Source organism: Convolutriloba macropyga, chromosome 14 (genome assembly GCF_964194025.1).
Source record: "Convolutriloba macropyga chromosome 14, txConMacr16.3, whole genome shotgun sequence".
NCBI classification, from domain to species: domain Eukaryota; kingdom Metazoa; phylum Xenacoelomorpha; order Acoela; family Convolutidae; genus Convolutriloba; species Convolutriloba macropyga.
Window position 1 is genome coordinate 8,664,939 of NC_134481.1, and position 72,089 is coordinate 8,737,027.

At 36.0% G+C, this 72,089-nt stretch overlaps 1 protein-coding gene and 1 long non-coding RNA gene across 3 annotated transcripts; both read right to left on the bottom strand.

The window, feature by feature from the left end:
• Positions 1 to 3,767: 3,767 nt before the first annotated feature.
• Positions 3,768 to 47,344, bottom strand: LOC142353240 (chymotrypsinogen B-like). Of its 2 annotated transcripts, none has more exons than XM_075405472.1 (5): positions 47,010 to 47,344; positions 45,672 to 45,762; positions 38,252 to 38,375; positions 6,463 to 6,628; positions 3,768 to 4,127 (listed from the first exon to the last, which is right to left on the bottom strand). In XM_075405472.1, exons 1-5 carry the CDS (start codon positions 47,287 to 47,289, stop codon positions 3,892 to 3,894), a joined length of 897 nt encoding a protein of 298 aa, XP_075261587.1. In that variant the 5' UTR covers positions 47,290 to 47,344; the 3' UTR covers positions 3,768 to 3,891. The 2 variants fall into 2 exon arrangements, with proteins under 2 accessions (XP_075261587.1, XP_075261588.1); XM_075405473.1 differs by having other exon boundaries at positions 3,774 to 4,097.
• A 6,896-nt stretch (positions 47,345 to 54,240) lies between these two features.
• On the bottom strand, positions 54,241 to 59,191 carry LOC142352807 (uncharacterized). The gene is made up of 2 exons (XR_012761006.1): positions 58,923 to 59,191; positions 54,241 to 55,819 (listed from the first exon to the last, which is right to left on the bottom strand). It is a non-coding gene; the product is annotated as an uncharacterized LOC142352807 (long non-coding RNA).
• Between the last annotated feature and the right edge of the window lie 12,898 nt (positions 59,192 to 72,089).

Sequence of the window (72,089 nt, forward strand, 5' to 3'; positions counted from 1 at the left end):
CGGTGTATTTATCTAAGAAATGCGGTGAGTTTTTTAACGCTTTCACCGGAACCTTCGCATTTAATTCAAAAACTCACTCAAAAATGTCGACACAGGTTGACTCACAATTTCAATTGAGTTAAGGCATCGTAATTAGCAAAGTTTTTTGAAGTTTGGAACTTAGCTCAAATCAGAGCAATGTTGGACAGTATACAGAGGAAATTGTCGGGAACACTCTTGAAATAGTTTTTTAAGTTTTGTACCGATTAATCGAAAAACCCGAAAAAATATTGAGCAGAATCTTGTCTTATTTGATTGGTTTTATGATTAGGATTACTTAAAAATATGTTAAACGTTTTTGTTGAGAATTTTCTACGTTCATTAGAACGTAATTTAGTCATTCAAACCTGTATTTAAAACACTCTACTTCGTTTGGTTAATGTTCTCTTGCTTACATCTATTAACTTAGTGGCGCAATTTTTTCATGAAACTCAAAAGAGTTCTTGTCATGATGAAGGCATAGATTTTACAACTATTGCCAATGATTGAGTTAAAATTGCAGACAAGCTTGCAACATTGTGAAAATAATTAAAACAGAACAAATTCAAAAAAACAATTTTGTTTGCAGAGAGACGCTATAATCATTTCTTTTTTATTTTATACTTAAGTCGAAATATAAAGTACACTAATTTTACCAACTTCATTTCTGAGAAAGCTGAGACAACTTAAAACTCATCCGAGAATGGTATCAGCGATTTTTTTCTATCTTGCAGTGCTCAAGTTTTAAGTCAATGTTGCCTAAAAAGATTGACAGTGTCGCCCAGTTCGAAAGAGTGGTCACTTGTGCACTTTTTGTGAGACTTATTTTTAACATCGTGATGAAATCATGGTCGTGATTTTTAACAGCATGCATCTGCTTTTGGCCACTAGATAAGTAAAGTTCAGTCAACTTTTATGGTTGCCACTGGTAGGCAGCAATTTTTTGAGCAAAATTGTCCTTTTTGCCAAAAAACCTTACATTGTGTTCGTAATAATCAAGTTTTTTTGAGCAAGAGAGATGTAGATCTCTTGTCCTATTTGGGACCGTTTAGTTATCCATTTGAGGGTGCTCTTTATTGCTCAGAGTCAACCAGACAATCACCAGCCATGATTACATAAAGGCCAACAATATTCAGCCACTATCAAGCTCTAACTCTTTTTTTTACTTGGTCATTCATAGCTCGTTTTCGACTTTCGACCGTTTTGGCTTCTTTACTAAACTCTGTGGACATTGAAAAACATTGACATTGAGATCTCGGGGCAGCGCGCAACCGCTTGAAAGGTCCCCACGTTGAGGACAACAACGATAAATGGACAATATTTTGTAAGAAATCGTAGTTTTCGTCGTTTTGTCGTCGTTTTCGTCATTTTGTCGTTTTCTTGGTTTTGATTAGTTTCCGTGGTAAAGGTCGTCTTCTAAGTAAAAGAAATGATCGTCTCCTTGTCGAGTTTTTTGTCGTTTCCTACGAAAATAAATCAGATTCAATAAACATTAGAAAACAAATGCGGCGAGTTTTTGTAAGAAGTACGGTGTATTTTTCTAAGAAATGCGGTGAGTTTTTTTAACGCTTTCACCGGAACCTTCGCATTTAATCCAAAAACTCACTCAAAAATCTCGACACGGGTCGACTTACAATTTCAATTGAGTTAAGGCTTTGTAATAAGCAAAGTTTTTTTAAGTTGGTAACTTACCTCAAATGAGAGCAATTTTGGACAGAATACAGAAGAAATTGTCGGGAACACTCGTGAAATAGTTTTTCAAGTTTGCACCAATTAATTCAAAAATCCGAAAAAGTATAGAGCCGAATCTGGTCTTATTTGATCGGTTTTATGATGGGGATTACTTAAAATTATTTTGAACGACTTTGTTGAGATTTTTCTACGTATATTAGAAAGTATTTTAGTCAGTCAAACTTGTATTTAAAACACTCTATTGTGATTGGTTAATAAGCTCTTGCTTATATCTTTTTACTTACTGGCGCATTTTGTTCATGAAACTCAAAAGAGTTCGTGTCATGATGAAGGCATAGTTTTTACAACTATTGCCAATGATCGAATTAAAATTGCAGAAAAGCTTGCAACATTGTAAAAATATTTAAAACAGAACAAATTCAAAAAAACAATTTTATTTGCAGAGAAACGCTATAATCATTTCTTTTTTATTCTATACTTAATTCGAAATATAAAGTACATAAATTTTACCAACTTCATTTCTGAGAAACTTGAGACAACTTAAAACTCATCCGAAAATTGTATCAGCGATTTTTTTCTATCTTGCAGTGCTCAAGTTTTAAGCTCAAAAAGTATGCTCTGTTTTGCACGGCAACTCGTCAATGTTGTCTAAAAAGATTGACATTGTTGCCCAGTTCGAAAGAATGGTCAATTGTGCTGTTTTTGTGAGTCTAATTTTTAAAATTGTGATGAAATCATGACCGTGATATTTAACGGCATACATCTGCTTTTGGCCACTAGATAAGTAAAGTTCAGTAAAGTTTTATGGTTGGCACTGGTAGGCAGTAATTTTTTTTGCAAAATAGGTTTTTTTTTCGCCAAAAACCTTACATTATTTTTTTAATAAAAATTTTTTTATTGAGCAAGATAGATGTAGATCTCTCTTCCTATTTGGGCCCGCCTAATTTCCCGTTTCAGGGTGCTCCTTATTGCTCAGAGTCATCCAGACAATAACCAGCAATGATTACACCAAGGCCAACAATATTCAGCCACTGTCACACTCTAACTCGTTTTTCTAGCTCGTTTTCGACATTTGACCGTTTTGGCTTCTTTACTAAACTCTCGGGAGATTGAAGGGACATTGACATTGAGCTCCCGGGAAGCGCGCAACCGCTTGAAAGGTTCCGCGTTGTGGACAACGACGAAAAAACGACAACATTTTGTAGGAAATCGTAGTTTTCGCAGTTTTGTAGTCGTTTTCGTTGTTTCGTCATCGTTTTCTTCGTTTTGATTAGTTTTCGTTGTTATGGTCGTCTTTTAAATGTAAAAAATGATCGTTTCTTCGTCGTTTTTTGTCATTTCCTACGTCGTTTTTTTTTTTCAAAAAAAAGTCGTCCTTTTTTGTTTCGTCTTTTAATTGCTCTTGAACTAACTTTTCTGTCTTAGATCGTTTTGGCAAATCTGTATTATGGCATGAAATCCCAGTGGTGAGTGCATCAGGAAATGTATCGGGAGTTCAATGGTTCGAATCCCAGCGGGAATAATGTTTTTCGTCTTTTTTTGAAAAAACAATCATTTCCTACACAAAAATAACGAAGAAATAACGAACTAAACGACGATTACCACGTAAGGGCTTTAATCGTTTTTGTCCAAGAAAACGATTAAAAAACGACGATTTCTTAAAAGTGAAAAACAAATTTCTCAACATGGGTCGGCTAATAATTGTATAGTTTACTTGAATTAAATAAAAAATGATTTGAGTTAGTTCCCGGGTCTAGCTTTGGCGTTGAATTTTCGTAAGAAATGCGATAATTAATTTTACCGCGTAATTCTTTTGCGGTGAATGGGTTGAATCGAGGTGAATAAATTGTTTTCACCGCATTCACCGGAATTCTTCGAAAAAAAAGTTTCCGTGCGCGGGTGCGAACCTCTCACCTCCTGAGCCTTCCGTCACTTACTTCTAAGATCTTTTTGTGAATATAAATCAGATTCAATGAACGTTGGAAAACAAATGCGGTGAATTTTTGTACGAAATACGGTGTATTTTTGTAAGAAAGTCGAGAATTATTTTTTTCCGCATTCACCCGAATCACCGCATTTCTTACAAAAATACACCCAAAAATCTCGACCCGGGTCGACTCACAATTTCAATTGAGATAAAACGCCGTTATTAGCAAAATTATATTAAGTTGGTCATTTAGCTCACATCAGAGCAATTTTGGATAGTATCCAGAGGAAATTGTCGGGAACACTCGTGAAATAGTTTTCAAAGTTATCCAAAATATGTCCATCATGTAAGGAACAGCTGGCAATTCCATACAGACAGAATGAAACGCGCCAAATGTTATCTCCAGTGTCATTGAACAGGCCAAAAAGTGGTCCACCCTCGTCACCTCTGCAAAGAGCACCTGAAATCCACCATATCTGCAAATCTGGCTCTGAAAAAATTATTGTTGAAATTCAGTGTGAATTTTCCCTGACCGAGTGTGTTGACAATTTCTAGAGTGAGAAAAAGATGTCGGCAAAAATATGCGAGAAAATGCGACACAATTTAATTGAGACTTGAACTCCAAAAAATGTCGCATTTCAAACCATTTGGCGCCTGTCTTGCAAATAATAGCAAATTAAGTTAAATTTTTTCATATTGACGAGCTAAAAATGCAGAGTAACACTTTGAACAGTGTCTCAAAATTCACCATAAAAAGCGCCAGACGCTTAGCACAGATTTGGTTAGAGATTGCCGATGAGAAATATTGTAAAAACACATTATAAGATTCTTAAGAGGTTTGAACATTTTCCAATTCATAATTATTAATGTAGTTTACGTGATTAATGTCCACCCATTATCATAATAACCAATACAAAGTTAATTTTATTATAACAGGGGTTCATGACGAAGATTTTTGTCCCATAGCTTATCTCTTTGTCTCGCATTTATTTTTTTGAATCTGACCCCTGAGATTCGAACAAATCCCGTACTGACAGTAGAAACGCCCAAATTTCAATTCAGCGAAAAAACTGTTTTGTGTGCGCAAATTTTTGGGTGACTGCGATTCCGAAAATTTTTGAGTGACTGCGATTCCGACCACGATCTGAAAATTTACGTATCAGTTTGCAAAAAAATTTATTCGATGTTTCTGAGAGCTAATTTTATAACATGTCATCCGGGGTCACCGACAATACAGATTTTATATGATTCGTTATGATTCTTCCTTTACATATTAGGTCATATATGATCCTTAGTAATCACACTGAGTCACATATTGTTTGTATGATTTCTTAGTAGTAATACAAAGATCATATATAACTCAAGCAAAAATTATACAAAAATTTTTTAAGCTGAAAACGTGAATACTTTTCATTTTCAGTAAAGATTGAAAAGGCTTCTTTTAAATCACACAAGGTCATATTATGAACATAAAACATTGACTGACGCCAAAAATTCCTGTACAATGTAGTCGGAGGGCATTTAAATTTAATATATCGTATTTGCAGTTCACATATAACAATGTGGATGCACCATAGCAATGACTTTGGATTTTATATGCATTTAGAGAATGATTTAAAAATCAATTGGAAAAGTTATTTTTGCATTTTTCCATAAAACGGATTATTTATAAGAATAAAATGGTTTCAGAAAATATAAAAAATTTGGTCATATAATAAGACTTATTTTTTAAAATCAGCACTCAACTTTGCCAGAAGTATTGCATTTCAAATCATGCTTGGATAATATATCTTCTGATGGTTTCCTGCTAAGATCGTACTAAGAAATCAGATATGGATAGTATGGAATGATATATGATCTTTGTATGAAATCACAGAAACTTCAACCCGAGAACCGATACTGATCACACATTGTAACTTTTGTTGAATTTTAAATAGAGATTTATCGAAGAAACTAAACGCCTTTTGAAGGAACTATTTCGAAAAAAAAAGAACTAAGATGACGTTTCATTTTGCCTATAAGTTATAAGAAGCTGTTCATAATGTAGTTATGTGGGTCATTTGTCCACTTCTTAACCAATGTTTTTATTTAAATTGCAGCTGTGTTAACCCTAGATTCAACATTGTTTTAGATAAATGAATAAACAATGCCCAAAGTATTCCCAGAATACTGCTTTCCAATCGTCAAAAGTTTATCAGTACAAGTCGTTTAAACATTTAGAACATACCTGACTTATACTTTATTCATATTTGCTGGGAAACTTTTACAATTCAAAGCACTTCCATTGATCGATATCTGCGTAACACTAGCTTTATTAGGTTTTAAATCGAACTTTCTGCGCGGATTATAACATTGAACTATTTTAGCGTGAATAAACTTGATAGGATTTTAAGCGATAAAAATTTTGTTGAATTTGTAAGAGCCGAAAAATTGAAATTTTATCCAGAGAGAATGGACTGAAGTTATTTTGTCCTGTAACATCTGATTGTCTGATTGTGTCTTGCAGATTGTTATTCAGGCGGTGCATAATCTTATAATTGTTGATATTAAAATTTTTGCGAAACTTTTTCAAAAAAGACTTTCAAGTCCTTGGGGATATCACGATCCCGCATTGAACAAACTTAATAACTCATAGAAAAATCTGGCGTATGATCATAGTATCGGTTGTTATATACATCCACCCAACCACCCACCCACCCGTCAGTTCGCTTCGGTCATTTTGGCGACAGTATGGAGGGGGGGGGGGGGGGAGGGTTGTCAGGGACCAATATATTGAAACGAAATTTCAGCACTTTAATTGTAGTATGCGCGAAATATTATGTCACCTCCTTGAGTCACTGGTCGAGTACAGATGTTACCGAGAGGGCACTGGATCAGCTCAAAAGGGTCATTAGATGGTGCAGCTGGTGTCTCGACAAAGAATGCCTGCTGAAGGACTCTTGGGAAGTAGTTTGATCGTTCCGAAGTACATCCCATCCCAGAAGCCACTATGTTTCAACAGAACAGTTTACTTTCAAGCCTGGTGGTGGTGCATTTTTATGGGTCTCTATGCAAAGCCGTCTGCATTTTTAAAATTGTCCCTACGAAATCAAACCTACAAAAAAAACAAGGGCTTCGGTCCGTTTTTAAATAATACAACCCAAGGAAACTGACAATTTGTTATGTTTTAAAATGGACAATAAGTCAATAATGAAGCACCTCACCCGTATGAAATTGTTATTCCAGACCCTGACATAAGAATAACTAAGTAAATCTGATATCTTCGCAGTATGGGTCACTCACTCTACGCCCGATTTTATCAAACACCACGCAGAACATTGGAAAATCTATCTATTGCAGTCAGCGATGATGACTTGTTGCATTAGTGGTCAGCACAGAACCCCCGAACCGGACATAACTGACAGATTTGTGCAAGTGGATTTCACAGGCGCAACCTTAATACAACCCGGGTTGAGGTCCCAGACCGAAAGTCCATATGTCCAGACCGTCCCAGACGGAAAGTGCCTATGTCCAGACCGTCCCAGACGGAAAGTGCCTATGTCCAGACTTTCGCGCGTTCACCAGACTTTCGTGCTTTCATGTCCAGACTTTCGTGCGTTCACCAGACTTTCGTGCGTTCATGTCCAGACTTTCGTGCGTTCACCAGACTTTCGTGCGTTCATATCCAGACTTTTGTGCGTTCAACAGACTTTCGTGCGTTCACCAGACTTTCGTGCGTTCACCAAACTTTCGTGCGTTCATGTCCAGACTTTCGTGCGTTCATATCCAGACTTTCGTGCGTTCACCAGACTTTCGTGCGTTCACCAGACTTTCGTGCGTTCATCAGACTTTCGTGTGTTCACCAGACTTTATAATTCCGATGAACTTATTTTCGCTAAATTGGCTTGGATTGATTTATTTTGAGGGGATTAAAACAGTCTTCTTGTTATACGTTAGTTTAGCAAATAGAATTGTAGTAGTGTGGCGAATACACTATTCCAAAAATATATTGGAATCGCGAAGCGAATACGGAATTTAGTGAGCGTATCTAAATTCACTTAGTGGAATTGCGGAGCAAATCCAAGTTAGACTTTGGCGAGCGTAAAAAAGAAGCGTTTACTGAGCAACTTGAATTCAGATTGATAAACGAGATTATGATTACTTATAATAAAATATTATGAACAAAGTATGAAATAACTTAGTAGACTAGCGGGAATATATTTATACGTGAATACTAAAAAGTCATAACCTTAGTTATGATATATTTATGATTTCTATATAATATAGAGGGTAGGTTGATAATTAAGTACACATACAAATTTCGATATATATATATATATATATATATTATATATATATATATATATATATATATATATATATATATATATATATATATATATAGGTAATCATATGTATCACATTTCCCCCGTGACAAAAATTGGAATTTATTTACAATTTTAAAATCAAACAACACCAAGAAGTAAGGAGTTAAACATAACTCAAAATAAGTTGCAAATGCTCAACTTAACTGACAATAAGAACGAACTTGTATATGCAAAGCATATGTAAAGAATTATTGAACTGAGAAATAAGAGTGATCATTACAGCACATTAAATTAGAAAATTCCAATAAAGTTGAATTTGCAGGGCAAATACAATGAGAAAAGAAATTATGTAAACGGGCAAGTTGAGAAGCATAAATTAAATTGCACATACGAATATGAATGGATTCGCAGAGCGAGTACATGAATTAAATTAACATTGGAAGAGAACAACAAATTGAATAAATGAAATTGAAAAATGTAATTACAGAGCAAATACATAATTGAATAACGAAATTGTAGTTTATTTCAGTTTTCAAAGTTTGAATGTTTTCATTCTATTTCATTTTCTGCATGCCACACCGACATTTCCCGTTCTTGCTCATACTCAAAATATCTAATTCTGGGGTCCGATGGTGAAACTTGCCCCAATTGTAAGTCAGGTCGAGGTGGTAACGGGATTCTTGATTGTTCGTCGTTTTGGATAAGGGCTACTACCGAACCTTCTTGTTTTGAAGCTTTCTTGTCTTTTTTATTTTTTCGCTTCTTTGGTTGAGCTGAACTTGATGAGGCCAGGGAACTTTTTGGGGAAATATCCGCATCCGTGAATCCATAAAATTGGGGTCGGTTGCGGTTGCGGCCTTTTGTTTGATCGTCCTGTCCGGGGGGTATATGCGGTGATTGTGAGATTTGTGATGCAGGTACAGGTAGAACCGGTACAATCGAAATCAATGGTTGGTCTGGAGCTGGCACATCTTCGTGAGAATCATCTGGGATAACATTGTGACGTCTTTTGAGCTGCGGTTTTGTCGGTTTTCGTACCATCAGCGCACGCGATACGTTTGAATTTATGGACGATACTACCGATGTAGTATCCCGTTGGCGGTGTCTGATTTTTATTTCGCCCCTCTTTTGTTTCTTAAGATGATTGCTGTGTTTTGCGATTTTAAATTCCGTTGTTTTCTCGTAAGGAGCAGGGCGTCGTTGGGCATATACGCACAAATTGGTGGATCTTTCGGCTCTTGCCCCAAATTTTGCGAGATCACTATCCCGAACCTTTACTGGGGATCTGCCAGGCTCGTTGATGATCGTTGTCGTTGGTGACGACTTCGTAACAAAAGATCCAGGCTTAAGTACTTCGTACAGACCCGCCAACTGTCTTTTTGCTCGTTTTTTGTTTGGGAGTTTTCGTGCCAGCTTGCCTTTAAGGGACTGTTCCGTTCTCGGTATACGATCCGTAATTTGCGGGTGTGTAATGAAACGAGACTCTTTGTTGTCTGATTCCCGGTGGCGCTGGCCTGAAGAGGCCTGACACATCTTCTGTTCAATTGCGATATCGCCTTTGTTAGAACTGATCCATCCAGCTTCGTCCAGCAAGTCCTCCGCAGAAACCGTTTCAGCATCTAAATAGTGATTAAGAATTTTTTCATAAGTTAGAATTAAACTTGAGGGAAGTGTGCTATTATTCCTTAAAGGAGTATTTGCGGGACGGCCGAAATGAGCTTCAAAAGGTGTTATCTTTGTTGTTTTCTGTTTAGTTAATCGTAAATCAGAGACTATTTGTTTAATCGCTTTAGATGTTGAAAACGTATCTTTATTTTCAGCTTTCATGCAGGAAACGTCTTTTAATTGTTTGGATCATTCGCTCCATCAATCCAATAGCTCTATGATCACCGACCGGAGCGTCGAGAATGTTGATATTATTTTCATTACAGTAGTTTGTAACTTGTTTACCTACAAGACAAGTTGCTTGGTCTAAACGTATTGTTCGCGGGATTCCATGAGTATATGCATAATCACGAAGAAATTTTACCCCATTAGCGTTGTCGAATATTCTAACTGTCGGATATTTGGAATAACGGTCAATACATGTTAAGAAATAAATATCTTTATCTTTATCATTAATTATCGGACCCCCAAAATCAATCTGTATTTCTTTGTTTGGTTCTTGACAAGCTTTATGTGGGTGCCATTTAGACTTTGGTATGATAGGTTTTAAATTCTTACCATTATCTGTACATGGGACGCAATCGGATGTTTTTGCTAAAATTTCCCTATGCATATTGGGAGAGAGAGATCATCCCCCAACTACCAGGGTGCGTCATGTGGATGGATTCGAGCACCGCCTCCTTAATAGAATTTGGAATGGCCACGCGTTGATTAACACACAGACACCCAGATTTTACATGTAGATCCTTCCAGCGGAAGTGGATGTACGTGCTCACTTCTTTGCAACGGGCCTCATCATCCTGTAAGACACAGTCGCGGATCTCTTTCAACACCGCGTCCTTACTAGTGAGGACCGCCAGGAAAGATTTGGCGAAGAGCTGGTTGAGGTTATTTTCAAATATCTCCTCCCGGGATAGCTCGATGTCATATTCCTCGGGTGATGATGATGCTTGGGCGTTACTGGGTCCGGCTCTTGTAGATGAGATGGGGGTAGATTGAGTGCGGAATGTCACTCTTGGGGTTTGTGGTGAAGTGGTTGGATTATTTTGCGATGCCTCTTTTGCTGACATTTTGATGTGGAGTATTTGCTGTGTAGAATTAGCTATTAAATGGCAATTAGAATTTTGCGACTGGATTCGCGATGCGAGTGTAGTGTCAGATTTGAGCAAGTGATTTGCGTGGCAATTAAAGCGAGAAATGAATTTTCGATTGTAATTATTATCTTGAGCTCGAGTAGTGAATGAGTTATTTGAGGCATTTGAATTATGCGTGCTTCATTTAGCAGGTTTGCAAGAGTGGACGCGCGTCTTGTGTACTTGTGATTTGTATTTATTGTTTATGTGCCGCTTATGGAAAGAAATTTTATTCGAGTGACTGAATAAAGATGTAATTGCATCGCGAATACGGGAAATTGTTGCTACCATAAATTCCTCATCGTATTGAGTGACGCTTTTTGCTTTTTGATTTGGTTGGCGTGAAATATAATCAACTAAACCCATTCTAGTGCCAGGAATATGTTCGATGTTAAAATCGAAAGGTAACAGGCGATCGATCCATCGGGTTAATCTACTATTATAAGATTTATTTGAACGATGAGATTTTAAGACTGAAAGAAGTGCTCTGTGGTCTGTCAATACAGTAAAATTCTTCCCAAAAAGATAGTATTTAAAATATTCAATAGCCCAATCCACCCCAAGTAATTCCAGTTCATTTATACTATAACGTTCTTCATTGCTATTAAGGAATCGGGACGCAAAAGCTACCGTTTTCCACCTTTCACAATCCAATTGCTCAAGTGCGTCGCCTAAACCTTGACGGGATGCGTCGCATTTGATTAGCGTTTCCAGTGTCGGGTTAAAATGAGTGTTTTCAGTAGCATTCGCAATAACGGTTTTTATATGCTCGAAATGCGTTTGATGATTTTCATTCCAATTAAATTTTTCGTTTTTCTTTAATAATGGCCGAAGAGGATGACATACTTTGCAAGATTAGGAATAAACTTACTTAGGTGATGGACACTTCCCAAAAATAATCGTAATTGTTTCAGTGTTTTTGGAGCTTTGATTTCCGCAATTGCTGCTGTTTTGGATTCTTTAGGTTTGACACCGCTTTGTGAAAATGTGAAACCAAGCCAATTTATCTGATGCTTAGCAAAGTGACATTTGCTTAAGTTAATTTGGAGATTATCAGCCTCAAGTTTTTTAAAACAATCGTAAACGTATTTGAGGTGCGATTCCTTACTACCTTTGCTAACTACAATTATGTCGTCAAGAAAACAATATGTGTTAGACAAACCAACTAATGTGTAATCCATCGCCTTTTGAAACTCCGCTGGCATATCTGTAAGGCCATAAAATCCTGTTTTAAAACGATACGTACCTGTTGCGTTACCACAAATGATATTGAAATTACAATGACGTGCGGTATCTGGATGCAAGTTTAGTTGACTATATGCGTACTTTAAGTCGATCGTTGAAAAATAAACGTTTTCGCCCTGATTAGAATCGTTAATGTGCTGTGAAATTGAATCGATAAGACTGTCTATGTTTGGCATTTGGTATTTATTTTTATGTATTGATTTGTTTAAAATTTTTGAATCGAGAGCTAACTTTACAGATTAGTCCTTCTTGACTGTAATTACGATAGGGGAAATAAAATTTTTATCAGAACATTCTTGTAACTTTTCAATATGTCCTTGTTGAGAGAGTTTTTTCAATTCGTTTGATACTTTGTCCAACAGATTTATAGGAACGCGACGGCCTTTTTGGTGTATTGGAGTGTAATTTTTATGGAATTTTGAACGAACAATACGTATTTTGGACTTACTGATTCTGGAGATTAAATCTGGAACATCAGTTGCAATTTGTGTCTTGATTGGACAGTATTCTTGTTCTACCTGATTAATTGTCTTTTGATTATCTGACTGTTGAATTGAGAGTCCAAGTACAGAAAACAAATCTCTATCTAACAGTGGGCGGTGGTCATCCATCACGACTTGAATTTCTATTGGATTCGCGTACCAATTGTTACTTTGAATTGATGTTTGAAGAGTGCCTAGCGTATGAATAGGTTCGTTGGAGAAAGTTTTCAATTGTTTAGGATTTGCCTCGCGTATCCACTTTGAATTTGGGTCTTGGGAAACAATTGAAGTTGCCAATGATTCATTTACTATTGTGCACACGCTACCCGAATCCACCAAAACATTTGTTGCTGTATTGCCGATCGTTACGGGGAGATTGATTGCCTCCACTGAAGTTGTGGATTCCGTAGAAGACATTTTAGCCACGCAAATTTCTTCATCCGATGAATAATTCGATTCCAAATCAGGATCAAAATCAATCGAAATTTGATTAACGTCTTCAGCTTGGTCGTCTTTTTCGACATTATTAACCCGTGGCCTGGGTTTTGGGTACGAATTAGGGTTTTTTGGTTTCCGACAGACTTTTGCGAAATGATTATCAATACCGCAATTATTGAATTTCTTTCCTCTAGCGGGACATCTATTGCGATGCACATAAATCCAGTTCATTCAACAGAAATGACAAGTTGTGGGCTTTTTCCGTGCCGTAGTGTTTATGGTAAAAAAGGGAGTAGCATTTGCGATGCGCGTCCGCTGCACTTGATTGACGGTTGAATTGAGTTCATTTTTATTTGCATTCATTTTGAGCTGGTTGAGAGTACCCATTTCGATATTAATTGCTATTGCCAATGCTTTGTCAGGTTCTACCGTTTCTTTTAAGAGCTCTTTTTGGATATCTTCATTCTGCATATTTGCGATAAAATCATCTCTAATGATCGTATCCCCTTTTTCTCCTAAATCGCAATTTTCCGAAAGTTCTTTGAGATGACCATAAAATTTTTCAATTGGCTCTCCCTTTTGCTGTTTTCGAGTAAGGAAGAGATATCGATCGAGAGTGATGTTGTGAATTCGGATGAAAGTTGTATTCAAGACATCCCAAATATTTTTTGTTGAAATTTCATCCAGAACAACAGTCGAGTTTTTTGAATTGAATATTCTCCGCCCTTCTGTTACCAGACTCAAGTACATCAATGACAATGCTATTCGATCGCAGAGTTTCCACGGTTTGTCTCCGCATAATATGCCTATCGCTATAATGCGTTGACAACCATTTTCCATGCTGTTTTTGCCTGTTCATTACGGGTGCGTCGATCTCGCTCCGATTGTGCTGTCGGATTTTCAACTGCGTCCTCGTAGGTGGGTTCACGAGGTAGAATTACGGGGGGATCAGCTAATAGTAGATCCACATCAATTCCTTCACGGGCAAGGATTGCAAGTTTAAGCTGTGTCCTCCAATGTTCCCATCGCAGAGGAGGTTCAAGAGTTGCCTTTTCCCAGAAAGGCTGTATTCGGAGTGGAGAATTGCCACTGTCCTTTAATGCTGACTGCGCCATGTTATACGTTAGTTTAGCAAATAGAATTGTAGTAGTGTGGCGAATACACTATTCCAAAATTATATTGGAATCGCGAAGCGAATACGGAATTTAGTCAGCGTAGCTAAATTCACTTAGTGGAATTGCGGAGCAAATCCAAGTTAGACTTTGGCGAGCGTAAAGTAGAAGCGTTTACTGAGCAACTTGAATTCAGATTGATAAACGAGATTATGATTACTTATAATAAAGTATTATGAACAAAGTATGAAATAACTTATTAGACTAGCGGGAATATATTTATACGTGAATACTAAAAAGTCATAACCTTAGTTATGATATATTTATGATTACTATATAATATAGGGGGTAGGTTGATAATTAAGTACACTTACAAATTTCGATATATATATAGTTAATCATATGTATCAGACTTCTCCACGAAAGCGTTTTGGTGAATATATTGAAGGATTAGTGTAAGTGTTTTTCAATGGAAATTGTAATTAGATTTGACGATTTGATTAGTGATAATTAGCGATTCGCGTAAATCAGAATTAATCGCCCTTGATTATATAAATTGATCTCAGTTATGGGAAAGGGTATAATTGTGCAATTAATCATCCATGAAACATATAAGTGAAATAAAAAATTTAACAAAGAAATGTTACTTGACAAATGTTGGGTTATGGGTTTTTAAATTCTCTGATTAAAATCAATTTGCTTTTGTCTTTCTAATCTGGTACGTTAAATTTTCGACTAAAGTTTAAGACTATAGTTTGTTCGATATTCTAACACCCCCACTCAGATTTGAGCTGATTGCGTAGAGTCTGTTCCCATCAAAACTGCTCTGAATGTTTCCAATTCCGGAACGGGTAAGGACTTTGTGAAGATGTCCGCTGCCATCTTGTCTGTAGGAACGTAATGAATTGAAATAGTCCCAACCTTCGTCTTGTCCCGCATGAAGTGAATCTTTGTGACTATTTGTTTAATCGCTTTAGATGTTGAAAACGTATCTTTATTTTCAACTTTCATGCAGGAACCGTCTTTTAATTGTTTGGATCATTCGCTCCATCAATCCAATAGCTCTATGATCACCGACCGGAGCGTCGAGAATGTTGATATTAATTTCATTACAGTAGTTTGTAACTTGTTTACCTACAAGACAAGTTGCTTGGTCTAAACGTATTGTTCGCGGGATTCCATGAGTATATGCATAGTCACGAAGAAATTTTACTCCATTAGCGTTGTCGAATATTCTAACTGTCGGATATTTGGAATAACGGTCAATACATGTTAAGAAATAAATATCTTTATCTTTATCATTAATTATCGGACCCCCAAAATCAATCTGTATTTCTTCGTTTGGTTCTTGACAAGCTTTATGTGGGTGCCATTTAGACTTTGGTATGATAGGTTTTAAATTCTTACAATTATCTGTACATGGGACGCAATCGGATGTTTTTGCTAAAATTTCCCTATGCATATTGGGAGAGAGAGATCATCCCCCAACTACCAGGGTGCGTCATGTGGATGGATTCGAGCACCGCCTCCTTAATAGAATTTGGAATGGCCACGCGTTGATTAACACACAGACACCCAGATTTTACATGTAGATCCTTCCAGCGGAAGTGGATGTACGTGCTCACTTCTTTGCAACGGGCCTCATCATCCTGTAAGACACAGTCGCGGATCTCTTTCAACACCGCGTCCTTACTAGTGAGGACCGCCAGGAAAGATTTGGCGAAGAGCTGGTTGAGGTTATTTTCAAATATCTCCTCCCGGGATAGCTCGATGTCATATTCCTCGGGTGATGATGATGCTTGGGCGTTACTGGGTCCGGCTCTTGTAGATGAGATGGGGGTAGATTGAGTGCGGAATGTCACTCTTGGGGTTTGTGGTGAAGTGGTTGGATTATTTTGCGATGCCTCTTTTGCTGACATTTTGATGTGGAGTATTTGCTGTGTAGAATTAGCTATTAAATGGCAATTAGAATTTTGCGACTGGATTCGCGATGCGAGTGTAGTGTCAGATTTGAGCAAGTGATTTGCGTGGCAATTAAAGCGAGAAATGAATTTTCGATTGTAATTATTATCTTGAGCTCGAGTAGTGAATGAGTTATTTGAGGCATTTGAATTATGCGTGCTTCATTTAGCAGGTTTGCAAGAGTGGACGCGCGTCTTGTGTACTTGTGATTTGTATTTATTGTTTATGTGCCGCTTATGGAAAGAAATTTTATTCGAGTGACTGAATAAAGATGTAATTGCATCGCGAATACGGGAAATTGTTGCTACCATAAATTCCTCATCGTATTGAGTGACGCTTTTTGCTTTTTGATTTGGTTGGCGTGAAATATAATCAACTAAACCCATTCTAGTGCCAGGAATATGTTCGATGTTAAAATCGAAAGGTAACAGGCGATCGATCCATCGGGTTAATCTACTATTATAAGATTTATTTGAACGATGAGATTTTAAGACTGAAAGAAGTGCTCTGTGGTCTGTCAATACAGTAAAATTCTTCCCAAAAAGATAGTATTTAAAATATTCAATAGCCCAAACCACCCCAAGTAATTCCAGTTCATTTATACTATAACGTTCTTCATTGCTATTAAGGAATCGGGACGCAAAAGCTACCGTTTTCCACCTTTCACAATCCAATTGCTCAAGTGCGGCGCCTAAACCTTGACGGGATGCGTCGCATTTGATTAGCGTTTCCAGTGTCGGGTTAAAATGAGTGTTTTCAGTAGCATTCGCAATAACGGTTTTTATATGCTCAAAATGCGTTTGATGATTTTCATTCCAATTAAATTTTTCGTTTTTCTTTAATAATGGCCGAAGAGGATGACATACTTTGCAAGATTACGAATAAACTTACTTAGGTGATGGACACTTCCCAAAAAGGATCGTAATTGTTTCAGTGTTTTTGGAGCTTTGATTTCCGCAATTGCTGTTGTGTTGGATTCTATAGGTTTGACACCGCTTTGTGAAAATGTGAAACCAAGCCAATTTATCTGATGCTTAGCAAAGTGACATTTGCTTAAGTTAATTCGGAGATTATCAGCCTCAAGTTTTTTCAAACAATCGTAAACGTATTTGAGGTGCGATTCCTTACTACCTTTGCTAACTACAATTATGTCGTCAAGAAAACAATATGTGTTAGACAAACCAACTAATGTGTAATCCATCGCCTTTTGAAACTCCGCTGGCATATCTGTAAGGCCATAAAATCCTGTTTTAAAACGATACGTACCTGTTGCGTTACCACAAATGATATTGAAATTACAATGACGTGCGGTATCTGGATGCAAGTTTAGTTGACTATATGCGTACTTTAAGTCGATCGTTGAAAAATAAACGTTTTCGCCCTGATTAGAATCGTTAATGTGCTGTGAAATTGAATCGATAAGACTGTCTATGTTTGGCATTTGGTATTTAATTTTATGTATTGATTTGTTTAAAATTTCTGAATCGAGAGCTAACTTTACAGATTTGTCCTTCTTGACTGTAATTACGATAGGGGAAATAAAATTTTTATCAGAACATTCTTGTAACTTTTCAATATGTCCTTGTTGAGAGAGTTTTTTCAATTCGTTTGATACTTTGTCCAACAGATTTATAGGAACGCGACGGCCTTTTTGGTGTAATGGAGTGTAATTTTTATGGAATTTTGAACGAACAATATGTATTTTGGACTTACTGATTCTGGAGATTAAATCTGGAACATCAGTTGCAATTTGTGTCTTGATTGGACAGTATTCTTGTTCTACCTGATTAATTATCTTTTGATTATCTGACTGTTGAATTGAGAGTCCAAGTACAGAAAACAAATCTCTATCTAACAGTGGGCGGTGGTCATCCATCACGACTTGAATTTCTATTGGATTCGCGTACCAATTGTTACTTTGAATTGATGTTTGAAGAGTGCCTAGCGTATGAATAGGTTCGTTGGAGAAAGTTTTCAATTGTTTAGGATTTGCCTCGCGTATCCACTTTGAATTTGGGTCTTGGGAAACAATTGAAGTTGCCAATGATTCATTTACTATTGTGCACACGCTACCCGAATCCACCAAAACATTTGTTGCTGTATTGCCGATCGTTACGGGGAGATTGATTGCCTCCACTGAAGTTGTGGATTCCGTAGAAGACATTTTAGCCACGCAAATTTCTTCATCCGATGAATAATTCGATTCCAAATCAGGATCAAAATCAATCGAAATTTGATTAACGTCTTCAGCTTGGTCGTCTTTTTCGACATTATTAACCCGTGGCCTGGGTTTTGGGTACGAATTAGGGTTTTTTGGTTTCCGACAGACTTTTGCGAAATGATTATCAATACCGCAATTATTGAATTTCTTTCCTCTAGCGGGACATCTATTGCGATGCACATAAATCCAGTTCATTCAACAGAAATGACAAGTTGTGGGCTTTTTCCGTGCCGTAGTGTTTATGGTAAAAAAGGGAGTAGCATTTGCGATGCGCGTCCGCTGCACTTGATTGACGGTTGAATTGAGTTCATTTTTATTTGCATTCATTTTGAGCTGGTTGAGAGTACCCATTTCGATATTAATTGCTATTGCCAATGCTTTGTCAGGTTCTACCGTTTCTTTTAAGAGCTCTTTTTGGATATCTTCATTCTGCATATTTGCGATAAAATCATCTCTAATGATCGTATCCCCTTTTTCTCCTAAATCGCAATTTTCCGAAAGTTCTTTGAGGTGACCATAAAATTTTTCAATTGGCTCTCTCTTTTGCTGTTTTCGAGTAAGGAAGAGATATCGATCGAGAGTGATGTTGTGAATTCGGATGAAAGTTGTATTCAAGACATCCCAAATATTTTTTGTTGAAATTTCATCCAGAACAACAGTCGAGTTTTTTGAATTGAATATTCTCCGCCCTTCTGTTCCCAGACTCAAGTACATCAATGACAATGCTATTCGATCGCAGAATTTCCACGGTTTGTCTCTGCATAATATGCCTATCGCTATAATGCGTCGACAACCATTTTTCCATGCTGTTTTTGCCTGTTCATTACGGGTGCGTCGATCTCGCTCCGATTGTGCTGTCGGATTTTCAACTGCGTCCTTGTAGGCGGGTTCACGAGGTAGAATTAAGTTTTTGGGGGGATCAGCTAATAGTAGATCCACTTCAATTCCTTCACGGGCAAGGACTGCAAGTTTAAGCTGTGTCCTCCAATGTTCCCATCGCAGTGGAGGTTCAAGAGTTGCCTTTTCCCAGAAAGGCTGTATTCCGAGTGGAGATTTGCCACTGTCCTTTAATGCTGACTGCGCCATGTTATACGTTAGTTTAGCAAATAGAATTGTAGTAGTGTGGCGAATACACTATTCCAAAATTATATTGGAATCGCGAAGCGAATACTGAATTTAGTGAGCGTAGCTAAATTCACTTAGTGGAATTGCGGAGCAAATCCAAGTTAGACTTTGGCGAGCGTAAAGTAGAAGCGTTTACCGAGCAACTTGAATTCAGATTGATAAACGGGATTATGATTACTTATAATAAAATATTATGAACAAAGTATGAAATAACTTAATAGACTAGCGGGAATATATTTATACGTGAATACTAAAAAGTCATAACCTTAGTTATGATATATTTATGATTTCTATATAATATAGGGGGTAGGTTGATAATTAAGTACACTTACAAATTTCGATATATATAGTTAATCATATGTATCAGACTTCTCCACGAAAGCGTTTTGGAATATATTGAAGGATTAGTGTAAGTGTTTTTCAATGGAAATTGTAATTAGATTTGACGATTTGATTAGTGATAATTAGCGATTCGCGTAAATCAGAATTAATCGCCCTTGATTATATAAATTGATCTCAGTTATGGGAAAGGGTATAATTGTGCAATTAATCATCCATGGAACATATAAGTGAAATAGAAAATTTAACAAAGAAATGTTACTTGACAAATGTTGGGTTATGGGTTTTTAAATTCTCTGATTAAAATCAATTTGCTTTTGTCTTTCTAATCTGGTACGTTAAATTTTCTTTCTAATTCTCACTAAGTTTAAGACTATAGTTTATTCGATATTCTAACACCCCCACTCAGATTTGAGCTGATTGCGTAGAGTCTGTTCCCATCAAAACTGCTCTGAATATTTCCACTTTCGGAACGGGTAAGGACTTTGTGAAGATGTCCGCTGCCATCTTGTCTTTAGGAACGTAATGAATTGAAATAGTCCCAACCTTCGTCTTGTCCCGCATGAAGTGAATCTTTGTGTCGATGTGCTTGCTCCTCTTGTGCATGACTGGGTTTTGGCAAAGTCTGATAAAACTTTGCTGGTCTTCTCCAATTGCTATTGGACGTTTCTGTTGGATGCCAAAATCCTCTAGAAGTTGTTTCAGGTAGGGTGCTTCCTGAACTGCTGCTGCCATGCCCTGAGATTCTGCTGCTGATGAAGAAAGAGCAATTGTGGCCTGCTTCTTGACACCCCAGCTGAGTGCTGCGCCACGTCAGTTGAGCTTGAAGTAATAGCCCGTTGTTGATTTTCTGTCGTTCACATCTCCAGACCAGTCTGCATCACTTTCCCCCACTAAATCATAACTAGCCTCTTTTGTGTAATTAAGTTTTAAACCTTTTGAACTTTGAAGATATCGCAGAAGTCGTTTTCCGCATATCCAGTGTTGATTAGTTGGTGCGTTCATGTGCCTGGACAGAATGTTGTCTGTGAACATGATGTCTGGCCTCGTCTGTTTGGCCAGATAAAGAAGTGATCCAACCAAGCTTCTGTAGAGCCTCTGGTCAACTTCTTTGTCTCCGTTCTGTGCTGTCTGAAGTTTCAAATTCAAATCAGCTGGAGTTCTTGAGGGTTTGCATTGATCCATTTGAAACCGCTCAAGCATTGTTTCTATGTAGCGTTCTTGGTCGACTGTGACTTTGCCCTCTTCTAAGGCCCAGAAACCATTGTAGTCTCCCTCTGCCTTCCATGTGAAATGTTGCCTCTAGTGCCTTCTTGACATCGGAGATCACTGTCATACTCCTTGATGCTACTATGATGTCGTCAACCCAGACCAAGATGAAGGTATGATCCTCTGCCTCTGGTCTTGCGACTAATCAGTGATCGTTCCGGCTTCTGGAGAACCCCTGTCTCAGTAGGAAGTTTGCCAGCTCTTTGTACAAGTTGTTAGCAGCCTGTTTCAAACCATAAATTAATTTATTTAGTCGACATACTAACTTCTCCCCATCTGATCCGCGTTTTACAAACTCCTGTGGCTGTTCCAGATACACTTCTTCCTCGATTGATGAGTGCAGGAAAGCAGTCTTGACATCAAACTGGTGCATCACATGGCCCTGCTTCGCTTTTAGCTGAAGTAAAGTCCTGAATGTCTCTGGCTTACAGGTTGGCGCAAAAGTTTCAAAGTAGTCCAGTCCTTCCACTTGTTTGAAGCCTTTCGCCACATAGCGTGCTTTGTACATATCGACTTGACCACTGGGTCCCAATTTCACTTTGTAGACCTTTTTGCCCGGAATGACGTCCCTGTCTGTGGGTGGTCTCACTAGGTCCCAAGTCTCGTTGTCTTGGAGTGCCTTGACCTCACCATTCCTTGCCGGGTACCACTGGTTCCATTCGTCAGCTTGCTTGGCTTCGTAGACTGTTTTGGGTTGCACATAGTAACCCTCAGTCACAGCAAGATGGGTCCAGACTTCTCCAAAAAATTGCGGAACATTCCTTGCTCGTGTCCCTCTTCTGGGCTCTGCCCTGTCCGCTTGCTCCAGAGCCTCTTCAAAAAAGCCAAATGTCTGTGAGAAGTCCTCCGTTTCACTGTCTTCCTTTGACTCAGAGTCTCTGAGACTCCCTCTTGTTGCAGTAAATTTTTCATCCAGTGCTGCTTCCTCAACATCTGAGGCATCTCGTCTCAGTGTCGTTTCTTGAGTGTTCACGCTCTCTGCGTCATGCCACTCTTCCTTTATTGCAGTAGATGTGCCCTGCTCCTCTTTGTTGCCATCGTCTTGATGACCATCATCTGGGTGCCAGATCCCCAGTTGCTGTGAATCCTCAGCTAATAGGTCAGGCGTCTCTGTGTTGTCGGGGATTGAGACCACTTCGGACTCCTTGATGATCACATCTCCAACTGCCACAACCTTGCGTGTGTTGGGTACGTACACCAGGTATCCGTTGTTTCCTTCAGTGTAACCCACAAACTTTCCTTCCAGTGCCTTGGGTTCAAGTTTGCTGACATCTCTGTCCCGCTTCCTCATGAAGACTGTGCAACCAAAAATAGATAGTTTACTAATTGAAAGCTTAGGTTTTATACCTCGCATCAGCTCTGCTGGGCATTTTTCTTCTCCTTGTCTAACAACCAAGTTCCTGATCCTTGTTCCGTGAAGAATTGCTGCTCCCCACATCATCTTGGAAGTCCTGAGTCAACGAGAAAACATCTTGCCATCTCCAGCAGTGTCCTAATGCACCTCTCAGCTAACCCATTCTGTTGTGGCGTCTCTGGTATGGTCTTCTCCTGTAGAATGCCTGCATCTAAGCAGTATGTCCTGAAATGCTCCGAGAGAAACTCCTTCGCAGTCTTGCCTCAGCTTCTTGGGCGTCCCCACACTGAGAACAAATTTCATCAGGCTGGCCAGTGCTTCACTCTTTGCCTTAAGCAAGTCCACAAACACAAACTTCGTGTACTGGTCTGCAAACAAAATGCAGAACCGGAACCCTGACAGTGACTCTACTCTGAAAGGTCCCATCACGTCTGTGAACATCCTCTCCAGCTTATCTTCTGCGTGGGTCTCTGCCACTCTTGGTGCTGGAGTCTTTGTGATCTTGGCCAATGCACACACATTGCATACATGATAGAGTTCCCCCACTGTCTCAAATGACCCAATTGTCTGTGCCACTTCCTTGCACTGTCAAGTTTCACGCTCTTGGAACTCGTCTTGAATTTTAGAACGCTGCAGGGTAAGTAAAACAAATTTTTTTCTTGCGTTAGTTTCATCCGAGTTCCCTTCTGGAGTTTCATGCAGCTGTTTCTTTTCTTGAAAGTGAAGCTATGTCCCTACTCAGTGCATCTTGAGACTGATAGGAGGTTTGAAGAATAGTCCGGCACACACACAACATTTTTAAGTTCGCACTGCAAATACCCTTTGTTTGAGGGTATGCTGATCCTCACACAGCCTCCGCCCACCACTCTGGAAGCCTCTCCGTTGGAATTTCTGACCACTGATTGAATGGGCACAAAGTCCAGGAACGCATCGAAGTTCGTCACTATGTGATCTCTACAACCACTGTCCATTAGCATGCCTGCTGTCTTCCACTGGGTAAGAGCTGCCCACTATTCCTCGTCTGGTGAAGCCAATGTTGGACCCATTGCCACTGACTCCTGTTTCCCTCCATCTCTTTGTCTCTTGCATGCCCTGTCTAGGTGACCTTTCTAACCTTACTTGCTGCATTGTGCGGTCTCCTTCCTCCTGCAGTCCTTGGCAAAGGGTCCAGGGATCTCACACACAAAGCAGTCTCCTTTCTTGGGTCCTTCTTGAAGTCACGCTTCACTGCCAGTGCCACTGAAACATTTTGTCCCTTGTGCCTCCGTGCTGTGCTCTCATGGAAGTTCTGCAGCCTTTTCCTCAATTCTGTGAAGTTCGTTGCCGGGTTAAACTTTTCCTGTATAACAAAACTTTCATACCTCATTGGCAGACCATTGCGGACAAGGCGTTGAAGAGGGTCTCTGATACTGCTTCCCTTGCTGCTTCTTGTAGCCTTGTGAGCAACTTTTGTCCTCTGATGAAGAAGCTATCCAAATCCTAAGCATCCTCGAGCTGCAGTCAATCAAGCTGTGCCACCAATTTCACCACTGTCGGCGTCTCCACACTCTGAAATCTCTCTTGAAAAAGCTTCCAAGCCTTTGCTTCAACTGCGATGCCGTCATCTCCCACACAGTGATGTCTCATCAGCACGAGGGTTGTTGCATCTCGAGTCAGTGCCAGATGGCACCACACACACATTGTTCCGTTTCTCCTTGATGTCTATAACTTCCATCTCATATGCATCATTCAGCACTTTGTGGTTCTTCTTTTCATCATTGCTCGCCCCATTGGCTAGTGGTGCAGGCTCGTTGGGTTGCTCCTCTGTCCCAGGTAATGATTTGTAGTGTCCCTTCGTCTGCGTCATTGCCACAAATCTCGTGCTCCAGATTGGAAAGACCTATGTCTTTCCTGTGTAGGTCAGCAGCTTCACTGTCTGCTGATCCATCATAGTTTTAGCAGGCAAAACAGTTAAGAAAAGAAAAGGTACTAAGCAGAAAATGATTAGGACTGTCAACAACAAATTAGTTTTGTTTTAGAAATTAGTTTTAAGACTTAGAAAATTGCTGGGCCCATAACCGGTTGGGTTTTGGGTTTTAGCAAGCGGAATGAAAAGCGTTTTTTAAGTAAGTAGAAAATATTAATTTCTCAAAATGAGAGAATAACAAGAATGATATTTTGCAGTAGAATTTAGAGATTTACAGGAGAGATCTGATTATTAGATCAAGCTGGTGATTTGATTTTGGGAATGAAGAAGGACTCAAAACTCAGCTGTATATATACCCATTATCAGTGCGAGAAAGTCAAGATACCGAACTAATCTTAGCACCATGATTTATACTGGGGGTCGCAGGGGTTACCCAATATGGTTTGCTTCTGAAAATCAGTCACAAAGGGAACCATAAATGGAATGCATTTGCACTTTTCTAAGAATTCATTCACACTTCGGGAGATATCATAATCTTTTAATACATGCTGGGAAGATTTTACATCAAATAATCTCACTCTAGTGTTAGTTATCTAAATTTTGTTTAGATGGAAAAATTTTGCTTTTTTTCCGTGAAGATTATTAGTCAGTATAGATTATTAGAAAGTTTCATAAAAATTTGACCAACAACCTTTTATTCTTGAGAAAAACTGAAAACCTTACGCTGCTTTTTTAGAGTCCCTTCGTCTGCATCATTGCCACAAATCTCGTGCTCCATATTAGAAAGTCCTCTGCTTTTCCTGTGTAGGTCAGCAGCTTCACTGTCTGTTGATCAATCATAGTTTGAGCAGGCAAAACAGTTAGGAAAAGAAAAGGTACTAAGCAGAAAAGGATTAGGACTGTCAACAACAATAAGTTTTGTTTTAGAAATTAGTTTTAAGACTTAGAAAATTGCTGGGCCCATAACCTGTTGGGTTATGGGTTTTAGCAAGCGGAATGAAAAGCGTTTTTTAAGTAAGTAGAAAATATTAATTTCTCAAATGAGAGAATAACAAGAATGATATTTTGCAGTAGAATTTAGAGATTTACAGGAGAGATCTGATTATTAGATCAAGCTGGTGATTTGATTTTGGGAATGAAGAAGGACTCAAAACTCAGCTGTATATATACCCATTATCAGTGCGAGAAAGTCAAGATACCGATCTAATCTTAGCACCATGATTTATACTGGGGGTCGCAGGGGTTACCCAATATGGTTTGCTTCTGAAAATCAGTCGCAAAGGGAACCATAAATGGAATGCATTTGCACTTTTCTAAGAATTCATTTACACTTCGGGAGATATCATAATCTTTTAATACATGCTGGGAAGAGTTTACATCAAATAATCTCACTCTAGTGTTAGTTATCTAGATTTGTTTAGATGGAAAAATTTTGCTTTTTTTCCGTGAAGATTAGAAAGTTTCATAAAAATTTGACCAACAACCTTTTATTTTTGAGAAAAACTGAAAACCTTACGCTGCTTTTTTAGAGTCCCTTCGTCTGCATCATTGCCACAAATCTCGTGCTCCAGATTGGAAAGTCCTCTGCCTTTCCTGTGTAGGTCAGCAGCTTCACTCTCTGTTGATCCATCATAGTTTGAGCAGGCAAAACAGTTAGGAAAAGAAAAGGTACTAAGCAGAAAAGGATTAGGACTGTCAACAACAATTAATTTTGTTTTAGAAATTAGTTTTAGGACTTAGAAAATTGCTGGGCCCATAACCTGTTGGGTTATGGGTTTTAGCAAGCGGAATGAAAAGCGGTTTTTAAGTAAGTAGAAAATATTAATTTCTCAAATGAGAGAATAACAAGAATGATATTTTGCAGTAGAATTTAGAGATTTACAGGAGAGATCTGATTATTAGATCAAGCCGGTGATTTGATTTTGGGAATGAAGAAGGACTCAAAACTCAGCTGTATATATACCCATTATCAGTGCGAGAAAGTCAAGATACCGAACTAATCTTAGCACCATGATTTATACTGGGGGTCGCAGGGGTTACCCAATATGGTTTGCTTCTGAAAATCAGTCGCAAAGGGAACCTTAAATGGAATGCATTTGCACTTTTCTAAGAATTCATTTACACTTCAGGAGATATCATAATCATTTAATACATGCTGGGCAGATTTTACATCAAATAATCTCACTCTAGTGTTAGTTATCTAGATTTGTTTAGATGAAAAAAATTTGCTTTTTTTCCGTGAAGATTATTAGTCAGTATAGATTATTAGAAAGTTTCATAAAAATTTGACCAACATCCTTTTGTTTTTGAGAAAAACTGAAAACCTTACGCTGCTTTTTTAGTTTTTTTATGTTCTGATTTGACCCTGAGATCAATTTCTCTTACTCTGCTGATATTGCGATTTCTAGGAAAACTTTGTCACGTGTTCAATTTATTACTGCGCAAATAATGTAAAAAAACGAGTGGCTAAAAATACAGAAAGGTACGAAAAATCTGAAAACTGAAAAAGAACTGTCTCGACTATTTTTTCATGTTACTGCAGGTACACAATACCATCATTGTTATTTTTTAATCCCAAACAGTAAAACTGCGGGATAATCTCCACAAAATTTTGCTACATTTTTTGGAAAGATTTATGAAAACGATTTATGAAGTTTGAGGAGGACGGGTTGAAAATATTAAAAAGTGAGGGACAATGGCGTCAATTTCTGACAAAAAATTAAATCCTATATTGCATTAACTCACATAATCCCACTTTCTTTTAAATAGATTAATTTCTAAGAGGGATTTTTTTACCCCAATAAATCCGTTAAATCCCCCCGCCACACACACACACACAAACTCTCTTTTCTGAAGTCTTGTCGTGGTGAATTTTTTAATGCGTGAACTTTGGTGGAGTGCACAATCATATTCTCGTTTTATTTCACTTTTTTAAAATGAAAATTTTATATAGGAATCACCAGTTGGAACTGCTTAGGGAAACTTACATTTAGAAACAAAATTTTTCTGTTATTATAAGGGTCCTTCAATTAATTTATTGGTTAACCAACACCATTCCCCCGCCCCACCCGGCCCATACTTCCATATTTTACGCAAACCATTAAAAGTGAAGCTCAAGAAGGAAGTTATTCTGTTAGCCTAGCATTGTTCCGATAGGTAGTCTGTGCTTGCAAAGAGGGATAACGAGATCATGATTAAAGCAAAATGGACTTGTCAGAAACAGAAGTGCTATATTCTCTTGGGGCTGCGATTCTATCAACTCAAACTTGATACAGGCCAATTGTTATTGTTACGACTTGGAATCTTGAAAAAACAGCAAAGCCAGTTGAACTAAGTCAAGGTCCCACTTCAGATCTTTTTAGGGAAAAGCAAGTTCACTTTTTGACCGTTTGATTGGTTAAAATTAGCGATCCGCGTAAATAAGAATTAATTGCCTTTGATCATAAAAATTGATCTCAGTTATGGGAAAGGGTATACTTGTGCAATTAATCTTCCACTAAACATATAAGTGAAATAGAAAAATCTAAAAAAGAACTGTTAATTGTCAAATTTGCTTAGATTGAAAAATTTTGCCTTTTTTTCGGTGAAGATTATTAGTCTTAGAAATTTCTGATGAAAATTTTATACAATTTTGACCAACAGCCTTTTATTTTTGAGAAAACTCAAAGTGAAAACCTTACACGGCTTATTTAGTTTTTTTTTGACAATGAGATCAATTTCTCTTACTCTGCAGATATTGTGGATTCTAGGAGAATTTTGCTAGGTGTTCAATTTATTATCGCGCAAATAATGTAAAAAAACGCTTGGCTTAATATACACAAAGATATGGAAAATCTGAAAACTGAAAAAGAACTGTCTCGACTACTTTTTCATGTTAACGCAGGTACACAATACCACCATTGTTATTTTTTTTATCCCAAACAGTAAGACTGCGGGATAATATCCATAAAATTTGGCTACATTTTTAGAAAGGAAATGATTTTTGAAAATGATTTTTGAAGTGCGAGGAGGACCGGTTGAAAATATTAAAAAGTGGGGGACAATGGTGTCAATTTCTAACAAAAAATTTTTTCCTATATTGCATTAACTCCCACAATCCCACTTTCTACTAGGTAGATTATTTTCTTAAAGATATTTTGTTGTCCCCAATAAACCCGTTAACCCCCCCCCCCCCCACAAACACACACACACTCTCTCTCTGACGTCCTGTCGCGGTGATTTTTTTAATGGGTGAACTTTGGTGCCCCATTATATTCTCCTTTTTTTTTCACATTTTTAAAATGAAAATCTCATATAGGAGTCACTAGTTGGAACTGCTTAGGGAAATTAACATTTACAAACAAACTTTCTCTGTTATTACAAGGGTCATTAGATTAATTTGTTGGTCAACCAACACCATTCCCCCGCCCCAACCGGCTCATACTTCCATATTTTACGCGGAGCATTAAAAGTGAAGCTCAAGAAGGAAGCTGTTCTGTTAGCCTAGCATTGTTCCGATAGGTAGTCTGTGCTTGCAAAAAGGGATCACGAGATCGTGATTAAAGCAAAATTGACTCGTCAAATACAGAAGCGCTATATTCTCTTGGGGCTGCGGTTCTATCAACTTAAACTTGATACAGGACAATTGTTATTGTTACGAATTGGAATCTTGAAGAAACAGCAAAACCGTGAGAACTAAGTCAATACCCCACTTCAGATTTTGTTAGGGGAAAGCACGTTGAATTTTTGACAATTCTATTAGGTAGAATTAGCGATCTGCGTAAATCAAAATTAATCGCCCTTGATTATATATATTGATCTCATTTATGGGCAAGGGTATACTTGAGCAATTAATCATTATAAATATATAAGTGAAAAAGAAAAATTTAAAAAAGAAAAGTTACTTGACAAATATTTTTAGATGGAAAAATTATGGCTTTTTTCCGTGAAGATTATTAGTCTTAAAATTTTTTGATGAAAATTTCATAAAAAGTTGACCACCAAATTTTTGTTTTTGAGAAAAACTCAAAAAAGTGAAAACGTTACAATGCATTTTCAGTTTTTTGAGTTGATATGATTTGACCCTGAGATAAATTTCTCAAATTCTGCAGATTTTGCGGATTCTATGAAAACTCTGTCAGGTGTTCAATTTATTACCGCGCAAACAATGTAAAAAAAACGAGTGGCTAAATACACAGAAACGTATGAAAAATCTGAAAACTGAAAAAGGACTGTCTCGACTACTTTTTCATGTTATTGCAGGTACACAATACCATCATTGTTATTTTTTTATCCTTAACAGTAAAGCTGCGGGATAATCTCCACAAAAGTTTGCTGCATTTTTTGGAAAGAAATGATTTATGAAAATGATTTATGAAGTGCGAGGAAGACGGGTTGAAATTAACAAAAAGTGTGGGACACAGGCGCCAATTTCCAACAAATAATTAATTCCTAGATTGCTTTAACTCCCATAACAATTCGTGCGTTCACGTCCAGACTTTCGTGCGTTTTTCCTTGTTTCCAGACCATGTAAATTTGAACGCACGACACCCCCGTCGTTTGTTCATCTGGGTCTGGACATATCGACTTTCCGTCTGGGACCTCAACCTGGGAATAATTCCGTGGAAATTATTTGCGCTAAATTGGCTTGGATTGATTTATTTTGAAGGGATTAAGTCAGTCTTCTCCACGAAAGCGTTTTGGTGAATACATTGAAGGATTAGTTTAAGTGTTTTTCAATGGAAAATGTAATTAGATTTGACGATTTGATTAGTGATTTTTAGCGATTCGCTTAACTCAGAATTAATCGCCCTTGATAATATATATTGATCTCATTTATGGGCAAGGGTATACTTGAGCAATTAATCATTCATTGAGCATATAAGTGAAATAGAAAATTTAAAAATGAAATGTTTCTTGACAAATGTTGGGTTACGGGTTTTTGCAAGCGGAATAAAAAGCGTTTTTTAACTAAGTAGAAAAAATTAATTTCTCAAAATGAGAGAATAACAAGATTGATATTTTGCAGTAGAATTTAGAGATTTACTGGAGAGATCTGATTATTAGATCAAGATGGTGATGTGATTTTGGAAATGAAAATAGACTCAAAAATCAGCCGTATATATACCCATTATCAGTGCGAGAAAGTCAAGATACAAAACTAATCTTAGCACCATGATTTATATTGGGGGTCGCAAGGGTTACCCAATATGGTTTGCTTCTGCAAATCAGTCGCAAATGAAACCATAAATGTAATGCATTTACACTTTTCTAAGAATTCTTCCACACTTCGTGAGATATCATAATCATTTAATACATGCCGGGAAGATTTTACATCATATAATCTCACTCTAGTATTAGCTATTTAGATTCACCAATTTGAACCGAATATTGATTCTCAGCACCATTTCTTGACGATTCTTTTATTTAAATTCTCTGATTAAAATCAATTTGCTTTTGTCTTTCTAATCTGGTACGTTAAACTTTCTTTCTAATTCTCACTAAGATTAAGACTACAGTTTATTCGATATTCTAACACCCCCACTCAGACTTGAGCTGATTGCGTAGAGTCTGTTCCCATCAAAACTGCTCTGAATGTTTCCACTTCGGAACGGGTAAGTACTTTGTGAAGATGTCCGCTGCAATTTTGTCTGTAGGAACGTAATAAATTGAAATAGTCCCATCCTCCGTCTTGTCACAAATGAAGCGAAACTTTGTCTCGATGTGCTTGCTCCTCTTGTGCATGACTGGGTTTTGTCAAAGTCTGATAAAACTTTGCTTGTCCTCTCCAATTGCTATTGGACGTTTCTGTTGAATGTCAAAATCCTCTAGAAGTTGTTTCAGGTAGAGTGCTTCCTGAACTGCTGCTGCCATGCCCTGAGATTCTGCTTCTGATGAAGAAAGAGCAATTGTGGCCTGCTTCTTGACACCTCAGCTGAGTGCTGCGCCACGTCCGTTGAACTTGAAGTAATAGCCTGTTGTTGATTTTCTGTCGTTCACATCTCCAGACCAGTCTGCATCACTTTCCCCCACTAAATCATAACTAGCCTCTTTTGTGTAATTAAGTTTTAAACCTTTTGAACTTTGAAGATATCGCAGAAGTCGTTTTCCGCATATCCAGTGTTGATTAGTTGGTGCGTTCATGTGCCTGGACAGAATGTTGTCTGTGAACATGATGTCTGGCCTCGTCTGTTTGGCCAGATAAAGAAGTGATCCAACCAAGCTTCTGTAGAGCCTCTGGTCAACTTCTTCGTCTCCGTTCTGTGCTGTCTGAAGTTTTAAATTCAAATCAGCTGGAGTTCTTGAGGGTTTGCATTGATCCATTTGAAACCGCTCAAGCATTGTTTCTATGTAGCGTTCTTGGTCGACTGTGACTTTGCCCTCTTCTAAGGCCCAGAAACCAGTCTAGTCTCCCTCTGCCTTCCATGTGAAATGTTGCCTCTAGTGCCTTCTTGACATCGGAGATCACTGCCATACTTCTTGAAGCTACTATGATGTCGTCAACCCAGACCAAGACGAAGGTGTGATCCTCTGCCTCTGATCTTGCGAACAAGCAGTGACCTTTCCGGCTTCTGGAGAACACCTGTCTCAGTAGGAAGTTTGCCAACTCTTCCTTTATTGCAGTAGATGTGCCCTGCTCCTTTTTGTTGCCATCGTCCTGATGACCATCATCTGGGTGCCAGATCCCCAGTTGCTGTGAATCCTCATCTAGTAGGTCAGGCGTCTCTGTGTTGTCGGGGATTGAGACCACTTCGGACTCCTTGATGACCACATCTCCAACTGCCACAACCTTGCGTGTGTTGGGTACGTACACCAGGTATCCGTTGTCTCCTTCAGTGTAACCCACAAACTTTCCTTCCAGTGCCTTGGGTTCAAGTTTGCTGACATCTCTGTTCGGCTTCCTCATGAAGACTGTGCAACCAAAAATAGATAGTTTACTAATTGAAAGCTTAGGTTTTATACCTCGCATCAGCTCTGCTGGGCATTTTTCTTCTCCTTGTCTCACAACCAAAATCCCGATCCTTGTTGCTTGAAGAATTGCTGCTCCCCACATCATCTTGGAAGTCCTGAGTCAATGAGCAAACATCTTGCAAACTCCAGCAGTGTCCTGTTGCACCTCTCAGCTAATCCATTCTGTTGTGGCGTCTCTGGTATGGTCTTCTCCTGTAGAATGCCTGCATCTAAGCAGTATGTCTTGAAATGCTCCGAGAGAAACTCCTTCGCATTGTCTTGCCTCAGCTTATTGGGCGTCCCCACACTTAGAACAAATTTCTTCAAGCTGGCCAGTGCTCCACTCTTTGCCTTAAGCAAGTCCACAAACACAAACTTCGTGTACTGGTCTGCAAACACAATGTAGAACCGGAACCCTGACAGTGACGCTACTCTGAAAGGTCCCATCACGTCTGTGAACAACCTCTCCAGCTTATGTTCTGCTTGGGTCTCTGCCACTCTTGGTGCTGGAGTCTTTGTCATCTTGGCCAATGCACACACATTGCATACATGATCGAGTTCCCCCACTGTCTGTGGTGCATTCCTGACCACATCCGCTTGATTCAAATGACCCAATCGTCTGTTCCACTTCCTTGCACTTTCAAGTTTCACGCTGATGGAACTCGTCTTGAATTTTAGAACGCTGCAGGGTAAGTAAAACAAATTTTTTTCTTGCGTTAGTTTTACCCGAGTTCCCTTCTGGAGTTTCATGCAGCTGTTTCTTTTCTTGAAAGTGAAGCTATGTCCCTACTCCGCGCATCTTGAGACTGATAGGAGGTTTGAAGAATAGTCCGGCACACACAAAACATTTTTGAGTTCGCTTTGGAATTCCCCCTTGTTTGAGGGTATGCTGATCCTCACACAGCTCACACAGCCTCCGCTCACCACTCTGGAAGCCTCTCCGTTGGGATTTCTGACCACTGATTGAATGGGCACAAAGTCCAGGAACGCATCGAAGTTCGTCACAATGTGATCTGTACAACCACTGTCCACTAGCATGCCTGCTGTCTTCCACTGGGTAAGAGCTGCCCACTATTCCTCGTCTGTTGAAGCCAATCTTGGACCCATTGCCACTGACACCTGTTTCCCTCCATCTCTTTGTCTCTTGCATGCCCTGTCTAGGTGACCTTTCTCACCTTACTTGCTGCATTGTGCTGTCTCCTTCCTCCTGCAGTCCTTGGCACAGTGTCCAGGGATCCCACACACACAAAGCAGTTTCCTTTTTTGGGTCCTTCTTGAAGTCACGCTTCACTGTCAGTGCCACTGAACCATTTTGTCCCTTGTGCCTCTGTGCTGTGCTCTCATGGAAGTTCTGCAGCCTTTTCCTCAACTCTGTGAAGTTCGTTGCCGGGTTAAAGCTTTCCTGTATAACAAAACTTTCATACCTCATTGGCAGACCATTGCGGACAAGGCGTTGAAGAGGGTCTCTGAGACTGCTTCCCCTGCTTCTTGTAGCCTTGTGAGCAACTCCTGTCCTCTGATGAAGAAGCTATCCAAATCCTCAGCATCCTCGAGCTGCAGTCGGGCAATCTGTGCCACCAAAGTCACCACTGTCGGCGTCTCCACACTCTGAAATCTCTCTTGCAAAAGCTTCCAAGCCTTTGCTCCAACTCCGATGCCGTCATCTCCCACACAGTCAAGTCTCATCAGTATGAGGGTTGTTGCATCTCGAGTCAGTGCCAGATGGCACCACACATTGTTCCGTTTCTCCTTGATGTCTGCAACTTCCTTCTCATATGCATCTTTCAGCACCTTGTGGTTCTTCTTTTCATCATTGCTCGCCCCATTGGCTAGTAGTGCAGGCTCGTTGGGTTGCTCCTCTGTCCCAAGTAATGATTTGTAGAGTCCTTTTGTCTGCATCATTGCCACAAATCTCGTGCTCCACATTGGAAAGTCCTATGCCTTTCCTGTGTAGGTCAGCAGCTTCACTGTCTGTTGATCCATCGTAGTTTGAGCAGGCAAAACAGTTAAGAAAAGAAAAGGTACTAAGCAGAAAAGGATTAAGACTGTCAACAACAAATCAGTTTTCTTTTAGAAATTAGTTTTAAGACTTAGAAAATTGATGGGCCCATAACCTGTTGGGTTATGGGTTTTAGCAAGCGGAATGAAAAACGTTTTTTAAGTAAGTAGAAAAAATTAATTTCTCAAATGAGAGAATAACAAGAATGATATTTTGCAGTAGAATTTAGAGATTTACAGGAGAGACCTGATTATTAGATCAAGCTGGTGATTTGATAGTGGGAATGAAGAAGGACTCAAAACTCAGCTGTATATATACCCATTATCAGTGCGAGAAAGTCAAGATACCGAACTAATCTTAGCACCATGATTTATACTGGGGGTCGCAAGGGTTACAAGGGTTACCCAATATGGTTTGCTTCTGAAAATCAGTCACAAAGGGAACCATAAACGGAATGCATTTGCACTTTTCTAAGAATTCATTTACTCTTCGGGAGATATCATAATCATTTAATACATGCTGGGAAGATTTAACATCAAATAATCTCACTCTAGTGTTAGTTATGTAGATTTGGTTAGATGGAAGAATTTTGCCTTTTTTCCGTGAAGATTATTAGTCTTAAATATTTCTGATAAAAGTTTCATAAAAATTTGACCAACAACCTTTTATTTTTGAGAAAAACTGAAAAAACTGAAAACCTTACACTGCTTTTTTAGTTTTTTTCATGTTCTGATTTGACCCTGAGATCAATTTCTCTTACTCTGCAGATATTCCGGATTCTAGGAAAATTTTGCTACGTGTTCAATTTATTATCGCGCAAATAATGTAAAAAAACAAGTCGCTAAATACACAGAAATGTATGAAAAATCTGAAAACTGAAAAAGAACTGTCTCGACTACTTTTTCATATTATTGCAGGTACACAATACCATCATTGTTATTTTTTAATCCCAAACAGTAAAACTGCGGGATAATCTCCACAAAATTTTGCAACATTTTTAGTAACGAAATGATTTATGAAAACCACATATGAAGTGCGAGGAGGACTGGTTGAAAATATTAAAAAATGAGGGACAATGGCGTCAATTTCTGACAAAAAATTTAAATCCTATATTGCATTAACTCACATAATCCCACTTTCTTTTAAATAGATTAATTTCTAAGAGGGATTTTTTTTACCCCAATAAACCCGTTAAATCCCCCCGCCACACACACACACACACACACACACAAACTCTCTTTTCTGAAGTCTTGTCGTGGTGAATTTTTTAATGCGTGAACTTTGGTGCAGTGCACAATCATATTCTCGTTTTATTTCACTTTTTTAAAATGACAATTAACATAAAAATTTGACCAACAGCCTTTTATTTTTGAGAAAAACTCAAAAAAGTGAAAACTTTACACTGCTTATTTAGTTTTTTTAAGTTCTGATTTGACACTGAGATCAATTTCTCTTACTCTGCAGATATTGCGGATTCTAGGAAAAATTTGCTACGTGTTCAATTTATTATCGCGCAAATAATGTAAAAAAACGATTGGCTTTCATATTTTTAAAATGACAATTTTATATAGGAATCACCAGTTGGAACTGCTTAGGGAAATTTATATTTAGAAACAAAATTTTTTTGTTATTATAAGGTCATTCAATTAATTTATTGGTCAACCAACACCATTCCCCCGCCCCAACCGGCTCATACTTCCATATTTTACGCGGAGCATTAAAAGTGAAGCTCAAGAAGGAAGCTGTTCTGTTAGCCTAGCATTTTCCGATAGGTAGTCTGTGCTTGCAAAGAGGGATCACGAGATCGTGAATAAAGCAAAATGGACTTGTCAAAAACAGAAGTACTATATTCTTGTGGGGCTGCAGTTCTATCAACTCAAACTTGATACAGGACAATTGTTATTGTTACAACTTGGAATCTTGAAAAAACAGCAAATTCGTGAGAACTAAGTCAATACCCCACTTCAGATTTTGTTAGGGGAAAGCACGTTCAATTTTTGACAATTCTATTAGGTAAAATTAGGGATCCGCGCAAATCAGAATTAATCGCCCTTGATTATATATATTGATCTCATTTATGGGCAAGGGTATACTTGTGCAATTAATCATTCATTGAACATTTAAGTGAAAAAGAAAAATTTAAAAGAGAAAACTTATTTGACAAATTTTTTTAGATGGAAAAATTATGGCTGTTTTCCGTGAAGACTATTAGTCTTAAAATTTTTTGATGAAAATTTCATAAAAAATTGACCACCAAATTTTCGTTTTTGAGAAAAACTCAAAAAAGTGAAAACTGCATTTTTAGTTTTTTGAGTTGATATGATTTGACCCTGAGATCAATTTCTCCAACTCTGCAGATATTGCCAATTCTAGGAAAACTCTGTCAGGTGTTCAATTTTTTTTCGCGCAAATAATGTAAGAAGAGGAGTGGCTAAATACACAGAAAGGTTTGAAAAATCTGAAAACTGAAAAAGGACTGTCTCGACTACTTTTTCATAATATTGCAGGTACACAATACCATCATTGTTATTTTTTAATCCCTAACCGTAAAGCTGCGGGATAATCTCCACAAAATTTTTTGCTGCATTTTTTGGAAAGAAAGGGTTTATGAAAATGATTTATGAAGTGCGAGGAAGACGGGTTGAAATTAACAAAAAGTGTGGGACACAGGCGCCAATTTCCAACAAATAATTAATTCCTAGATTGCTTTATTTCCCATAACTATTCGTGCGTTCATGTCCAGACTTTCGTGCGTTTTTCCTTGTTTCCAGACCATGTAAATTTGAACGCACGACACCCCCGTCGTGCGTTCATCTGGGTCTGGACATATCGACTTTCCGTCTGGGACCTCAACCTGGGAATAATTCCAAGGAAATTATTTTCGCTAAATTGGCTTGGATTGATTTATTTTTAGGGGTTTAAGTCAGTCTTCTCCACGAAAGCGTTTTGGTAAATACATTGAAGGCTTAGTTTAAGTGCTTTTCAATGGAAATTGTAATTAGATTTGACGATTTGATTAGTGATTTTTAGCGATTCGCGTAAATCAGAATTAATCGCCCTTGATTATATGTATTGATCTCATTTATGGGCAAGGGTATACTTGAGCAATTAATCATTCATTGAACATATAAGTGAAAAAGAAAAATTTAAAAAAGAAAAGTTTCTTGACAAATTTCTTTAGAAGGAAAAATTATGGCTTTTTTTCCGTGAAGACTATTAGTCTTAAATTTTTTTGATGAAAATTTCATAAAAAATTGACCACCAAAATTTTGTTTTTGAGAAAAACTCAAAAAAGTGAAAACGTTACACTGCATTTTTAGTCCTTTGAGTTGATCTGATCTGACTCTGAGATCAATTTCTCAAATTCTGCAGTTATTGCGAATTCTAGGAAAACTTTGTCAAGCGTTCAATTTATTATCGCGCAAATAACGTAAAAAAACGAGTGGCTAAATACACAGAAAGGTATGATAAATCTGAAAACTGAAAAAGGACTGTCTCGAATATTTTTTCATGTTATTGCAGGTACACAAAACCATCATTGTTATTTTTAATCCCAAACAGTAAAACTGCGGGATAATCTCCACAAAATTTTGCTGCATTTTTTGGAAGGAAATGATTTATGAAAATGATTTATGAAGTGCGAGGAAGACGGGTTGAAATTAACAAAAAGTGAGGGACACAGGCGCCAATTTCCAACAAATAATTAATTCCTAGATTGCTTTAACTCCAATAATCCCACTTTCCATTAATTAAATTAATTTCTAAAAGGGAAATTATTGGCCCCAATAAACTCGTTAACCCCCCCCCCCCCACACACACACTCTCTCTCTCTCTCTGACGTCTTGTAGCGGTGAACTTTTTTTAGGGTGGACTTTGGTGCATTGCCCCATTGTTTTCTCGTTTTATTTCACATTTTTAAAATAAAAATTTCATATAGGAATCACCCGTTGGAACTGCTTAGGGAAATTTATATTCACAAACAAACATTTCTCTGTTATTATAAGAGCCATTCAACTAATTTATTGGTTAAACAACACCATTCATCCGCCCCTCCAGGCCCATACTTCCTTACATTTACGCTGGAAATTAAAAGAGAAGCTAAAGAAGGAAACTATTCTGTTTGCCTAGCATTGTTCCGATAGGTAGTCTGTGCTCGCAAAGAGGGACCACGTGGTCATGATTAAAGCAAATTGGACTTGTTAAGAACAGAAGGGCTATATTCTTTCGGGGCTGCGGTTCTGTCATCTCAAACCTGAAACAGGACAATTGTAAATGTGACGACTGAGAATTTAAAAAAAAACAGCGGAGTCGTGGGAACTAAGTCAAGGCCCCACTTCAGATTTTGTTGGGCAAAAGCACGTTCACCTTTTCCCAAAAAGTAAGTTATTGCGTGGCCAATAAACAAAAATTTGGGTTGACAAACTGGATTTAGTGGGGAGTGTTCACGACCCATGTTTTATGATTACAGCAGCAGGCTTGTTTGTGGAAAAAAGTTACACTAAGCTATTTAAGTTCAATTTTGCTTCAAAATTGGATTCATGTGCACTCAATTTTCACAGAACGTGTTTTTGGGGCTGGCTAGAAAATTTGCAACAGTCTTATGTACACGCCATAAGTCACTAGCTTCCACACTCTAAGCCACCCTTCTCAAAAAAGGTTAATGATAGTCTCAATTAGACCAATATGAAATGATTACGAGGACAATTAGCATTTTTCTGACCTCATATATCATTGTTCATAAGAACAATTAAATTTTTGAATTTGGTCCTAAGAAATATCAAATAGAGTTCGGGCAATAATGTTTTTGACTAATCATCTGTAAAATTGGGTTGCGTTTATCAAGGAAAAACCAAACTGGCTAAATTGCGTAAACTCGATACAAAATAAGGACAAGTAGAATGTTTTTGCACTTTTTTCTCCTTGCAGTATAAGATGCAAATTATTCATAAGCTTATCATGCAATTTTTTAATGTAAATAATGAACAAAATTTTGTGGTTATTGCTTTAAAAATTGAATTTACATATTGCAGACTCTAAACTGAAACAAATGTTCTCGTTCTTAGTGACACCGACTCTAATGTCAATGTATATGGGTACTGCTTCATAAAACTACAATAGCCACATGAACAAAGCCATAGCCAATTCATTTTGACTGAAGTAAGATTGGAAATAATTTGTTATCGCATTTTTTTTATGTTTTTAAAATTTTGGAGGATGCAGAATAATGACATTAACAGTTCTTAGAGAAAAAATTCAGAAATTCATTGAAATTCATTTGCAAAAACAACTTAATATTGTGATCAGTAAAATGGCTTTAGCTATCAGATCAATTTATTTGGTACGCAATCACATACCTTTAAAGGCTCGAATAAATCTCTTTAGATCACTTGTTTTATCGCATTTAGAATTTAGTGCAATATTTTTTCAAAGTTTGCCGTCCCACTCAATTGACAGAATAAACAAACAAATTAGATGGGACATAAAAGTTTGCTTTTTTCGAACAAAATATGACAGTGCTCATAAACTACTTCTTGAAAATAAAATACTTCCCGCAGAACTTCAAATAGCAAAAACTTCATTAAATAGACTTTTCGATATTGTCCAGCAAACAAACATACAAGACCAAAAAAATTCAGAGTAATCGGAGACGTTGAAATTAAAGTTAATAATTGTACATATGATTTTTCTCTCAAAATGGAGTCAAAATTCAATTATAAGAAACTTTGTTCGGAAATGGAATAAACTTCCAAGAGCTCTAAGAAATGAAAATTCAAAGAAAAAATTTAAAAAAGAATTAAAGGAAGAGATGCAAAAAAAACACAAACGAGTTCCAATGGACAAAAAAATTGAAGGCTTTAAAAGATTATTTTTATGAAATAATTCACGAGAATTAGAAACTGAACCTTAGTTTTTTATTATTATTATTAGGTTTAGTTATTCAAGGGAAAGATGTAGGATATTTGATTTATAATATTACAACATGTAACTTTAACCTTGGGGTTATTCGAATTTACATGTTTGAGATTTCAAAAAAAATTTGGTATATAATAATCTAGGTTTCTTGAAAATTGTCTGCATGGAAACTAACTGTAGAACAGCTGAAATCTTCTGTGTTGTTTCTATTTCAGGTCTAAATGGTTGCTAGTCTCTTCATTTAGTTTCAGTTTTTGACGTTGATGATCATCATTTTTGTCAAGCTTTTTCCGACATTTCTTTTGATTTTTTGACGTTTGCAATTGTGTTTTTCGCTCACATTGCAGCTTAGTCAACACTGTCTTATGCAATACCATTGTCAGATTTAAAAAATATCTTTTTTTTATTGTTTTTAAAAATTTGCCAAGAAGGAACCGATTTATTTCAGAGTGAACTTGAATAATTCCTTAATTGCCCATATTTTGATCAACAGCTTAAGAGAAACAAAAAAAATTGCTTTTTTTCTATCGACCCTTTTAAATTGTACCTGTAGTTAACCACGCAATAATATGGTAAATTCAATTTTGATTGCAACAAAATATTCAAAAACTGAGACAAACATGAATACCATCAATGCAATAAGACTATCGATGTTTTCATAATAATTTTTGCTATGCTATATCAACAAGAAATTTTTTCTTAACCAAAAAACGTCGAAATGTACCAGAATTCTGTTTAATAAAAACGGTAGGCTAAAAATGTGCAAACTTTGTATATATTTGGCCAATGTTGGAAATAAATGTTTGATCTGGTAGTCTTTATGGCTTAAAATCCGTTATGGCTTGAAATCCGCAAAAAAAAACATTCTGTCAGTTCAAATGCAAAACTGTTAAGTCATTACTGACTTTTCGCTAAAATTTGCGTGAATTTCGCTCGATTGATTTTTCAGAAGAATCATAATGTTGAAAAAATCTAAATTTGCACGTTCAAGCTTCAAGGTTATTGTATCAAGAGTAAATGTAATCCCATCAAGATTAATCTCAATTTTATTCAAAATACTTTCTAAGTTTGAAAAACAGTGCGATAAAAAATTTTGATCTGTTTAATAAATAGAGGTTGCCATTTCTAGCAATGTTTAAAAATCTGACAATATTGTGGAATTATTGAGATATTCGCAATTTCATTTTAATTATCGGCATCACCTTAAAATTTACATTTTTGGATAAAGTAATGTTGAGATTAAGAGAAAGAAAATAACAAAGAATACAATGTTTTTTTCACTGCAAAAATGAGGAAAATCATAAAGAATAGAGAACAAAAAAATAATAAAAGTTATCAGACTCTGGTACTCATTTTTAAAAATAAGTAAATAAGTAGCAGGTAATCAAGATATAATAGTGATATTGGAAAACATAGCAAGGATAGCAAGGTGCGATCTCTGCTCAACAGTAAGTTTCCACCACAATGCATGCACAAATTAAAAATTAATATTTACTCAATATATGTTCTACCTGTGTTTGCATTTAAAAACATTTTTTCTTGCAAATTTTAATGAATCATAATATTCGGATATTTTAAAGAAGACGCTAAATTCATAAGTTTTAGTGGTTTCAGGCAACATTAAAAAAGAGTCTTGAGGAGAATTAGTTTGTCTACTTTTTTGTTTTTCGCTTTTATATATTTTGAATAATAAGTTTCCCCGGTCGAGGTTTTGACAAAAAATAATGTAAGATTAGCGGTGAATAGCGGTGAAAAAAACTTTTTTCACCGCAAAACGCCCGCATCTTTTAGCGTTCAATGCGCTGAAAGCGGTGAATTTTCGTAAGAATTGCGTTGAATTTTGCGGTGAAAAATTTTTTTTCACCGCATTCACCGGAATTCTTACAAAAAAGAAATTGCCGTACAAGGGTTCGAACCTCTACCTCATGCGTGTCACCAACTTCGTAATCCACTGCGCCATCTGTCACCTAATTCAATGATATTTCCTGTGAATATAACATAAGCGTTGAAATTAGCGTGGTCAATATTTGTAAGATTTGCGATTTTAGTGGTGAACAATTTTTTTTTCACCGCATTCTGCTGGTAGCGTTGAAAATTTTTTTTCACCACATTCTGCTGGTAGCAGTGAAATTTTTTTTTCACCGCATCCTGCTTGTAGCGGTGAAAATTTTTCTTTCACCTCTTAATCGCTGAAAAAAAAAATTTTCACCGCTTAAAAGTTTTTTTTTCACCGCATTCATCGCATTGAACGCAAATCTTACACTTTTACTCAAATTCACCGCAAATCTTACATCTTTTAGCGATTTTAGCGCTGACACCGCGACCCGGGTTTGCATTTTAGATGGCAACTGTTGCAAGCATCTGTTGGCACGATGAAAATGCTTTATACAACTTTAATTTTTGACAAAATCCACAGCCTAAATTAATATGATTGTACAAACGAAACTTAAAATAGGGCGTTTCAGGGACATAATATTGCCTTTGGAAGTTTTTCCTTACGTTTTGCATGTTTTAAGTGATAAATAAAGGAAACATTGAAAATCTTTGTCAATCGGGCATTGAATATGTTTCCGCAAGATGTCATCACTATAATCAGTTAAAAAGTAGTTATAGCTAATTGAAATTATTAATTGAAAATATTCAAATTGATACCAGCTTATGATGATTTTAAATTATTTTTTGTTTGACTGATCACAACTTCTTTAAAAAAAAACTTGATTTAATAGCAGCAGTAAGAATTTTGAAGACGACTGATGGTATGCCGCTAAAATTGCAAATGATCAACATTGACGAGGATTCAGTCTCTAATTTTATCAACTTCCTTGCAGTTGCATTTATAATCCACGAATTAAGAGCCAGACAGAACGAAAGAAGATAACATCAAATTTTTTTTGAGGTATGTTTATATTTTCAAAGTTTTATGTTAACTTTTGAAAATAGTATGAACTCTTTTTTGCCTTAAGGGAAAGCAAATGAGAGACCAAGATACATGGAAAGCTGATTGATGAGAGCGAGATTGTTAAGCAAACGAAATTTATAATTACAAATATCAAAATCTACGGAATCTATTTCCAAACATGTTTTAAAGAAAATCTGATCAAGAAAAATTTTATTACGTTAAGTAATCAAGAATTGGACAGCAAATATAGAAGTTATTAAATCAAATCACTTTAATCTATGATAAAAAGTAAAAAGAGATTAATCTATGATAAAAAGTAAAAAGCATGCTTGATTCAATCTTGTCAAAAAGCATGCTGACCATTTCTTAGGTTTCAAATCGAACCTATCGACAGTTTCCAACGTTTGACTCCAAACACAGAGACTGTTAACCACACATACCGAAGGATTCTTACGTTTAAAATCTGACAAACTGACGGTTAACCAGATACACCGACGGGTTGCTCAGTTTAAAACCAAACAGGTCAACCGTTTCCTACGTTTAAAAACAAAACAGTTTGGTTTCCTACGTTTCAAACCAACATACTGAAGGCTTCTTACGTTTCAAATTGAAGATACCAAAAGTTTCCTACGTTTAAAAAAGAGCTTACCGACGGTTTCTTACATTTCAAACCAAACATACCAACAGTTTCTTGAGTTTAAAACCGAGCTTACCGATGGTTTCTTACGTTTCAAACCAAACATACCAACAGTTTCTTGAATTTAAAACCGAGCTTACCGATGGTTTCTTACGTTTCAAACCAAACATACCAACAGTTTCTTGAGTTTAAAACCGAGCTTACCGATGGTTTCTTACGTTTCAAACCAAACATACCAACGGTTTCTTGAGTATAAAACCGAGCTTACCGATGGTTTTTTACGTTTCAAACCAAACATACCAACAGTTTCTTGAGTTTAAAACCGAGCTTACCGATGGTTTTTTACGTTTCAAACCAAACATACCAACAGTTTCTTGAGTTTAAAACCGAGCTTACCGATGGTTTCTTACGTTTCAAACCAAACATACCAACAGTTTCTTGAGTTTAAAACCGAGCTTACCGATGGTTTCTTACGTTTCAAACCAAACATACCAACAGTTTCTTGAGTTTAAAACCGAGCTTACCGATGGTTTCTTACGTTTCAAACCAAACATACCAACAGTTTCTTGAGTTTAAAACCGAGCTTACCGATGGTTTCTTACGTTTCAAACCAAACATACCAACAGTTTCTTGAGTTTAAAACCGAGCTTACCGATCATTTCTTACGTTTCAAACCAAACATACCAACAGTTTCCTGCGTTTCAAACATAACATACCAGCAGTTACTTACGTTTAAAACCGAGCTTACCGATCGTTTCTTACGTTTCAAACCAAACATACCAACAGTTTCCTGCGTTTCAAACATAACATACCAGCAGTTACTTACGTTTAAAACCGAGCTTACCGATCGTTTCTTACGTTTCAAACCAAACATACCAACAGTTTCTTGAGTTTAAAACCGAGCTTACCGATGGTTTCTTACGTTTCAAACCAAACATACCAACAGTTTCTTGAGTTTAAAACCGAGCTTACCGATGGTTTCTTACGTTTCAAACCAAACATACCAACAGTTTCTTGAGTTTAAAACCGAGCTTACCAATGGTTTTTTACGTTTCAAACCAAACATACCAACAGTTTCTTGAGTTTAAAACCGAGCTTACCGATGGTTTCTTACGTTTCAAACGAAACATACCAACAGTTTCTTTAGTTTAAAACCGAGCTTACCGATGGTTTCTTACGTTTCAAACCAAACATACCAACAGTTTCTTGAGTTTAAAACCGAGCTTACCGATGGCTTCTTACGTTTCAAACCAACAAACCAACAGTTTCTTGAGTTTAAAACCGAGCTTACCGATGGTTTCTTACGTTTCAAACCAAACATACCAACAGTTTCTTGAGTTTAAAACCGAGCTTACCGATCGTTTCTTACGTTTCAAACCAAACATACCAACAGTTTCCTGCGTTTCAAACATAACATACCAGCAGTTACTTACGTTTAAAACCGAGCTTACCGATGGTTTCTTACGTTTCGAACCAAACATACCAACAGTTTCTTGAGTTTAAAACCGAGCTTACCGATGGTTTCTTACGTTTCAAACCAAACATACCAACAGTTTCTTGAGTTTAAAACCGAGCTTACCGATGGTTTCTTACGTTTCAAACCAAACATGCCAACAGTTTCTTGAGTTTAAAACCGAGCTTATCGATCGTTTCTTACGTTTCAAACCAAACATACCAACAGTTTCCTGCGTTTCAAACATAACATACCAGCAGTTACTTACGTTTAAAACCGTACATACCAACGGTTTCTTAAGACCGAACATACCAACGAGGCGGACGCAAAACACGTAAGGTCTTTTGTCATTTTTAGCAATTTAACTTAAGCCAAACATAATTCCGATTTTCTTACGTTTAAGGGACAAATTCCAGACTAGAGGAATATAATTCAAATGCAATTAACGAAGAATGGATGTCAAATCATTTGAAAAAATTTTTAAAAATTTTTCATTTCATGGGTTGCGGTATTGGTATTTTTATTGATCACAATGAGTCCCAACGCTCTGGTCCAAACCCTTACCTAACATTTGGTTTGTTCTGATTTGATCCTGTGAGTCCTGGGAAGTTTTTTTTTAATTGTCGCTTTTAAATAGTGTACTTACCCAGGTGGGATAAAAATGTCGGCAACATTCACAGTCCTCATGGTCCTTTGCCGAGAACTGTATTCACCATACTCAACCGCAACTACACTGCCTGAAAAACAGCCCGACAAATTAAAAGGGAATTTTTGTTCTTCAATACCTCTTATGGATTATGACCCTCTATATTTGATATTTTTCTCTTTTCCAAATAAATGAATAAATTCTCATGGAGAATGGATTGTCCCACTACACTTTCCGTTATCAGACCATGTGGAATTCTTTGTTCACATGCTCCCGGGCCAAAGAAGCAAAACTAACAAAACGCAAAAATATGTATGATTGGCGGTGATTGCGTTGTGTTCACGTAACATCTGCTCTTAAGGCGTTCAAATGAATGTATTACCGTTCATCTGCGTAGAATTTACTTAATTTTGCGTTTCTAAGCGTAGATCTGACATATTTTTAGGTTTTTTAAGTGCAGAGCTTACATGATTGTTTCGTGAAATACAGTGTTGATAGTAACTAAGCATGCGTTTCTAAGAGTAGATTTTACATAATTCTGCGTTTAATTTAACGTTGATACTATATAAATTTAAGTTCACCTGATATTCGTACCTAACTGATTTTGTAAGTTCATGTCCAGACTCCCAGTTGTTCAAATTCTGACTAACTGCAATGGTGTCACATTACTTTGATGCTTAAAATTAAGCACAATTTGTTCATTTTGTCTATACATCCTCAAATTATTAACTGGTTAGTAGTCTAAGTTTTCGAGTTTTAAAAAACTTAAAGAAAAGGATGGCAATATTAATTTTGGCTAAGTATTATGTACTCTGCCCTTTAGGGAATTAATTTGACTTCTTCATCTTCAGCGACTTTCTATAACTGAAACCGTAAAAGTTTTAAATAAAACGCAAAAGACTGAGCGCAATTCTTTTCGCAATTAGAAATTTTGACTATTTATCTATTTATTTTCAACTCAAATGGGTGGCCGCTTTCTGTCTTGAAGGCTGCCACTTGTGTGTGTACTCTTGAGAGAGACTGCTATAAGCCATCTGATAGGTATTAATTTTTAACAAGACTGACAAAAAGTAGCGCTTCATGTCCAGACTTTCGTCCGTTTTTCGATTTTTCCAGATTATGTAAATTTGGACGACGACCCTGATGCGTTCATCATTGGTCTAGACATCATTGATTCCGTCTGGGACTACAACTTGGGATATGCTCCCCCTCGCCAGTTTTCTACGGAACTCAATTGCAATTATGAGTTGTTATAAAGCAAGTTAACTTGTAAAAATCTGACGTAAAAAGTTGAGGGACCGAAACAGACCCGATCCTTTTTTCCAGTTAATTGCTTACCTTCATTCAGTACAAGGCAATGAGCTGCAGTGACCACCCATCGTGCGTGTATAAGTGTACCCCCACAGAAATTCAAATGGAACCCAGGAATACTTGTTTTAACTTTAACGTAAAACGACGAATGTGGCGAGGGCTCACCATTAATAATCAATGAGTGTAAAAAGTCAAAAATTTTTGAGCGATTATGTACAGAAAAATGGCCGAAATTAGGAAGAGATTGGCACTGAATTAGGCAGAAAAAGTTTACAAAAGTCCAACAAATAAGTTCAAATTGAGCCATTTCTGTTGGTTTGAGTTGACTGTTTATTTCTGTTTTGTTTGTAGTTATAACCTAAATCAGTGAGTGCAAATTAGCAAACAACAATTTGTGATTTGTTTGCGAGTGGAATGTTAACTACATATAAGAACGTAAATGGAAAACGTGTCATAAGATATTTTTGTTTATTTTTGTCGGCCCGATCGCCGCAACAACGTGATTTTCTGATGCAATTCGAAGAAAAATATTTCTGTCACGCTACTCGATGAGTTTTACCTTGAAGTTTGTGCAAATAGTTCAAAGTTTGCTATAGAGAAACACAGCATAAAAACAAATAACGTCTTCCGCGTAATCCTAGCAGAACAGTTTTAGCATTACTTTAGGACTTATATTTAATGATTAGAGTGGTGAGAGGATGGTGGAAACGAGTGATATTAGGCTAAATAACTTCAAATTTGCTTCAAAATTAGATATGTAATCTATCAATTTTCACAAGGCGTGATTTGGGGCTAGCGTAAAAACTTTCCTCTGTAATCTCTTATCTGTAATCTTTCGTCACTCATTTCCGCGCTTTAAGTCACAATTTTGTTACACTACAAGTCACTCTTTCCAAAAAAACATGATTTTTGATATTTGACTAAATAAGTGTCAATTAGACAGAAAAGAAAGAATAATCGCCCTATTGGTGATTAACTCATAGAATTTCACTCTAGACACTAATTACCGATTATAAGGCAATTCGCAGTACTGCGTTTACACAAATTCATGCTAACAAAAATAATAAAGTTTTTGAATAAGGTCTCAGGCGATTAACAAAAAATGCTGACGATAAAGCTTTGGGTTAATTGCATGATCAAAGGTGCGGAAAAAGTTACGTGAACACTCGTGACAAAATGTAAGCCCTTTTGCACGATAAAAGCAACTCTTTTCAACGTTTTTTTTTTTACTAAATTCCATCGTCAAAAGTTGTGTGTGAGTATTAAAAAGTGACATGTTTTGGTTAACTGGACACGTAATGACTGGCAAGTTTTCATCTGATCTTTTTTTCTCAGGTTTGCAGACTGCTTTTATTTGAAAGAAAGTTTTGCTTCTTTTGCAGGCAATATATACTTGTTTTTGAGTCTGAATTTTTTTTGTGGTACCACCGTTGCTGCAAAATTTGGTCACGCTGTGGTCAACCCGAACTACGATTAGTTGAGAGCTCATACTCACACAAACAGCTTCAAGGCGTTACAGGTTCAAAGCTTAGACTGCGGCGTGTGATCAACGCAACTCATGTCTCAGTTATTACGTAACATCAAAGCAACAATGAAGTGCGATACCCAACCCAAGGTTGTACGGCAAGTCGTCTTCGGGTAGTAAAATGTTGTGTTAAAAAGCAAACTTTGAGTACTTTTGCCAGTAAATAAGGGATCATGATTAGTGTTGACATTTTCAAATAGATCACGTGATGGAAAAACTAGCTACGAACATACAATAAACTAGTCTAAACAAAATTTTACCGTATTCTTCTGTCCAGTTTTTGCTAAGCCACGAGAATTAGGCTCAAAAGAATGCAAACTTTTTTTTCCAGTACCTGGCATCAAACCACAAATCTTTGCCACGTTTCTGATTTTCTGACAGCAAAACTTTTTTTGTTTTTATTTTAAGTTTGAATCTTTGCAGTTAAAGGTATTGTTCAGAAGAAAGAACATGCGAACAATCATAATGAACAAAGATCCGGTAAGTGCAAACAAAACGTTCTATTTCAAAATATAATTGCCAAAGACAAAAAGACAAAATGTGAGCCAGAATAGCTTTTTTACTGACCTACTCTGAATCTGTTTTGTATCGACGGTAACTGTAGATAAAGAATAAAACTCAACTCCATGTTTCGAAATCTGATTTCGAAGTAACTATCTACGGAAAACTAGGTAGAAAACATAACGAAAATGCAACCTTAACAAAATTTCTCTCGTCGTCCTATTTGTGTTCTAAATCTAAATTTTGGAAAAAGCTAATGGACTATTCTGTTTCTGTTGATACTATATTAGCAATTTAACGTGTTTTTTATAGGAATTTTTAAAACGAAAATCATGATAAGATATGTTGGGAACAAAAATAGTTTTTCTGTGAATGCCTGGTTAATCTGAATATTAAAAATTTTCAATATGTAAAAAGCATAAAATCTGAAAAGCTCAAGTTGACTTAAGTGGATGAAGCTATTTGATCTCTCGGTCAAATTTAACCCCAAAGGGATATATTAGAAAACTCGTCTAAAATTTTGTGTTGTGAAAATTGAGCTCCAAAAAACATTGTTCCAATAATACGACAGAAGAGACCACGAACTGAGTTTGGTGTTTTTTGTCTTCTTTTATAGCTGGTCCTAGCCTAGCAACAGTTGAATGTAATCAGACAAGGCATGATAAAACTCTGCCTAATAAGAACTTGCACAGTGTAAATACAAATTTTAAACAATCGCCTGATAATTTCCTGTAAGAAATAATCCCTCAAGATTTTATGTGACAAATCAAAGATGATTAGATTAAATTTGTAATAAAAAACAATTTCGTCACATTGTGAAATTATAGTATGCATGAGATAAAATGTGATCAAAATTGACGCACAGGTTTTGTACAGTGTGAAAAAATTTTTAGTGGGCAAAATGTACTGAGAGAAAATAGCTCTAAGTTCAAATTTTTTTGCTCATTGGTTTAAATAAAACCAAATTGGAAAAAAGTGCAATACGGAAATTTTTTTGTAAGTTTGCAGTTTCCCCTGAGGGCAAGTCTTAATCAAGATCACAAAAGTTATAATGGACTTTTCTCATGGGTCTTTCAACTGTTCTGCTCTCTTTTCCGTGGCAGTTTTTTTTATTGAAACTTATATACTATCGGCAAAGCGCACAAATTTTTTCTCAAATAGAGAAAAAGCATATTTTGCATAGAAACTTTGTCTTAAAAAAGTGAAATTAGCTGATTCTGTTTAAAATCAGTGGTTATATCGCTGCAGATTTTTTGCTTCTAGCCCAAAACATTGCATGCCCCAGCCGAAAAGTTAATGGCGAGTGAAGGTTCAATTTCTATTTAAATATGTTATGTTATCAGTTTTGTTATTTTACGCTAAAAAACACGGATAAATCAGGTGCATACAAAAAAAATTGACCGTAGCTGGAAGCTCTCGGGTGGAATGAAAATATCTGATGTAAACATAACAATCTGAACGAACAAATGCAGACGCAACAAGAATTGGCTGTCCTTTTTTCTTCAAAAATAACAATACTTTTTTTTAAATTGAAATCCCAATAATGTGCGCTTATTCTTAGAAGAATTGGCTTTGTAAGCTATGGAAGAAAAGATTACGTAAAAAAATTTTTGGGAGTAACAGATTACCATCAATAGTCCTCAATGAAAGTTAAATTAGTGTCAACCTAAACCTAGCTGAGCCCTTTGTGTTCACCTTTAGCTGCTTCCCGCTCGACACTAGTTGAAAGTAACCATACATGGCCATGTGAAAATTGTACTTGAGAAGATTTTGCATTATGTAAATAATTATGTTCGACAATTGATCTGATAGTTTCCTGTAAGAAATAATCTGACAAGATATTTATTGACAAATCAAAGTTGAGTAGACAGAATGGACAAAACAGTGGGGGAAGTGTTTCTTCAAAATGAGAAAAGTTAATATATTTGAAGTAACGTGTGATCAAAACAACAAAGAGCTCTTGGTTCCAATTTGATTTTTCAATTGTTTATATGACACGATATTCAACAGCTCTGTTCAACAAGATATTATTATAACACAATGACCGACCGCATGCGAATAATGGATGTTACTCAAAAATAAATTTGCAGGTAAATTTTTCCAAATGTTTTTTTGATTTGAAATAGAGATTTTTGAAGTCTTTGATGAAAGATTTTTTGCTTGTTTACGGCAAAAAATAAATCAATGTCGAACTTTAAACCCTATTGCCACTTCACTCATCTACTTTCCGGGCACTAAATTCTGGTCTTTATAAGATATAAGAACCAGATACTCATCATAGGAATTTCCTCATCAAATATGCCCGCGCTGACCCCATAATTCAAAAAGTTATGAAATTACAACTTAAAATTATGGCGTCTATGAAAAGTTGTAATCATAAAACTTTCATAAAATGAGAGTTGTATTTTTAAAAAAGTTAGGGCAAATCAGGAAAAGGTCTAACACAAAGAGCAAAAAAATTATATCATACATTTAGTGAGCAAAAATCGAAAAATATTATTCTTCAGTGATAACGTATTTATGAAAAAGATGTAGTCACAGAAGTTCATACAATTTTTTTTGCCAATCTAAAATTTAGACATCACAATTGTGCGATGTTTTGGAAAATGCCTATTCTACAATGAGCTGAAATCTGAGCCTCAGATCACAACTTTTTGCATTAAATTATGCAATAGTGGTAGTCACAAAAATTCATAAAGAATAAATAAATTAGAGCGCTTACTAAATGCCACTTTTAACGTAATGGGAAACTAGACGAAGTTTTTTGATGCCGACTAGCTAATTTGAGTTGGTTTTTGTAGTATCTGAAACCTATCTGTAATTCAATGTGATTGGAATCAGTGAAACTGCTTATTTTAAAAGAAAAAAATTTATAAACCAAATTGAACACAAAGCTGGTAGTCCCTGGAGGCTTTTTTATTACGTTTTGTGGTGCCTACTAAACTAGTCAGACGTGATGTATGCAATTTGAAATTGAAAAAAGTATATTCGATCAATTCTCTGGAAATCAGAAATTTAAATGCTTTATCACCGGTAACGTTCACAAAAAATTTACTATTTAGGCCTGAGAGAAAAACAGTTTTGTTACAAAAATTTTTTACCATTTTTTAAGCTTCAGCACTGACTTAACGTCAGTATGAGTGCCGTTCTGCAATACAACACATTATGCGAGGGTTTGATGATTAATAAACCTGATCATTTACGATTTTCAACATGAAAAATTTGAGATTTTGTATCATAATTTAAACCTGATTGTCTCAAACGATATAACTGATAAATTAAATTAGATTTGTGAACCGAATATATACTGAGGGCTAATATGGTCTATGTTTGAGTTCTGCCATGTGGTGTATTTTAATTGTGCTTTGTTTCTTTGCTTTTTAGATTTGCTATACCTTCATGGCCTATCCGAGACTTTAGGTTTTAGCTATCGATATATATATATATATATATATATATATATATATATATATATATATATATCATGTCTTGGAAAACAGAACCTCCACGTGTGCTTATTCCGCAAGAAAGACAGTGAAAACTGTTTTTCCTTGTAGCTTAAGAAGCTCATGAGGACTCACGAAAAACCAAGACCCTTTAAATGCCTCCTTTCTGTCTTTATGGAGAAGTAATAACCATAGAACTTCCATTTAATGGAAAAAGAGTATTCGTAAAACTTCCATTCAAGGAAAAGTTTTAGTCATAGAACTTTCGTTTATGGTAAATTTATAGTTTTGCCAATCTTTTAAATCATTTTAGGTTTATGAAGTCAATGATCCATAATATGAGAGTTCTTGTCCATAACATGAGAGATTAAAACTTTTTGTTGATTTGGTTAGCAAAAAAATTTGGTTATCATCTGAAAGGTTTTTATTGGATACTGTTCTCATTGGAAAAGATGCACACTTAAACATTGATTTTGGGAATAACTTCTATCATTCAAGTGAACCCAACCCAATCAGTCAATTTAGCTGCATGAATAAAATCGTATTATTGGAAAAATAATTTGTTTTGTCATATTTTCTTATCAAGTCCTCCTGGAACCACAAATAATTTACCACCGAGGAGCGGGAACTTTTTTTGATTTTTGAAAAAAAGCCAACTAAAATATGAGAACTGGATTCCAAATTTGGTTTTCCTTGGAAAGTTTTTGTAGCTCCTTAAAAAGTCGGAAAATATCTGAGTCAAATTCTCAACCCATTTTTTACTACTTTTCCATCCAAATGTCCGCATAGAACTGCCTTTTTTTCCTAATTATTTTTTTAATATTATCCATAAAATCGTGATTGGATTGATCTCGACACCATTTTTTGACCATTTCTTTAGCTAACCCTCTATTTCTTTTAAAAAAAAATTGCCGACAATCTTTGATTAATGCACACGTGCATTACTTGTAACTTTTTTCGCAATTTCTTCAAGTTTCTAAGTTAAACTGAAATTTCGGCGTCTTATATCATCCATCCCCTTGCACGTCTTATTCTATTGCCACCGAAAATACGAGTCATTTCATGTCCGAACTCAAGTTTGTTGTCTTTTTTTTCGATAAATCTTGTTCTATGTCTCGAAGAACTCATACTCACCTTTGCCAGAGATGCTTGAGCTATTTATCCTTTCAGTTACCCGCGTATGTATTGTGTGTTCTATCTTGATTTAAAATCTTGTGAAAAGGGAGAAAATAAGAACTCGTTAAATTCTATAAAATTTAGCGCCAGTTGTCACGTTTAGCAAAAATCAACTGTTTAGAGCAAAAATGACGTTTAAAGAGGACACTTTGTGCAGTACATATATTTTTGATACCAAAGTGATAATTCCGGTTGCAGTATCGGTTTCGAAGCCCTGACGAGGAGTTTAATTAAGCAAGCTTTGCGGTTACAAAACACCTCACAACTTTCACAAAAGTTCGTTTTCAGTTCGTTCACTCTTAACAGAAAAACAGTAGCGAGCGCTTTGCATTTGAAATTTTTTCTCAACACATTCATCGCAAATCTGAAACTGTTTTTTTTTTGCTGAAACAATGACCAGATGTTTAAAAAACATCTTGAGATTAACCGTATAATGGTGCACAGTGTACAAAAATTGGACCTAAAAACTTGCATTAACTTATGTAGCAAAACTATGGGACGCTTTCCTGTCTTACGATAACCCGAGTCGGGATCGGGTTTAAAACTCACAAGGTTTAGCAGTACTACCATCCCGTCTTAGACAGCACACGCAATAATCTACTCTAGAAAATTAAAAGTTTCAATCCGTTATTATTTTTTATAAGGACTAAGCACGTAAATACAGCAAAATTTTATAGAAATTTTCAAATTAGTTGTATTTAGAAAGTTTTTTGACAATCTGACTCGTCACACGTTTCAACTTTTCCATGACGTAATGGTTACTAAACATATATAAAAATGGATTAATAAGGAACACAGTCCCATATAATATCTGACTCATATAGCTTCCCAAAACCAAATCCCAGTTGTTCGTTGCCATCGCGAGAACAAACAACAAAATAATGAAAACAGAAGTCGGAATCGCAGTCACGATGAAGGAAAATCCGACAAAAAAGAACGATGAGGTTATTCGTCTGTTCTGTTTAGTCTTGTCGTTCACTTTTTCGGTGCTGATTTTTCGATCGCAACCCTTCTTAGGATCTTTTGAGAAAGTTGAGCTTGTACTTGACAGACGGCTTCTCTCGGTATCAGTTCGGCACTGACTAGCTGAGAGAAAAAATTCCGAGGATTTCTGGTCGGCATTTCCGGACCCAGAACGCGATTCAAAACTTTCAGTTCGTTTTTGGGAATTTGAATTTGCTGATATTTTTCCAGGCGCTGAAGAACTTGTTTGTTCAACTTGGTTTGTACAACTGTCGTCGCCAGTTTTGTTCAACAAATTTTTATGCTCTTCTTCATTTTGATTGGTGGAAATTGTTGATTCAACTTGAAATTGAGAGTTTTCACAATCGGTTTTAGTTTCCGTAATGACAACCATTTCTAAGTTTTCATTTCTATCATTTCTAAAGCAATCGCATTTTGTCATCAGTATTCTAAACCCTGATCTGATTGTTTTCATAAGGGGCGTCCAAAAATTTTCGCCCAAAGTTATCGCAATTGATCTGTAAATAACAACCATAATAATGGCGACAATAATGTCCAAAACCAGTTGAATAGGGTACCAAATTAGCAATGATACCAGAAAATTATACTGAAATCTATCGTCTAAATGACCGGCAATTTTTTTCCAAAATGGTATTGACAAAACAAAAAACACAATAAGAGTTAATAACGATACACCAAACAACATTTTGTAAACGTTCGATTTTTTAAAGTATATTTTATATCGAACAGGACGAACAACAGCGTAATAACGATTTAATGTCATTAAAACTAGCATGGCCAATGAAAAAAATATAAGCGAATCTTCTATATAATAAGTTAAAGACACAAAAACTGTGTCAATATTATCCATTTTAACAAAAGTTGATTGAACACAGCTCATTAATAATCCATACAGAGCATCCATGAACAGATTGGTCAAAACTAAAGTGTCGGTAGCTTTCTTTTTGGTTTTCGTAACAAGAATGCAAAAAATGGCGAAGTTGAAGATAAAAACGAGTGAACCAAGTATAACTTGTGTGTAAAATAGAACGTTCTCAATCGTGTCAATGTCGGTCATTGTCGGTATTTATGAAGATAATTATTGTCCGTGCTATGTAATGATTTTAACACGAATAAGCAAATATGAACAATCATTAAATTAAACGAAAACTGTGGACATTTTTAACAAACAGGAAGTCAACTATATTCATAATTAATTTTTTGAACTGAAAAAATTGGGAACTTGAAGAAATTTTCTCACCCGTGAACAAATTATTTGTTTTACTGAGCTGCGTTCGCAGAAGACCTCGCTAATTCTCTCACAGATCATTTTTTTAATATTGCGTTTTAGGTGGGCCTAAGTTTCAGTTGTTACAGCAAAAGATAAGGAAAAAGTTTTTCCCGGATCAATATATCAGCTCCGTATCAGTTCGTTATTTTGAGAGAAATGCGCTGAATTTACTGAAATTATGTAAGAAATGCACTAAATGCACTGAAAAGGGCTGAATGCGCTGAATATTTAGAAATTCAGGTCCAAATCTTCACATATTGATACGCTGAAATGAGCTAAAAATTGTAAGGAATGTGCTCAAATTCAGCGCATTTTAAAAATTTTTCAGTGCATCTGAATGCTTTTTAGCACTGGTTCCTGATTTTCTCATCAATTATTATATTCGTACATCGATAATTATCTTTTTGTTAAAAAAATGCGTTGAAATTATGTATTAAATGCGCTGGGTTTTCAGAGCATTTCTGACAAAAAAGTTTATTAACATAAAACCAAAGGAAACATAAACAATTCAGAAAACAATCAGCGCACCGGATTAAGATTAAGCTACCACACCGGAGGGAAGACTTCGAAGCTCATAAAACTCTTTATTTTTAAAAATTCGGTGGCTCTAATGCATTTTTGGCAATTCTTGGCAAGTTGCATTTCCTCACGATTACAACAGCTTCATTTTTTTCTGTGTCCGATAATAAAAGAATACAAAAAAACAATTTTTTAAAATAAAAACTCTTGACGACTTCCAAAACTCGGCTTATTTTTATGATAAAACTTAGATTTAATTAAAAAGCGTGTAGATTGCCAGATACTTTACAATAAGGACCTCGCTAAAGAAAAATTGTTTTCCAATATTTTTGTTACAATCACTGTCATTGAAAAATTTGAATCAACAAGCAGATGACATGCAATTTGTTAATTCGTCCGTAGGTTACTGTGATTAAAAATTTGAAATTGTCAATTACCAACAAAATGGACTCATGAAAAAACAAAAGGCCTTTAAAAATAATCTGAACACTTCTTTTATTCAATTTTCATAATTTTTTAACGAATTTATAGCCAATACTACTGATTTTTAGCACTAAGAATTTTCAATACAGTCTTTGAATTTTTTGTGCCTTCCAACGGCATGCGGAAGACACATGGCATTAACCCTTTGGTCGTTGTTTTTCATCTGCTGAATCTCATATTGCACATTTGTCCTATTCATTTAGTCTGACATAACAATTTCTTTGCATTTTATAAAAAAATTAAAAGTACTGAAATAATTATAAACATTTATTAGGTTATGCCACGCCCAATTAATTTTTCAAATGACACTTTTTGGGGTCATACATGGTAAAGCTCATCAATTAGGTCATACGAAAAAAAATCAAACTATTAATGCATTGTCAAATTTGGGTTTCAAATTGCATGGCAAACAATAGGGCCTACTAATATTTTTTCTTGAATAGTTTTGCTCACAGCTGTCACCTTTTTTCTTTATACAGTTTAAGACTAGAGCTGTACCAAAGTCAGGACAACAGCAAAGGTACTTCAAACTAGCGCAAAGTTTGCATTATCAATGGACTTGTTGGCTAGAATAATCAATCCTTGATGCATATTTAAACCGGAAAATCGGAACAACCGTTGGTCACTGTTATTTGAAGTTATGGTCTTTGTTTTCCTTGGTACAGAAAAATAAATTATGCAAAAGTAGGCAACTTGTCAGTTAATATGAAATGAAAGAATGCTTAAATAATTATTACTTGCAAACAACTCCGTTTGAAGATCAATTCTGGATTCTCCCGTGATGATCCTAAGGACAAAATTTTGAGCGCTGAAAATTCAGACTAGTTTCCGATATCTATGAAAATCAGAGACGAAAATTTTGATTTCCACGTTTAGTTTTTTTTGTTTTTCACAAGATAAAGTAGAAAATACTGAAGCAAAGGGAGAAAATGTGACGAGTATTTTAGCTTGTCCACAAAACGCTTATCCTACGTTTCAACTTGAACATGTAACAAAATTATTTTTACCTACCCGGGTGGAGCAAAAAACGGGAAAATATGTAAGATAAGCGGTGAAAAGTTGGTTTTTCACCGCAAATTGTGTACATAATTTTGCGGTGAAATGCGGTGCATGCAGTGAAATTGTGTAAGTTCACCGCAAGAGCTAGTTTCCGTCCTGGCACGGATTCAAACCTCTCACCTCCTGCATGCCCGGCACCTGTTCTTCCATTGCGCCAGTTCTCACAAAGATCAAGCATATTTGTTTTGAATTTAAATCACAATCACTCTCCTTTTTGCAAAACATACGCGTTGAACATTTGTAAGATAAGCGTTCAAATTACAAACTCTAGCGGTGAAATGTGGCGAATGCGGTGAAAATATGTAAGTTCACCGCTCACTCTACTGTAAAATTTCATAAATTCCGCGCTTAAAAAAAGTTTCAAAAAATGTATGATTATTCGTGGGTAAATTATGCGTGCGTCTTTTAATAAATGCATCTTAACTTCGTTGAACAAAAGACAATCGAAGCGTTTTCGAAGGAGTGAATATATGTAAGTTCACCGCTAAATTCAGCGGTGAAATTATGTAAGTTCACCGCTATCAGGCGATTAAGGTTGTTTCACCGCATTCACCGCCTGATTTATGTAAATTCACCGCATTCACCGCTTATCTTGCAAAATTTTCCGCATTCACCGATTATTTTTCATAACTTTGCGTTGAATGGCGGTGACACCTCGACCCGGGTAATATTTTGCTGTCGATTTTTGACTCCGCATCTAATCTCTTTGCGTCAGTTCTCAGACACAATTTGTGAACTGAAACAGTCTTCGTTGCTTATTATGCTCAAAAATCTATTTCTAATCAATTGATATATAAGGTTTTTTGGCTACCAAATAAGTAATAAATTACGTCAAAATAAAATGAGTAAAAGGATTGATGGCCCAATTGGACATCTCAATTTACGGTTTCGATATAAAGGTGTGTTATCCCAATTATCAGTTGAATAGAGTCGAAATCGAGGAAGAAGAGGCGAATCCAAATTAATGTTAAAATAACGTGGTTGACTTGTCCTCGCGTATCGTCGAATTTAGTATCAGTAAATGTGAATAATGCGGAAACTGATTTGTAAATTCAAACGACATTTAAAGCCATAACTGAACTAACCATTTGAACGAATAACTGCTGATCATACAGTTTGATAATTTGATCAAACCTCTCGTCTATTTGATCAACCCATATGAAATTGAAATACAATTGATTGTTTATAATTGATATGGTTTAATATGTTTGGCATCTATTTCTAATAGAGCACAAACCTTGGTAAATTTAGCAAAGGCACAAAGCACATGAAATAATGACTAAAACTTGTTGTTATAGATACCCGTACCTTCCATTCAGTCGGCATCAGAACTGAATCAGAACATTTTCAGAATAAAATTAACTTTCAGTACTGATTCAGAACGTTTTCAGAACAGTTTCTGTATTGATTCTGATTCCTCACTGAATCAGAGCAAAATTCAGAATCTATGTCCTCTGAATTTCTCTGAACCAGAACAAAATTCAGAGTGCAATTCTGAATCAGCTCTGGATCAAAATAAAAATCAGAAACTTTTCACAACACTGCAGGAAAGTACAAAAAAAACATCTTTTCGGCTATTTAACCGTTATTCAAAGGCTTTTTGAAAATTTTTTTGTGGAAACATATTAAAACTCAGAAGACTTTTAGTAATTAGAATTGATTTCAATGCAGCTGTACGGATGCTTAGAGTTGTGAGTCTGCAAAAACTTGGTCAGAAAACATTTTATCAGAAAAGTCTATTTTTTGAAAAAAGTTATCATTATTTAAAAAGTTGCAATTTTCTCGGTGTTATTGGTATAGAGGAGAAATATTGCAGTTTTCCGGAGTTTTTGCTTTAGAACCAGTTGTGTGGGCTCTTTGAACTCTGAATCTGCAAAGAATTTGGTCAGAATAAAATTATTTGAAAAAAGTTGTCACTTTTTAAAGAAGTTGCGTTTGCAATAGAGAATTTTTCAATTTTTCAAACAATTTTTTTTGAATACTCTTCACTAAACGTAAACCCATTCGACAATGAAAGTAAAAGATATCCACAATAATTGTGACTGAATTCTATGGTCGAAAGTGGATTATTATTTGTCATTATTTAAAGAAGTTTTGTCTATAATCATTTTTAAAAATAAGTTCTATTTTTGTTGTAAAATAGTTCAGTTTTTTTCTAGTTGTATGGGCTATTTCAGACAATCTTCGAGCTATATGATCTTTTCATCTAGTTTTGTCTTGTTTTGATGTTTAATTTTGTCTTTTTGTTTTGGAAAACTTTACAAGCTTGGTTTTTTTTAGCATGCTATACCAGTCAGTTTTCCTATAGTTAATTTTAGTAACTCCGCCACTGCAGGTCCCCAGCCCGGAATGAAAAAGGAGGAGGGTTTAAACCACACAGAACATAAGGGAATATCTCAAAAAGTCAGTCTTTAACTTGACTTGAGGAGATTTCCGACAACCTATTTTATAAATTTCTTCAATTTCTACAGGTATTGTATGAATTTGTATATTTTAAGGACCTGAGAGCAAAAGCAATGATAAAATCTGGCTTGGCTCACGAACATAGTTATGAATTTAGCCTAGTTCAGAGAAAAATCACAGTCTGATTCAGAGTCTGATTCAGAGTGTGAATCAGATTCTGAATCAGAATATTTCAGAGTCTGATTCAGAGTCTGAATCAGAGTCTGAATCAGAGAATTTCAGAGCCAAATGTGACATGAACAGACTCTGAATCAGTACTGAATTGTTTCTGAAAAACTTCCTGATTCAGTACTGAATTACTCTGAAAGTTAGGTACGGGTAGATTTGTTTTTTTTTAAAAAAATTTTTGAGTTTTTCTCAAAATTTATATAAAAGTTAATAAACAACAATTGGGCTGCACATATTGGGGAATAGTTTTCCAAGCGAAGATTTTGCTATTTGTTCACATGCATTGAGGCAAGCAAATTTTCCATAATAGTTTTTGGATATCAAATCAACTGTTTTTGTCATTCGGAAACTTACCTTATAACTGATCTGTTTCACTTCAAAAACGTTCAAATAAACTTTCCTGTTGATCATCTGAGCAATTATCTGAAAAGTTCTTCAAGAACCCTCAAGTTTGATTTGAGGTACGAGTTATGTTCTTTTTCGCAATTGATCTCCTCATTAAATTTTCCTACATAAAGTCATGATAACGATTGAACGCGGCAAACCTTAAAAGTGATATTGCTTTCAAGTTGTTTTCAATTCCAACAGCCGTTCCTGAATTCGATAGACAATAAAAATGGAAAATTGGGAAAAAATAACAATTTCAATTATTAACCCTAGTCGAAACCGGATGGTTATCTTGTACGAATTTGTTCAAAATTCACAGCTGATTTAACTCTATTTTTTGTGCCAATTCCCACCCAGGTTCAGAGCTCAACTTATGAAAAGACCGCACTCGACCGAAAAGTGCTATTAAAAGCCATGCTCGACGCAAACAGCCCATGAAAATACTTTAGTTGGACTTAATCGTTCAACCAGACTTTGACTCGTCCCAGAACATTGGATGCTGGACTTTATCTCGACCCAAATATGATACTAATCTTTAGCTCGACCTAAACTGTCCCCACTGGACCCAAAAAGTACCTTTGCACTGAAAATTCGCTAATGCTTATAACGTAGTCAACAGGTTCGACCGTTTAAATTTTTCAATGTTTCTCATATGTTATCGAAGAACGAACTGTGCTATTAAAAATATACTTAAAAAAAAAATTTAGAATCAATTGAACTGAATTAAAACTCAATAGGTTCATTGCCGATGAAAAGTCAATTGTTAGAGCTTTTTAACTAGTTGAAATCAGCCGACCAAATTCTCAAAACAGATTAATTGCGAAAACTAATTTATCTTATGAATTCAAATTTTCTTAAAAATATGAGGCGAAATTCCACCATTTTTCTAAAGGTGAACTGCCTGTTGCGACGCTATTTTGGCTTTGCTGGTAGATGTTACACATTTACAAAAAGAAGTGTAGAAAAGTTAACTAATCCCACAAAAATCCAATCCTCGACTCATGAAAAGATCATGCTCGACCTATTAGAAGACCATGCTCGACCTCAATTTGTTATCAATTGACCCTCTTTGAACCCAAGAAAAGACTTTACCTCGACTTCAACTAGAAGCTGGACTGTGTATTTATTGTACTAGGAGCTGGACTGTGTATTAACTAGGAGCTGGACCCTACTAGAACTATGAAGTCTTTTCTTAAGTCGAGGTCTAAACCTGGGCACTAAAACTATTTATAGCTTCTGATTTCGTTAAACAGAAAATTGTGAAACATAATATGCAGTCCTTGTTGTCGTTTTGTCGATAAAAAGCAAAGTTTTTGTAATTGGAAGCTGAAATACCATCCCTCTCTTTGAAATTAAATGAAAATTTTAATTGTCAGTGCTACCAAAACTCCATGGCAATTTGTATTTACTAAAAAACAATTTGAGCAGTATTATGCCAATCGGTGAGAAACATTTTGGCACCTACCAGAGATGAATAAAAACAGCTCTGTTTTGAAATATAAGAAAGCCAAACACAAATTAGAGATCACGAGTGAAGTAGCATAGAACCTCTTTTTCCTTTTGAAACGAGGCTGAATGTGTTTAAATGAATTTGTGATCTCACATGATTCTCCTATCGGAATTTTTTTCTCAAACTCAGCTGATCTCATTTTGAACGATTCTGAGTTATTTGATTCATATGGTCCTAACGGATATCACTGCTATAGGTAGTTAGTTATTTTCTGGGTAGTTATGATAAACTCCCGGTAGTTTTCCCTCTAAAGTTCCCTCATATCCCAGTGGGAAGATTGACAGCACTCCAATCGGGATTATAAACTTTTGGTAAACTATGGTACGAAACTGAATACTAGCGGAATAGCCGGGAGCGTATTTGTGAGCTTTCCAGGAAAAGTGGAACCCAATTGGGTACTTATCTGGACTGACGGGGCTAATTACCTGAAGATGCAGTGCTAACTGGAAATTAATAAATGGGAAAAGGCAATTTAAGAGCGAACAATTTATACAGGAAAAGACCGGACTAATCGGGACATTAGTGAGAAATTTAACAGGGGCAATCGGTAAAAACTGATTCATAGATTTCAACGCAGAAATTTGAGAAAATGATACAGGGAGTGTTTTTTGAGCGCTGAGTTTGCATCCGATTTATCTAGTTGAACTGCTTGATTTTTTTCTCGAAGGAAAACAATCGGGATAGTAGTATATGTTTTATTCTTGTATTCATGGTGCTATCCTGTTAATTTTTGGGAAATGATAATTTTGACGGGAAGGAGCAGATATAGGGGTTTTCCCGCAATTTCTTTTAATTAAGTGGCGGGAAATTGTTTTAGCCGGAACTTCTTGTTTTTTCACTGGGATTTATCGGTAATCGATGCACTGGGTAACTTTAGGTTATCTTTATGAAATTTAACCGTTTTGATTGATTAAAAAAGAAAACAGAAATTGTTTCTTAGCACAGGCCTACTGAAGCGAAGATTTTTTTTCACCGAGGAATAAAAGTTTCGGTGTATTTTAGAGGGACATGTTTTTTAACCCGCAAAACACTATAGTTCATGATGAGATTCTTCAATAACGTTGTTAAACTTTGAAATTGTAAGATTTGAACAGTTACTATGGCTACCCCCCTCCCCCCTAAATTGGAGAAAAAGTCACAGTCCTCCTCCCCACTTAACTGTTTTCTATTTATTCTTATAAAATGTTTTAAGTGATAGAAGAAATCAAAGAAGTCAGTCGCCTGCGCTTTCTGTAAAACAAACAATTAAACCACGGCTTCTTTTGAAATTAATGAAAGAAAAGGAAAGACTTCGAGAAAATGAAGAAAGCCGACTTGATAAGTGAATTTTTGAAATTGAAAAAACTGTTAATAAAATTGAAAGATGAAACTGCTTTCCTCCGACAACAAAAAAAGAAACTAGTTGATAAACCAAATGAAAACAGCAAAATTGAAAAGAAGCAACAACAAAGCATGATTTTTTTTGTAAGTTTATAGCAAGTTCGACAAAGACACTCATTCCCTCGGATAGCACCTACAAATGTTCAAGCAGAAGATCTCAGCCCAAGCACAGCTGTACACTCTTATCCTTAAGCAGAATTTCAAGACCTATCCAATCTTGTAAAACAAAGAGAATTTATCACAAGATTGACAAAATTTTTATGCTTGTTGGGCATAACAATAGTGATCCAGGAAATAGCGGTTTTGAAACCGCTAATTTTTTGTTGGAATCTGCGTCAGAAATTAAAACAAAAATTGTCACCTCTCAAGGTTGCACTTTGCAAAACTCCATCAGTTCAAGATTTTTTGGTTGCAGCAAAACAACCAAAATATAAATCTAAAAAAGCATTAGATAATGTGGCAACAGAGTTGAGTGGCGTTTAAAAAAATGTTGTTTTTTTTTAATAATACACTGGAAACGAAAGGTATCAGCAAGGATGGAGTTCACCCATCAGTCAGTCTTGTTATTCCAAAACTTGTACAAAATGCTTGCAGTTTCTACGTACATCATGGGCTTACAGCGTCGTTAGTTATAGGAAAAAAAATTATACTAGCATTCAGGAACGAATATTTGAAAAGTACTATTCAAACAAACCAAATGTTTGCTTTTTTTAAAGCATCTGATTCATACATTTGTGTTTTTTTACTTAAAATGTTTCTTTTTCAATTGTTCGTCTCATGTTGTCAGGTGACATAGAAATGAGGAAAATTTGATTGAGGTTATCAGTTACTCAATAAACAGATGATCAGACACTTCGCCATTTTTTTCCTTATTAGATGTCAAAGCTTCAAAAACAAGTCTGAAGAGTTTTCAAACTTTCTGCAAACACCACTTATTATTACATTCGACGCTGTAACTGAAGCCTAGTTGAAAACTGATTTGAATTTCGAAAACACTTTTAAAACAGCATCGAATAATTTCTTTGGGAATTGTAGATCAGACGAAACAGGGACCTCCAAGGTTGGAAGAGTAGATAATTTTGCTCCAAAAAATTTACTGCAGTTTAGAATCAACCATTGCAACGGATGATGATTGTTTTTTGTATCCTTTTGTGTCAAAATAAGTGACCATTTGAAAGAAAAATTAATTGTTAATATTTCCAATTGCCTTAAAAAAGATTTTGGGGATTATTTTGTTGATAAATTACTTACTAAACTATCGTGTGCATTTACTATAACAGACAATTTTATTTTGTTGTTACGATTTGGATTATCGGAAATAAACCAAAAAAACTATACTTTTTTGCGTCAACTTCAGGACTAGAAATTATTAACCTCGGGTATGCAATCAGATCTACTGATAAAACATTTACACTTATTGATCACATTTTCGCTTCGAAAGATCAGATAATTGCCTACAATTTAACAACAATCCCTTTTTAACTCTGACCTTTTTTTTATTATTTTCGAATCGAAACTTTCTTTCAAATCTCAGAGTGACAGTATGATAACGACAAGAAGCTTTCGACTCGTCTCACGTTCTAAATTTTACAGAAATCTTGCCCTTGTAGAATGGTGAAAACTGTGCCAATGCGAGAACGGCAACGAAATGTTTGATATATTCATCGATACCCTCTAGAGAAATTTAAAAAAACACACCGATGCAGACTGTTAAAATAAGAGATCCAATTTATAAATATATAAAGCGCTGGTGAACACAAAAATAGAAGTATTTTTTATACCCAGAATCATTTTTTGCTCAAAAAACGGAAAAAAATATTCTGACAGTGAGACGTACAATTATTTAAAGCGTGTAAGAAATTTATTTAAGAGGAGCATAAGGGAGGCGCAGTACAATATTTGTAGCAATTTCTGTCAAAAACTACCAACAAGAAAAGAACAATGGAAAACAAATAAACAGAAGCTCAGTTTGAGTGAAAAAATTAGCAAGGTTGATGAAATCAGATTAGAAAGTAGTGAAATCTCAAGGGATCCGAAAAAGATCGTCAATTGTCTCAGAGGATCATTTGCTAATCTAGAGGTTTTCAAATGTTCATATATTGCTTGTAATTACACTGACAAAATAAATATACCTAATTTCACATTCAGAGCTGTGACTAGAAAAGAATTGTATTCAGTCATTGAATCGCCGAACAAAAACCTGTTGAAACATCAATTTGTCTTATAAAGTCATGTAACTAAATTATCAGTAGACGGAGAACTACAATTCGCTCTATATGAATGTATTAAGGAGAAAGTTATCTCAACTAAAATGAAACCAACCCATGTAACACAAAATTTCAGAAAGGAGATAAACTGGACAGTGCAAACTATCGACCATTTTCTGTAACTAGGAGTTATGCAAAGTTATTTTAGTGGCTCATTCTGACTCAGATGACAGTTTTTATTGATAAATACAAATAAAGAGCAAATTTGATGAGAAACAAATAAGTCTGTATCCGATGAAGTTTTACAACTAGTTGAAACAAATTCAACTAATGTAGATTAAAGCAACGAAACTGTTGCTATTTTTCTAGATCTTGCAAAAACTTTTAAATCATTTTCCATATCTTTTTTCTTACAAAATTTTAATGTACGTTTTTTCTCAGGAAGCGAAAGAACTGCTGTTTTTATTTCTTTCCAACCGCAGACAAAAAATTTGTAACTTAATGGCATGTTCTCTGTTGTGAAAATGTGCACCACGGTGTGCCGCAGTGAAATGTTTTAGGACCACTCATTTTTATTTTATGTTTATAATCTTAATTTACTTGCTGCAAAAAATAGAGCTCTAGTTTGTCGAGGAAAATAACAAATGAAATTACCTTTCTGAACTAGATTCACGGTCTTGTAATCATGTTTAATATGACCATTTATTGAGGGCGGATCTGAAAACATCGTTTGACATTTGTGTTTGATTACGAGTCTGGTGCAAGTAATAAACAAATTTGTTTTGACGGTGCGGAATTTTGATTAGGAAAACTTTGATCCTACGTTTGTTGCTTTTAGTTATTTAGAACAACGAGGCCCACATCACAATACTTTAGCAATTTCCATTATTTGATAGTCTTAAGCTCTCAAACCATTTATAAACATAACTGACATAACCTTATAGCCATCAAGAAATTCTTTAGTAATAAACGTCAATAAGACCTTGTTTTAAAATTTAAATTCAAAAAAATATGAGCGAAAGTTATTTTTTTCACAACACCCTCGCATTTCTCACAAAATTAATTCTGGGCATTTCTGTTTTCTCTTGTAACTTTATAGTGTTCTGCGTTTGGATTACAAAACCCGATAAAAGAGCAACCGACACTCTTATTTTGACAAATCTATTCATAGATAGCATTTATGGACTACAAATGATTTGTTTGACTGATAAGTACCTGTATGGTAGAGATCATGGAATTGGCGCTTGGGACATGACTTTTTTGGTGTTCTTCATGCAGGACAGTTTAATGTTTTTCTCATTATGTATGTTGGTTGTGATGTCTATTAACAGATATTTGGCTGTTGTTAGACCAATCCGGTAACAAGACTCCATATTTGAAAACAAATATCATGAGGAAATTTGCTCCTTCTCATAATAAAAGCTTTACTTTTTACCAGTTATGAATGGTCTGGCGTTTTCTGGAGGACTTTAAATAAAGTTCTCCAGAGTTCTGAACTTTTTCAACTTGAAAGCAAATTTCTTTTTTTTATCGTGTGTGGACGATAAAAAAAAGGTGGTGGACATATAAAGACACTGCTCCACTTACTTGTTGATTGCTATATTTTTGTGTGGACAATGATCATTTTTACGGTGCTGATTGCTTCTGAAAAAATTTGTTAAAAACTTCAATCGCTTTTGATTAAATAAAACAAAGAATTCGACTGCAAAATGACTTTACACTTGTTGTGGGGTTAGATAGCGCCCTTTTAGTGCATTGTTTTGTGAAAAACAAACAATACACTTAACGCGCAGATGACCACGACTGATTGTGCGGAAGTCTCATAAATTATATTTCTGATATCAATTTCAGCTGCATTGCTGCATTACGTCTGCCATGTGAAAAGTGCTTAAATTACATGTAAGTAGTTTCCACAAAGCATGCATGTGTAGCAGTGAAAATACTGAATGTGCACCTTCCACCAATAAGAGACCGAGAAGACACTATACTCTTTTAAATAGAGATAACTGAACTAACTGTAGTCAGTCTTTTAGTTAGATACACCATGTGTATACCATTGACTCCGGTGCTACACTTCTTATCCACCGTAATAATAGAAGTTTATACTCAGTGTTTTACAGAGTCAGTTAGTCTTAGAGATATAGATAAGTCTACTTCGAGCGCAGAAATAAGTAGCCCTAGCTCTTTTTACCTTAAGGCTGTAAAAAGAGCCCAAATCGGGTCTGCCTTAACTGGTGCGACCAGTGAGTAAACAAACTCTAGCCGGAAAAAAAACTCACATAAAATACCCTTTTCTCTCCTGAGAACGAACTCTAGAATTAGATTACATAGCTTTTTACTCTTTATTTACTTAACATTTAAGAAAAAGGGGAACACACCCCCAACAAAACAAAGATATTTAACATATAAACAAAAGAACTAACAAAAATGGATCATCACATTGACCAACCTTCTTCCCAATTTCCGACACACTCGAACGAATTACAACTAGCTGCTCTTACACAACAGAACAGTCGTTTAACACTCGAAATTTTACCCTTTGAGGTTAAACACTATCAACACCAAGATGAATTAAATATCCTTTTAAATAAAGCTAAACAGCTTAAATACCACTACTTTGCAGTAGAAAAAAAAATCTCACCTTTTTTTACCAGAAAAAGCATCACAGATTTCACGAACCGCCTTTCTTTCATATTTAGTTGAAATCTACGGAACTCAATTCACAAAAGGTTCGGTTCTTTTCATTTGTGGCCCACTCACAAATAGTTATATCTCACTAATATATGATACTCTGTTACACCCATTATCAGACACACTATTTGAATTCCTTAACGGAATATGGTCTGAAATACAACCATCAGATAACTTCCTTTTGCTCTATGCTCTACATACACTGCAGATACATTATATCAAATTTGGTCCCATTTGAGCGGTTCCTTGACGTGATGAAAAGGGTGGATTTTTAAAATTTTTCATTCGTTATTACGCACAAAGGAAAACAGAGAAAATTGCTACTTTTTTTCCCTTGCCAAGCTCCACTAAAATCTTGCTGATTTAGAGTCAATGGACACCGGAAAAATCCCATGTCAATTGTGTTTGATTTGAATAATTTTTTCTTGTTTGAACTTGAAAGGACAAAAATTGGACCATCACATCCTAGTTTGGTTAACGCACAAAAACCTGGACCTGAAAGCACGAAAACCCGGTGAGTGAAATCTGGTGAACGCACAAAAGTATAAACATGAACGCACGAAAGACTGTCGAACGCTCAGAAAACTGGACATGAACGCACAAAAGTCTGGCGAATGCACGAAAGTCTGGACATAGGCAACTTCAGTCTGGGACGGTCGGGACATACTTGCTTCCGTCTGGGACCTCAACCTGGGATTTTTTAGTACGTGAACCATGTTATCTCTTTACGAAAAGTTAGCATGTTAACAAATCTATTGCTATAAACAAAAATTTGAAAGTAAAATTGATAAAATATGGAGTCTTTAAAAGTTATAACCGATATTTCACACCGATCAAAGTTGGTCTTATCGTATTCGTGATCACATTTTTGTCTGTTTTACTGTTCTGTGGTCTCTCCACGTTTGTCTTCATATCTTTATTCATGGAAGAAATTATTGACAAATATTTTGTGAACAAGTTATATTTCGAATCATGGAAATCTCTACTTTGGATGTGCTGGTATCCATTTCACTTAATTTTAGTGCTTATTGTAACAATTGTACTTGTAGTTATTTACAAAAAAATTTCGACAGCTTTGAAGGAAAGTTTCGGGGGGCCGTTATTCTATGGTTTCAAATCCGTCCGGGCTTTTTGTTGCCAAAAGCGAGGTTCACGGGGGAGGAAAACCGATACAATTGTTAATTTTGAACTAACTACGAAAGCAGAGAACATAACCGATAAAAATTTGTTCCATAATGCTTCAACTGACGAGAACACTGAACGAAAAGAGAACAATTTTATGGTTGAGTCAAATATGGAGAATTTACCGAATGATAACCGAACAACCTTCACAACAGCCAATCGGATCAAAAATCAGCAAAAAGATCAGCAAAAAATTACGTCAGCCTTTTTCTTTGTTAGTTTCTTTTTCATCATGACAGCTATTCCGAATACGATTTTGGTAATAATTATGATTATTTTGGTTTACACAATCGAAAGTAATTATTTAATTTATGCTTTCGTAATCAGCCAAAATTTGTACGGTTTGGTGTTTCTACTCAATCCGTTTTTGTACCTGTTTAGCAATCAATTTGTGATGAACAAACTTCGAGTCTCGAGGAATCTTGGCTCCGATTAACAGATGAACTGAATGAAAAACAAACCACTACTCAATTTTTTTCATTTCTGTAGTAGAAAGTATGATGTTAATTGTTTGTAGTATGGAAATTTATAAGTACCTCAATCCACTTGCTGATTTACACCTTGGTTATTTAACAATGAGTGAATCTAACAACAAGCTAATACGTGCTATTTATATCACTTTTGTCACCAGCTATTCATTTTGTTGTGTGTGAATTAATGATCCTTGAGCTTTTGAAGATCTAAACTATCATAGTAAAAAAAACTAGTAAAGATTGGATGTCATGAGAAGTCAAGGAAGTTGTAAACTAAAAGTGATCACCAGGAATGTAAAAGTGCGGTATTTTGAGGTAAAAAACAGGGGCAGAAGTCCGTGTTTATTGCCATTGTTGTCAACCATCAATTCTAATTAAAATAATTGATTTTAGGATTTGTCTTTGCAATCTCAACTGCCATAATCTCGCAGAAATTAAACCAAAAACCCTAATTAAACCAAAGTATTGGAACGTTTTAGCCTGAACCAATCCCCCTGGTCATTTTATTCCATTGAATTAGTTGCAAACCCTCCAGCGCACCTGCTATGTTAACACTTACAATCAAGCATGTTTTTTACGTGGAGCCACATATAGTAGTGCGGGCCAAAAAGGGAGACAACCAAAATTCAGAAATAGATACTAAATAATTGATTACTTTGCCACATCTTGCTAGATGGGCAATTCTTTCAAATTAGAAAAATTCTTTATAAATTCATTGTTTGCTGTGCAGCGTTAAACTCGATATCTATCCTTTAATGTGCTGCAAACTGCTTCAAAGAATTAACTGCACTACTCTAGCTGAAAAACATCCACTCAGAAAATCGGATGATAAAAAAATCAACTTCATTATCTGAAAAAACCGCTCGAAGAAATTTCACAGTTTTCATTATAAATGTATGTGACGGATCTATGACGAAATTGCTGGAAAATTTGACAACGAAACCCGCGTAATCACCCGAGATGCAAAATAGAAACCCCTGTGGTTTTTTAGTTGTAGTCACTAAATTTTGCTAGTTCAAACACGAACGTAAACAAGTTCTGTAGTTCTTCTATACAGAGCCAAAAGTTGACTTGTTCCTGAAATTTTCCCTTTGTGAAGAGTGAATTGAATTTTTCTCAAAGAGGCTTTTAAGCTGTTTCGAAATTTTCAAGATCCTTGCAAGAATTTTGAAAGATGTCACACCAGGCAAAATATTAAATCAGGCTATTAATTGAGAAAAGATTTTTGAGGTAAATTAAAGTTTACTAAACAGTTTTAAAATGTTGCAAAAATCTTGCTAGTTTTTCAGTTCTGAAAATCTTTTGCGTTGCTTTGGTTGATGAAATCAACAAAAAATCAGTTGAACAGACAGTTGCAAAAATTTCAATCAGTCGAAACGATTCCAGTTGACTATCGTGCTGAGAGTTTTGAATAAAAAGTCCCGATGCAATCTTGCAAGATCTCTTCAAAGTTCCATTTCAAAAATATAATTTTTCGACAGACATATACAAGCCTCTCTAGCCATCGGAATTTTCCTATCAAAATACAAATCAAATTACTTACGAACGGCAAAGACAAATCTACTGACATTTATAGCAGGATTACCGGGAGCGTATTTGTGAGTTTACCAGGAAAAACGAGACCACTAATGGGTAGTTATCAGGACTGAAGATTCTGATTAGTAGGTGTTATCGGGATAATTG

Coding starts and splice junctions, on each gene's coding strand:
- LOC142353240 (XM_075405472.1), bottom strand. CDS start 47,289: ATGGCTCAATTTGAACTTATTTGTTGGACTTTTGTAAACTTTTTCTGC. Junction 45,763..47,009: donor TTGCCTTGTACTGAATGAAG/GTAAGCAATTAA, acceptor GCTGTTTTTCAG/GCAGTGTAGTTGCGGTTGAG. Junction 6,629..38,251: donor GACTACCTATCGGAACAATG/CTAGGCAAACAG, acceptor TTCTGTTGAAAC/ATAGTGGCTTCTGGGATGGG.